This window comes from Homarus americanus, unplaced genomic scaffold, assembly GCF_018991925.1.
Source record: "Homarus americanus isolate GMGI-L3 unplaced genomic scaffold, GMGI_Hamer_2.0 scaffold24499, whole genome shotgun sequence".
In the NCBI taxonomy this organism is placed as follows: Eukaryota; Metazoa; Arthropoda; class Malacostraca; order Decapoda; family Nephropidae; genus Homarus; species Homarus americanus.
The window spans coordinates 1-72,089 of NW_024757823.1; the positions used below are offsets into that span (position 1 = coordinate 1).

Below are 72,089 nucleotides of genomic sequence, written 5' to 3' on the forward strand. Positions count from 1 at the left end.
GGCGACAAATTTAGAAATAATATGAGTTTATAGAATCGAGATCAAAGGATTATAAACTATATCTCCCAAAATTCAACATTTAACTTTGGCATGACTATAACAGAATATCACAAGGGTCAGTCAACAGATTAACGGCAACATTAAATGACACCCCAACCAACAGAGATTGAATTTCTTAATGAACAATAAATATATTTACTGCTGAGTTTTAACATAAATGATAAAGATATGTAAAGAACTGGAACGACCAACAGTCTCACTAAATCATATATTAATTCTAAAGTCCTGAAAACACAAAATGAAACTGAATAGAACTTTTTTTAATTTCAAATCATATTGTGATGGCATTCTAAGTCCAGGTAGTTTGGGGTAAAAGATAAATTTAGCCAAATTATACCTGATAAAAGTGATAAATAAAGGTGTTCTGGTTTATACTAAAGAGAAGACAAACTGGTCAATCTCTCCAGAGCTGCAGCAAACATCTCAGCTTAACATTGACCTCCACCTCACACTGGCTTGCCACACACCACAACAGAGTAACACCTGTGATGAAACAACATTATCAGGAAAGCTCAAAACATTATATTACTCAGACCACTGGAGATAGATAGATATAGACAGTTCAGCAACTTATCATATAAGCTTACACCAAGTTCAACCTGCATATAGCCACAGGCAGTTCAGTGTGTATATAGACAAGGTAGGCATACAGTTCAGCAGGCATATAGCCAATACAGGTATACAGTTCAGCAGGTATATAGCCAATACAGGTATACAGTATATAGACAAGGTAGGTATACAGTTCAGCATGTACTGTATATAGACAATGCAAGTATACAGTTCTGTATATGGAAAATACTGTACAGGTACACAATAAGTGATGCTGTATTATACAACACATGAATCTTAACTAAAGAACAGAACTATTTGTGTCAGACCTCAGGTTAACCTTGGATTTAAGGACAAACAGTAGAGCACGTGTGTGAGGCCACAGTCTGGGTCATGTGATGCCAGGACAAATAAAGAAGCTACAGGTACCTTCTTTATCACTTAGTCACTGGTTAAGGATCATCCCTCCCTACCATCCCTACAGCCAACTTCTGCAGGTGATGACTACCATCCCTACAGCTAACTTCTGCAGGTGATGACTACCATCCCTACAGCTAACTTCTGCAGGTGATGGCTGCTATCCCTAAAGCTAACTTCTGCAGGTGATGACTACCATCCCTAAAGCTAACTTCTGCAGGTGATGGCTGCCATTTGAGATTGATGAATGTAATCCATCCTCATTTATTCATGACCTGCATCTGATAATGGCTGAACCACATCATCAAGGGCAAAAGTCAGTAATAAAAAAAATGGCTTTGTTATAAACCATCAAGTGCCATTGAGGACGTCTGTGTTGATACAGAGCTGTGACCTTCTGAATACTGCCAAGTTAAACCTTTTAAGGAAGGTCTTCAGACCCTGCAGTAATCTGTAACAGGGTCAGACCTGCACAGTACCGGACTCACACCACCGACTTAACACCAAAATATTTATCATTGTCACCTCAGAGATCCACTACATCCTCACACAATAATAATTCTTGGCTTTTCCACAATAAAGGCCAGAAGGAAGATGGAGTGGCAAGAGAAGGCCGCCTTATAGTTGTGTGTGATCAAGACTCATTCATCAGTAGCATAAATGTTGAGGCTCACTATGGCTGAGTCAGCATTAAATTATGATTCACATTTGTATAAGTTAAAGTAGCAACATCATAACTACCGGCAATGAGCCATTTGGGCAGTTGGTCTGCTAATACTGTACAGTATGGGAGGAAACTGTAGTTATTGTACCTGCAGAAAACCTGCCATGTTTGGTAGTGAGGGTAACATCTGTCCCAGGGTGGGGAATGAACCCAGGACACAGTGATGCACCACTAAAGATATACAACTGATATGTCTGAAAGACAATCACCAGTGTTTTGGTATAAAAACAATAAACAATATTTTCTTGGTTCTATATCACTAAAGTGGTCAAGTTGCTGAATATATTGGACATTTTCCTGTAAATATTTATACTGTATTCCAGGTATTAATCACAGGTATTAATCACATGCATTGTCAACTGCCTATCATGGTTAGTACAGTAGTTCTGTCTACAGTACATATAAGACAGATATACTGTAGACAGATGGACAGAAAGATGTAGAGAGATAGACTGAGAGATACACCATATTTCCCACCATATAAGACATATTTTTAACCAAACAAATGAGTCCATAATTCACCCTACATCATATATAACTGTATACATATACACCAGGCCAAGCTGTGTTATTGCTATTTTTCAACTCTTATTTTAAGGTAGATACTATTTTATTCATTTGTTTTTTACTGTTATATGCACCTGCAGTCATTCATACAGAGTGTGTAAAAAAAAATGATTACCATAAGGTCAAAAAATAAAGAAAATAAAAACTTCTGACGTCCATGGGAGTTAGTGGTGGATCATGGGAGAGGAAGGGGGTAGGTGGGAATGGTTACAGGGATCTAAGCCTCTCCCTACCAGGCCAAGCCGAGAGCTGCATCATTGTTATTTTTCAACTCGTAGTTTTCCGTAGATATATGTAGTTTTATTCACCTTTTGTTAGCTGTTACATCCACACACAATCATTCACACAGAGTTAGCAAAAAAATTAAAAGAAATGATCATGAAAAGGTCAATAAACATTTATTACGTCGGCAGGAGTCAGCCCACGATGGGGGGAGCACACCCCTGTCTCCTACATCTTTAGTGAAACAATTGTCAAAGGCAAGGCAGTATTTTTTCCTTCCTTTTATTTATTACTGTTATTTTTATTCATTCCTCACATTTACGGAGAAATACATTAGACCGCAGAGGGATAAAGACGTCACACTTATCCACACATTCTTGAAATTCAATGACGTGGTTGTGTGAAATGGTTTGCAGAGTAAAATCTGTGAACTTTTCTGGGACTATACAGTAAACCTTTCATGCTATATCAGTGGTTGCCTTTAATATGGTGAGAAATACAGTACAGTAGTATAGATAGATAGAATGAAAGTTAACAGAAAGATAGAACAGAATCATCATCACCATCCAAATCATACAGCCATTTTCCACACCATCTCTTGCAGTCTGTCTTGTCAGGTTCTAAGATCATTTCTTACAATCTCTCCCCATGTCATTCTTGGCCACCTACCACTGGCTCTCCTCCTCACCACATTTAGACTCATGCACCACTTAACCCAGCTGGTCTCATCCATTCTCTCCACATGCCCGATCTCAGTCTACTTTATCAGAATCTTGGGTCGACATTTTCACACACCCAGCCAGCCCTTCTTCTTAGTTTTGAACGGGGATTTCTATTCACGCCACAGCAATAACATCCACCCCAATTATTCTAGCTTCAACTCACATCAAGACTGCATATGACATCCTCTTTAACTGCCTATGTTTTCAATTTGGATAGCACACCATTACCCTCACACTAGTTGTATATTTTTCTCTTTCATGTGCATGGAAAAGTCCTGCTGTATTGGGTCAGCATACCAGTTCCCCCTAATCTTCTCCAGCCATTTCAAGGGTTTCTTGGCCAATGAACAGAACCTTCCAGCACTGATCTTGTCACCCAGGCAGCAGAACTCATCTGACTGCAACACAGCCAGCACCCTCCACTGAATACGCACTGTGCAGCAGAACTCATCCCATCATCCATGACTCACAACACAGCAGCCTTCAGCACCCGCCCTCCAGCACTGATCACATCATCCAGGCAGCAGAACCCATCCACACAGTCCAGGATAACGTGTTAGTTTTCTTCAGTCTTGCTAGTGTGGACACATATTTACCTGCACATACACAACACTTACAGTTGGCAACAACATCCAACAGCCTGCCATCCACTCCACTGCACCTCTTGTGTACCCCACCTTTCCTACCTACTGTCAACATTACCTTTCTTACTGACAGCATAGATATAGATACGACAGATACTTGTATAGATAAAGACAGTCTGGACAGATGATATTATAGATACCAAAAGATAGACTGACTGACATAAGGTATTGAAAGACTGATAGAAAGATATAGGAGAAACAGATAGATAAATATAGACAGTTAGACAGACATAATCTATTATACCTCTGTAAATAGTAGGTTTCATTGAGATCCAGTTGTTAATTTCTCAAGGGTTTAGTCGTTACTCATCTGTACAAACAAAACAAAAACATTTAATATTCACACAGTTTATATAAAAAACAACTATAAATTAATAGTCATTCAGTGGGCCAGAAGTTGTTTGTTTTATGCAAGCTTGGTTTATGTCAACTTCTTGGGACTGTAAACCTTCCATGCTGTTATTTTTGCCTTAATATTCTGTAGCCAAATTAGTGGTACATTAATACAGTAGCTTAGACAGACAGACAGACAGGTAGAGATATGATTGGGTGATAGACAGAAGTAGAGAGATGGTAAAAATAGATACCGACAGAGAGGGATAATGCCAAAGCTGTACTGTGTTGTAAGAATGGTGTGTTGTACAGTAGAGATTGGCAGACTGACACATGGTAAATATACATTTTCAAATCAACAAGGCTCTCGAAGGAGCAGCATATGTTTTTCCCATGGTTTAGACACCTAAGACACTTTTCTTCTTTGACGCTTCGCAAAATGACCTAAAATTAACCTCTCACCTAACCTCCTAATCCGCTGAGGTCCACACCCTGAACCTCTGCATTTAAGCCACCTCTGCCGATTCCCTAGCAACGTCTCCTGTCTCCCCAGACCATATCTTCCGCCTCACCTGAAGCAGTTTAAATTTTTAGAAAAGTGTAATGAAAACGTATTGAGTCCACATTAGTGATCACATGTAAGGCCTGTCAACAAAAATTTTTTGCTTGTAATTCCCTTTTAAAAATGGCTGGGTGTTTTCTAAAAAAGTAGAAAGTCAGGTGCTGAGAAGAAAAAGAGGACACCCATTTTAGATTTTCTATGTATTATCTTCACAGTTTCGACTTACACGACCTGGATTGGGGCCCCCAACCCAAATAGAGGAGTGGCTAGCCTATATTGATAAAGAGATTGACAGATATACTCTAGATAAAAAACAGTAGGACCCTGGTGGGCTGATGGTATATAACGAAACACAGACAGACACAAACATACAAAGAGCAAGTAGATAGAAAGATATAAATGAAAGACAGACAGACTCTTTAGTTTACCTTGCCATATGTGGGAGGTGGTGGTGGTGGTGCTAGTGTTTATTGGAATTAAGTTCTGCCAATGGCATGTTTGTCTCAGCCTGCAGTGATCATTTCAGCTGTGATGGTGCTGTTCAATTTCCCAAGGGTTGTTAACTCACCTGTAACAAAAACAAACAAAAACATTTAATATACACAACAGTTTATGATGTATGTCCATAAATTAATAGTCATTCAGTACAGAGTTTGTTTTATGCCTTTGGGACTGTAAACCTTCCATGCTTATCATTTGCCTTAATATTCCTGTAGCTAAATTAGTGCGTACATTAATACAGTAGCTTAGACAGACAGGTAGAATCCCAGTCATCCGCACTCCACGGTGATTTCATTGAGAGGTGCTGATTAACAGGTTTTCCTGGTTCAAACTCTTTGGGATCCTCACTAAATCCTACAGCGTTTAACACTTATTAAACTTATATATAAATGATGAGCTTCTAAATAAAGATAATATAATACAACACAAAGGAACAACTTTATGTGATTAAAATTCAGTTCACAAATAATTTAGGGTAATTAGTACACTAATGGCCCTTTGGCATTTAGATATTTAGAATATTTCAAAAGTCAATTATTAATTGTGGCTGCAAGTTTTAAATCACCTTTATATACTTCGAAATAATAAATAGACAAGATTGGTAAGCCATATGGATAGACTTACATACATAGATACGACAGACTGACAAATACTTATTGATAAATAGATTTGAAATATAGATAAAACTGACTGAGACAGGCTGTATAGACAGATACTGCCCATAGATAGTGAAGATAGATAAATTGATAGATATACTGGAGAGGCAGAGAAAGCAGTTAGATCAGTGGTTCTAACCTCTTCTGTTCTAGACCAGCGTATAATTTGCTGCTCAAAACAAATCTTCGATGAAACAAGCTAACTGTCACTACAGAGAAGCTGGATGGTTTTACATATATGTATATACAGTACCAGTAGTTTAAATAGCCAATAATAATAAAAGATTCCATAGGTAAGGTGAACTCTGTTGGGGTTCGCTGTATTATAATCTCACATAAATAAACTCAACTTCACAACAACCTCGGGTAAATTTAAAAACTATGGAAAGCTGTGCGTAAGCGGAGCACTTACTTATATTACGCAAAAAAGAACATCATTGAAAAGTTATCACATTCAGTGGGGTTGGATATTGTTTTTTGTCACCAATCAGTGGATTCGCCACAGTCAGGGCACAGTGGGAGGCCATTTTCCACGTAGAAGCCAACAGCACTGTTTCATTGATGCTCAACGGCGTGAAAATACCCGGCCTATAGAGACAGGTAGACGAGAATGGCAGAAGCACCGGTGATAACCAGCTTTGTTTATACAAAGTAGCGCCCATTGCCACCCAAAACTCAGATGGTTTAAACCAGGGGTCAACAACCTTTATACACTAATTAGCCACATTCTAAACAACAAATCAGCCATCACACAGTGTAGTTATGTAATATGTATTAAAATAAAACTTAAAATTGGGCATTAAGAAATATAGAACTAAACTATATACTGTACCAGTACTGTATTCAGACAAGTACAGTAATGGTACTATACTGTGGTAATAAATACTAATGCAACATAAAATTATGTTTCACATTGAACAATAAGAGGAAATAGTTACTACAAAGTGCATTAGAGAGGTCAGGGTAAGTGGGAGTCAAAAACAAGCAGGTCCTGGGGAGTAAAATTGGTTACTCAGGACAGGGGTAAAACAGGACCAGGGAAGGGTAGGTTTAAATGTATACTATACAAACAGTAGGAGCGTTAAAAATAAAACAGACTTGCTGAAGGCGGTTGTATGTACCGAGAATATAGCCGTCATAGCAATCACCGAAGCTTTGGATGAATCTGGCAGAGCAACAACTTTTTATCAGAGTACCACATAGAAGGGTACAACCTTTTTCAAAGGACAGGAAGGTAGGAAGGGGGGAGGTTGCACTCTTTGTCAGGGATACATTAAAATGTTGTATTAATAATTCAATAAAGGGTGAAATAGGCCGAGTCTGTATGGGTAGAAGTTATGGAAGGAAGAAAAAACTAATTATGGGTGATTTACAGGCCCCAAGTCTTGGGAAAGAAGCAGCTCAGCCAATATGGCAGGAAATGAGTAGGGCAGCAAAATACAACAACCTGTGCATTATGGGGATTTCAACTTCAGAAAATACTGGAACAACATTGTAGGTGACTATGAATCTGAAGACTTCCTAGATGCAGTACAGGTCAATTTTTAAAACAACTAATTACAGAACCTACTAGAGGTGACAATAACAGTGCATTAATGTTAGAAATAAGGCAAACAGAGTATTAGGTTTTATATCTAGAGGGTACAGAGTGCATCTACAGTATATCTTGCTTAGTCAGATCACACCTCGATTATGCTGTTCAGTTCTCGCCCTTTTATAGAATGGATACACTGGAGTCGGTGCAACGAAGAATGACGAAATGATTCCGGACTTAGAAACCTTCCATATCAGATAGATTAAAGAAACTAAACTTGCATTCCTAGAAAGACGAAGAGTAGGGGAGATATGATAGAAGTATTTGGGTGAAAGGAATCAATAAAGGAGATATATAAGTTCATACAATATCCGAGCAGGATATCACTATAGCAACGGATTTAAGTTGATAAGTTGGTTAGGAGGGAGATAGGAAGAACTGGTTCACAAATAGGGTGGTGGACGAGTGGAACAAGCTACAACTTTGTAGTAAGTGGTGAACGCTGGAAAGTTTTAAAACGAGGAGATAGGTTCATGGATGATAGAGAGTGGTAGTAACTCACGACAGCTGCCATGCACAGGCCAACAGGCCTATTGCAGACTCCTTATTTTCTTAGGTTCTTATTTAATTTGACCCAATAGAATATCCTCTCTGCAATTTTGTAAATCTAGTTCAAATTTAATAAAAGCTGCTACCACAATTGTCTTTCTACTGATTGTTTGTGAGCTTTAAGTAGTACAGTACAGAGGTAGACAGTAGAGTAGAGTAGAGTTGAGAGGGTACAGTATATATTTAGTATAGCTGAGTAGGGCACACAGTATCAGTATGGTACTTGTACTACTGTACAGTACAGTACTAGAGTACAATATAGTACAGTACAGCACTGTAGAGTACAGTATAAATGGTATTGATGTACAGTACAGTACTGTAGAGTACAGTGTAGACAGTACAAATTGGAGTACAGTAGAGACAGTACTTGCTCTTACAAGTCTACTGTATAACCTGATTCTTATTTTCTCCAAAGTCTAACAATGACTCTTGTGGTTTTGTTAATATGTTTCAGGATATTAACCTGGAGGTCCAAGCTTGGGGGCAGATCCAGGAATATAAAAGGGGGGTCCAAGAAGTTGTGGGGGAATACATGCCAGTAAGAGCCCACCCAGCTGGGGGACGCTGACCAATATCATGGGCATTTTTGGTGGTCAATAATAATTATTACTATACAACACCCGAGTACAATACTGCATTAAAGAAAAAGTAATGGAACTTTCTGATGAAAGGAGGAGGTCGGACCCCAGGACCCTCCTGGATCTGCCCCTGAGCTGTGCATCACCAAGAGCACACAGTACTACCACGTTGGAAAACACCGTCCGAATAGCAAAGTTAGTGCTTAGATGGGTGACTGCCTGGCCACCACATGCTGCTGGCATAAAGACTCTACTGGAAATAAGTATCTCATGGCTTTGTCAGCTGTCCGGTCAAATGTTCTGAATATTACTATAATATATGGCTGACAGTAACTGTCCACATCTGCTTAAAGACAAAAGTATTTGAAGCAGATTTTCAACAGTAATTGTTACAAGTATTTTATGTACTGTAACAACATTGTCAGGTATAATTTACCAGTTTAACAAAGACTATCACATTAGGTGTCTCCTGCATCAAGTGTTCCAACATCCTTATCTTACCTTAGCCGCCGCCGTCACATATTTTGATGCTATACTGCACGCCAAATACTGTAAGCCCCTGGTTTAAACTCTGGCACTCTGCTAGGAGGTTCAAGCCCTGTTTAGTTTTATTGACCTCACATGGTTTAAATTACCCCCATCAACAGGCTGAACCACTGACTGTTAAATAGATAGAAAGATATAAAAAGGAAGACAGACAGACAGACAAATGACTAACAGCAGCACAGTTACAAATAACTGTCTTAAGAGTTTTACTTAAGCACAGAGATTTCCAGTATAGGCCATGAGTTGCTCCTACCTTGCCATAGGTGGTGAGGCTGGTGGGAGATCTTGTTCCATGCTCCAGTTATCATTTTCATCTGTTAAGTTTTGTTGTATCATCTCCTCCTGTAACAAACAAAATATTATATTTACTATATAAACAACTTGGGGAGGTTAGGTTAAGTTTACTTTAGAAATAACCATTTTCAACAAACTACGACAGTGTCCACTACATAACACTGTGAAACTGCTGCATTTATATAATAGTTTTCTTTGCAAAATCGGCCTCAGATGTGGTACTGTCAAACACTTTGCTAAAGTAAGTAAATAGCATCGTAATTTTCGTCATTATCTACTACTGTACCTCAAAGACTTTCCTAAAAAAGTCAGCAGATTTGTTAGACAAGATTTTCCCTTTGTAAACCCATGTTGAGAGTCGTAGATTAATTTGCTTTTCTCTAAATGCGATCGGATGCTATTTGCTATAATTGATTCAAGAAATTTCCCCACTACTGAAGTCAAACTGATCAGCTGTAATTTGACGCTGATGCTCTGTCTCCTTTTTGAATAAGGGTACTACATTTACCGCTTCACAAGTCTGGCACACCCTGTCTATTGATTTTGTAAATAAATTTACGAGGGTCCGCTAATCTGTTCCTTACACTCTTTCAAGACTCGGTGGAACTCATCCGCCCTGGGGATTTAGTCTTTTTAATTTATTTATCTTCTTAAGAACATCCTCTTTTCTGATAGTGATATTCTTTTAATTCTCTTCTTCATTTACTCCTAAATATCAGTTCCACCTCTGAACTTCCTGAATTTCTTCTGTGAAACTGATAGAAAGTAGCTGTTTAATGCTTTGCTTATTTCCTCACTGTCATCGATCACTTCCCTCCCTGACTTTAAAGGCTCAACTTTGTCCTTGACCTTTGTCCTATATACCTGAAAATCCTTGGGATTCGTCTTGATTCTCTTTGCTATCCTGATTTCATATTTCTTTTGTCTTCCTTATTTTTCTAACATTCCTAGATAGTTCAATATACCTATTTCTGAGCTGCTCCTCCTCCCTTTAATTTCTTATAAGTCCTTTATTTACTCCTATGTCATGTTTAAGTTTTCTGGTCATCCACCTTGGCTCATTCTTATTTGACCAATTTTTCTGTATGGTATATTTTGTTCTTGTGCTTTATGGTATACGAGTGAATATATTATAGTCATGATCAATTGTTGTGTCACCTATGACCTCACTCCTCCTACTGGTGACTGACCTGACTGTTCCCAGGCAACCTCACCTAGGTACCTTCTTAACCCCTGATAATCCGCCAATCGAAAGTTTGGGACTCTGACCATATTGTCATTGTGCCCAATTTAGGTGAACCTGATTTCTCTGTGATCACTGTTCCTTAGTTCTTCCCCTACTGTGATATCTCTGATAATATTTTTCTTTTATTGTTAATACTAGGTCTAATATATTGTGACCTATAGTAGGTTCTGAAATAGTTGTTTCCTTGTACTGCGCCTAGGAAGTCTTCAGATTCATAGTCAGCTGTCCCAGTCAATATTTCTGAAGTTGAAATCCCATAATGCATCTGTTGTTGTATTTGGCTGCCCTACTCATTTCCGCCATATGGGCTGAGCTGGTTCTTCCCCAAGACTTGGGGGCCTGTAAATCACTCCCATAATTAGTTTTTCTCTTCCTTCTGTGATTTCTACCCATACAGACTCGGTTTCTATTTCACCCTTTATTGAATTATTAATATGACGCAGCCCAGAGTTTTTAACTACTGAAACAATGAGGTTAGTTTAAGCTAGGCCTACTGGGGATCCCGGCTAGGAGTTAGGTTAGAGGACCTGTTTTCCCCACTAAAACCCCGATTTCCCACGGTCTCGGGGGAGGCAAAACTAGCAATTTCAGCCGAGTTTGAAGGTCAAATTCGTTTATAAATACACTGCATAAACATTTTGGTCAACCCTAAAGTAACATTTACCAATGATGCACTATATTATACGGTATATAAAGATAAACTAATGTGATCTGTTACTTACTGTACTGTGTCCGGTTAACACAGCCATACATAATGTTAACTCACCAGGAGGGAGGGAGGACAGTTAACACAGCCATACATAATGTTAACTCACCAGGAGGGAGGGAGGACAGTTAACACAGCCATACATAATGTTAACTCACCAGGAGGGAGGGAGTGAATGTTAACACAGCCATACATATACGTTAACTTCACCAGGAGGAGGGAGACAGTTAACACAGCCATACATAATGTTAACTCACCAGGAGGGAGGGAGAGGACAGTTAACACAGCCATACATAACTCACCAGGAGAGACAACACATTGTTGCCATACATAATGTTAACTCAGGAGGGGAGGGAGGACAGTTAACACAGCCATACATAATGTTAACTCACCAGGAGGGAGGGAGGAAGCCACAAATTAACGTTTACTAACAATAATAAACCAGACGGCCACGTTAGTTGTTGTTGATCTGCTACACCTTGTCCGATTCTTTCTCTTATCTTTCAGTATGTTTTTCTTATAATATCTGCAATAAAAGTATTTTTTTAGTAAATATTATAGAATATAAATAAACTATATCTTAATTATATTTAATATTGATAACATTTCCAAAAATTTAAAATATATAACTATTAAACTAAACTTAAGTCAAAGGCTAGAGAACCAAAACATTTGACAACATTTACAAATTCACTAAAATAAATTTAAACAAAAACATTTCGTGTTTAGCTATTCTAAGTTTATTTAGTAATATTTTATTAATATATAACACTATATATAACTTATATAACACCATAATAAACCCGATATTTTAACTAAACATATTTTACGATAACTATTAGTTTCAAACTATATAATTATTCAGTGGTAATTATAAAAGATAATTAATTATTATATATAAAGTTAATAATGATAAAATACTAATTATTTTATAAACAATTAAATTATTCTTGAATGATGCATCTGTTACACCATTACGTCCTGGGTTCATGTCCTGTTGGCCTGAGACAGGTACATGAGAAGGGTGTTTGAGTACCACTCACTATCATGTCCTGTTGGCCTGAGTGAGGTACATGAGAAGGGTGTTTGAGTACCACTCACTATCATGTCCTGTTGGCCTGAGACAGGTACATGAGAAGGGTGTTTGAGTACCACTCACTATCACGTCTTGTTGGCCTGAGACAGGCAGTACGTGAAGGTGTTTGGTTACCTCACTATCATGTCCTGTTGGCCTGAGAGAGGTACATGAGAAGGGTGTTTGAGTACACTCACTATCATGTCCTGTTGGCCTGAGACAGGTACACATGAGAAGGGTGGTTTGAGTTTCACCTATATGTCCTGTTGGCCTGAGCAGGCACATGAGAAGGGGTGTTGAGTACCACTCACTATCATGTCCTGTTGGCCTGAGACAGGTACATGAGAAGGGTGTTTGAGTACCACTCACTATCATGTCCTGTTGGCCTGAGACACACATGATGGAGTGCTTAAGTGTGTGGGGGTTGAGCTAAGGTACCAGGAGTAGGACAGAGTAGATGGCGGGGCAGACTTCCTCTTATGGCAACAGACATGCATCTTCCCCGATGATGGCAACTGAGCACCCTGCTTGGTAGCTTTATATGCATAAAATTACAATTTAAAAATATTGCTCATAAGGAGACATTTTACAGTTATCACAAATCTAAGGTATGTAAGAAAAAGAAAAGGATGCATCAAACATGAGAGTTTCAAGAGCCATATCACAATTTCTCCAACTGATTTGCAAGTAGTACAGGGACAATATATATGAGCTGTACATTATTTTTCCTGGGATTTACCTTGGATATTGAGTTACACAGCTCACCATGGGTGATGTGTTGGGTCTGCTGTTGTACCTCAAAAAATTTTGACTGCATAGCATTAGGCGCTGCTTCAGCTGCAAGTGGGCCAACCATTTTGCCATTTTTAGAAGTAAATGTTGCAGTTTAATAAAATCACAGCACCTACAATTACATTTTATTCCCATCGTCAGTACAAAGATAATATTCTCTCACCTGTAAAACCTTTGTCACACACAGCACTTGCAATGGGCATGGTGGCACCTACACAACTGCACACACATGAAGAGCCTAGATTTGTGCAATATGTTATCTATCTTCAATGCTAAGACTATTAAAGTGGAGAAAATTGTCTCATAAATTTTCTGGAATAATTTTTTCACTGATATTAGAGTTATGATAAATTTGGAGGCACTTTAATTCTATGGCTGTGTAGGAGACGATGCTGGTCCATCACGCAGCTTATAAAGGAATGGATTTTTCTCTATCTAATTACTGGAAGAAATCTTCTACATCAGAAAAATGATTATATATTTGAAGATTTCTTCGTTGTTCATTGAAGGAACATGATCCCTTGTCCTTTCAAAGTTGGTGACTTGGGTGAAGAGGTAAAAAGACAAAAATGTTTTTAAAATAATATGACTGTGAATAACCATGTCCACAGAACATTTATATTGTGCTTCAAGAAAGATTGAAGAATTTAGCATTATTCACTTAGGTAAATTCAGTAATTATTGTGACACATTTAACTGTTAAGTCTGTTCTGAGTCAAGAATAAAACATCACCAAAGCTATGGCTAGACAAAGGTGTTCAAAAATCAAACAAAAGTGAATTGAAAAATTATGAGCTACCACAATAGCCTTCAAGAACTTAGAAATATTTAAAACTAAAAACATATTTGAAATTACTATATTGATGAGGAACCCAATAATCAGCACTGAATACACTGGTGAATGTTCAATTGGGGTTAAAGAATAGCAAAGATATCCAAATATTTATTTATATATATACTCTTTTTATACTGAGACAAATAAATACATCTTCATTGTTTAAAACAACAGTAGAAAAAATAATAACTAACTTTATTACAAGAGCTATGAGATCAGATAAATCTCTTTATATCTTTGGTATAACGAAGCATACCATTAAAAAATGCAGATTATAAGAAAAGTTGTTTGCACATCGCCATATGGGAGAGTGTTCCAGTATCAGTGTTGTTCCACATCCTTATGTCACATGGCCAAGTGGTTTAAATCCTACTTAACTGCATCAGTAAATGAATAATTTCAACAGAAAACTAACCAACCATCATATCAATTTTGTAATAAAGATGTACGGACAATAAAATATTGCAAACGATGATACCTTTGTGAAGAACGGCTCCACTTACAGGAGCAAGACATTTTCACAACTAATCAGAAAGATATACAGTATATATATATATTTTTTTTACAATTTAAGATATAATCCTGAAACTGAATAAGGTAGAATCATTGAAAGTGAGTTGATCTTTATATTTTCCTATGATTAACATTCTCCACAAATTTGAAAGAATCTAATATGAAAATAAAGTTAATACACAGAACTAAAGATAAGTATGAATAGACATTGCTTTTGTACAGCAGTACCAGAATACAACCCATTGTGATGTCTTGAAAAAAGTAAATGTCAATTTGATCTACACTGAATGATGTGTTTATATTACAACTGCTCATTCTCGTAACATGTAGGAATGATGACAAGTAAACAATGAATGACATTGTTTTTAAACAGAAGCATTTATGCAAATACAGTATTACTTCTGACAAAACATTCTGCAACACTGATGTAAATTTGCTAAATCTTTTAGTTCAGTGAAGAATTGAAGTATTGAATAGGAGAATGGTTTTGGAATATTCATGACTAGATAGAGTGCCTCTTGTAAAAGTTCAAACTAAAATTTGATATTTTGACTGTAGCTAAAAATCCAGCTTCATATACAGTACACATATGTGCATTTCACAAACCTAAAAGCAATAAATAAAGAGTTGTGGATAACTATTACCATTCTCAAAGATGAAGTTCACTGTGTATTCCCCAAAAAAGACTAAAAATAATTAAAAGTGAGATACCATTCTTGAGCATTTCAATCAAATGAACCTTATCTGTTATGAGGTTCATGCTAAAGATCAGTGAAAAAAATAAATCACTTTGAGCAGAGGAATCCTATGATAAGAAATAAAATATGCAAAATCTGTGTATACACAGCTCACTTGTTTACCTATCTAGAATTTAATGAAATAAGACCCTAGACCTGTTCACTAGTGGTTTGCTCCTGGTTTGAGTGAGCTAGCACATAACAGTATAGTGCCCTATCATGTTAAACAGTGAAAGCATAACAAACTAAAATTTATATCTTTACAATGTCAAACAATGAAAGCATGACTATATAAACTTTTTACATTTGATTACAGAGCAAATCTATGGAAAAATTATTTCATACAATGCTGGACTAATTTCATTACATATATAGCAGTATTTTCATGGTATTCTATGGAATACAGACACATCCCACAGGACATTATACATTTCTTAGTCTTTATTGGGGTCAACTTTATATACACCTTGCCATTGATACATTTGGAGTGTAGAGACTTGCATTGGCTTTAACATAAAAGTAACTACCCATTTTCTTGAAACTATAATGAAGCATAACTTTTATATTTTCTTGAAATCAAATGTTATTTACCATTTAATTTGAAATAATAAGAAATGTAAAATACCATCCTTGATAACTATTACAAGTCTCCAAGTTTGAAAGATTCTTTGAAGAATTTGCACCTTTTTATGCAAAGCAACAGCTATGGTGACAGTTGTAATAATAAGTCTACGCTAATTTCACTTTAGAGTACAATACTTCCTGAGAGCATGTATAGAAGAAACGCCCTATGCAAACACAAAGTAAATATTTACAAACAGCCTAGACCCAATAGAAACAGTATGTAAATACTTATAAACATTAAAGGTAAGTACAATTGAAAACTAATTTAAGCTCTTATTCACCATCTTTTGATGTTATAATACATTCTTGGGATTCTTGTGTTAGAGAACATATTTCATAACTTGTGGAAAAGTCAAGGGAATTTATGAAATAATCTACCCACTAACCTTTCTGCCACTTTTGTGTTCCTAAGCAAAATCCCGCTAAACTGTACACTGAGTTTTGTCCAGGAGATGCACTCAAACCAACAGACACATGCAGATAAAAAAGCTTAATAACTACTAGCTTAGTACCATCACTGCAAATTTCAAACTCACATGCTAATATATTTTATCTGTTTCAGTCACCAAGAATACCAATCCTTGAGGGACTGACTCACTGATAGAATAAAAAATTTTGATTAGCACAAACTGATAATTTTTTCTCATTATTTCAAAAAGACTTTTCTTTTTAGATAATTTTTATCCAAAGAAAATTGTTAAGTTCACAGGTTGTGTGCATCAACTGTTAGCTTCCTGTCATTGTTCTTATTCACCTGAGTACATCTAACGAATAAAACCCTAAGTTAAGGTGAAGAGGCACTTCCATAGTAAACTTGACAAAAAATTCTCTAGAGAACTCTATGCAATATAATTTTCCACAATGTAGGAACAGAAAACTGCTAATTGCCTAAAAATTTTCAAGGCAGTACAAAGAACCTAATAACTTTCTAACAATTTTTATGATTTATACAGTGACTGGACATGATTGACAGCACCAGCAATTTTCACATTCATGCTTTTACCTTACAGACTTGAGTTATAGAGACAAACTTAAATGTTGATAAATAAATACTCTTACTACTATTTTATAAAACACTGAAATTGTACCATTATACATCTTAGAGTGAGCAGCAATAAGACAACCATTACTCAGCAAATTCACATATACGTGTTAGTCCGCCGTAAACACACAACGGAGTCTTCACATTTACACATTCAGACATTATATAAACACTATGGACTCTGTTGATGAATCAGTAAATTTTCCAGCTCATCGGCCGACCTTAGCAGGAAGGCGTAGACTCGCAGCTGCCTGTGATGAGTTGTCGTACTGCTGCGACCTCAACTGCATTGGAGCTGGCCGTGTTGGCTTGGCTGTTCCCTTAACGCTCAGGTCTGTTGGTCCTGTGGGTAATTAGCTACAATTACAAATATGAATGAAGGGTGATTATAGAGTACCTGGTACTGTAGTCTGATTACATTACAGTACAGTACTTTACTTTTGTTTAAAATGATTTGGTTACTGGTAAATAGTTTTTTATACAGTACAGTAAGTACAGTACAGTATGCTATAACGAACGGATTCTACTACGAATATTCCTATAACGAACGGTTTTACCGATAAAATTGAGAATGCTATAACGAATCAAACTCCTACAATGAACATTATTATTATTATTATTTTGTTTTTTTTACTAATTTATTGTTTTTTTATTACAAGTATTAATGATATTCTTTATTTCAGGAGTTTAAAAGCATATTTATGCACTTTTATTAAAATTTTTACAATTTTATATTATATTTTTCAGTGTTAAGTGGTTGTATTTGGGGGCCTGGAACGGATTAATTATATCTAATTTAGAATGCTAAGTAAATAAGGTTCTAGAACCAATTAGATTCGTTATAGCATACCCCACTGTATTCTTATAGATAACTTATTTAACTATCTTATACAGTATAGTACACCGGTATCTATTATTCGAGAATTCACTTCTGTGAAGTACTTTCACCATCATGCAGACACTACATTTAAAAAAAAACCTTTTTGTTTCTTAGTAAACTTTGAATCCATCTAGAAACATAAAACGCTGAGGTGACTGACAAGTACAGTAACTGAACTATACTGTGCAGTACTGTATAGTATAAGCAATTCCAAAGGGTTATGATTCTCAGAAACAATAATGTTTTAAGGCCATTAATAAGAGATGAAAGTACTGTACAATACTGTAATATAAAATAGGAATATTTTTTTATTGTAATACATGTGAGAGATGAACCAGCTTGTTAAATACCTGTACAGTACTGGGACACTGAGTGAGGGAGAGAAAACAAAACAACAATACAAACAAATTCACTAATTATTATTAATATGGTTGGTAAATATTATTAATACTATGGAAGGACATTATACAGGTACAATCATGGTCAAAGTAGTGATACTGAACCATATGTTACCAGAAGCCAGAAATGAATAAACTGAACTACCCAAGAATTGGATTCCGGGCCTGTCTTGATCGGATGCACCATAACACTGACCCCTGCTCTTTATACAACAGTACTGTACTGTACTGACACGATTAGTCTCTCACAACACAACAAATACTGCATATACTATTAGACAATCAATAAAACCATGTTTATGATGACAGTCACATAACTTACCATTTGCTAACATGGGGGCAGAGGTAGTGGCCAGGAGAGGAGTAAGACCTGGTTGAGTGTGTACCGTCGACCCAGTCAGTGAGGTCACTTTTGGAACTTTGTTGGAATGATGCCTGGAACATGGAGGACCCATTCATAACTTTGGAGTCTGTCATGGGTCGCTCCAGGGCCTTGCCAAGGGCAGATACGTGTGGTGCATTGGACTCTGTCTTGACCACTGTGTCCACCAAGGATAAGGGTTTTTCTGGTCCCACCTGTAATACAAGAATACAAACATGTAAACCTGTGCAGATACTCTACTGTATATGTAAAATAAAAACAGCTATTGGTCATCACGAATTAATTCACAATACTTTTGATTTGCAAAGTAATAGGCTTACTTAGTTCTTTTTCAGTTTTCATAATGTTCATTCCCATATATCTTAGGTTCATTAAGTACTGAGTAATGTAAGAAGCTGTAAAATCAATTATTGTAAATGGAAATTGTATGTAAGGCCTCTCACTCATTGTTAATACATTACTGAGTGGTTAATGAGTAAGAGGACTACCCTAGTCTTTGTGACAAACTGTATTACACTAGATTAAGAAAGAAATTAAATTAAAATAATAAAATCAATCACATTTTTTAAACTTTATCAAATAACTATTAATGGTTACAAATAAATGGAAGGACGAAGGTGAAGGGAGGGCGGGGTAGCCAAGACGGAGCTGAAGGAGGGAGGGGAGTGACGAGCTGAAGGAGGGAGGGGAAGCCAAGACGGAGCTGATGAGGGGGGAGGCAAAGACGAGCTGAAGGAGGGGCGGGTAGCCAAGACGGAGCTGGAGGAGGGGAGGGGTAGCCAAGACGGAGCTGAAGGAGGGGAGGTAGCCAAGACGGAGCTGAAGGAGGAGGGTGCCAAGACGGAGCTGAAGGCGGGGAGGGGTAGCCAAGACGGAGTTGAAGGAGGGGCGGGGTAGCCAAGACGGAGCTGAAGGAGGGGTGGGGTAGCCAAGACGGAGCTGAGGGAGGGGCGGGGTAGCCAAGGGTGTTGGTTGGCTTCACTTGACTACTACACAGACTGATGGCTCACTTCAGTACTTGGCGTTTTATAATACACTGGATTTGTAATTTCCGTGAACAAAAAGAACCAAAAGGCATAGTAAGTCACCCTCCCCCCCCCAGTCCCTGTCTTCTCAGAGTTTTCTTCCACATCAACTAGCACTGTAAAAGAGCCTGATAGTGCTTATGACAACTAATGTGAACAGCTGTGAGACCTAAGTGGCAGGAACATATAGAGGGTGAATACCTCTCCACCACTTCTTTGTCAAAAGACTATTCTGTATACAGTATGGGGTTGAGGGAAGTGGTACAATATACTGTACTGTACTAAAGTAAGTAAAAAACTGTTTACAGGTTGGATCCGCTTTAAGGTCCGGAGTATTGGCAGCTTCGATGGTTCAGAATGGTGTTTGAATCTGGCCTATACTATACAATTTTCTCTTTGCCTTTTCTGCTAATCTACTTATTTCTGTGTCACTGCTATAGCACTAAGACTTTGTCATAAAGAGGTCTAGTAAGCCTGGGCTAGATATATGCTGATGTAAGTTGTATTGGCAGCAGTAATAGTACATTTTAAGCATTATTTTGCCATATTTTAACCTCTGCTTCGATGTTTCTTGCTTAGCTCGGAACCGGTCTGGTCCCAAGCTTCCCGGATTAGCGAGGTCCAACCTGTATAGGAAAAACTATTTTGCCAAAGCACTTGGTCACTATTCTGTATAAGTTGGAAAGGGGAGGAGGGGCCCAAACTAGAAAATGGGACATTACCGTATTTGGTTTCCATCCACTTATACACTTACTGTATCTGTTTACTTTTTGTAATGGTCATGTTGCATGTACTGTACAAAGATCCTTTCATAACTTATATAATATTTAGACTTACAGTAGTTAGTGAATATCTACTTGTGTATACTCGAGTCAATTAAGTTGAAATTCTCCCCGACTATGGCTAAACAGAGCCACAGAGTAGAAAGAATTTAGCCAACTCAGTCTCAAACTAGGTCTAACGTGATTGGACGAGCCAGGTCATGTGACATTGCAATGCCGTCTTGCACCCTTGCTTTGTCACCAAGTATCGATAGAGAAACATACAGTACTGTACTTGTTTCAGGAGACACTTTGCTTATAACTCCTTCATTACAGGGACATAACTTTTAACAGTTATTACTTACACCAAACGATTTTATACAGCTCAGAAGCGATTCCATACACAAGGGGTTAATGTCATGTTTTTGTAGTACCTGTTTGTGTTAGGCCGTGATATGGGGAAAGAGGTAGCAGTACATAAGGAAATGAATGATAAACAATAAAAATATGTAAGATTGGTGGCCTCAGACTTTGAGAGAGGTAAGATCAATGGCTGCATGAACCTTACAAGCAGTGGGTGACCTACAGGTGAGATGTAAAGTGAGAGGAAACTTACCGGTGTGGGAGGCTGTGGGTTAAGGGGATTGGGCTGGGCTATGGGTTCCAAGCCCAGCCTCATTCTCTTGGCATTCTGGGCTTCATTTTCACAGGCATTGGCCAAACTGCTCTGCCTGGATGCTGGTGAGGTGAGGCGGTGTGGGACGAGATGGCTGTCAGGAGAGAGAGACACATTCATGGCAACAACAACATAAAAATCGATACAATATACAGTACAATATACAAAAAACATATTTGTCATGAATACACAATCTCTCTTTATCCTCCAACACTTCCCTTATCCTCCAACACTTCCCTTATCCTCCAACACTTCCCTTATCCTCCAACACTCCATATCCTCCAACACTTCCCTTTCCTCCAACACTTCCTTATCCTCCAACACTTCATCCGCCAACACTTCCTTATCCTCCAACACTTCCCATATCCTCCAACACTTCCCTTATCCTCCAACACTTTCCCTTATCCTCCAACACTTCCTCATCCTCCAACACTCTTATCCTCCAACACTTCCTCATCCTCCAACACTTCCTATCCTTGATGAATAAGGTTTCAGTGCTAAAGGGTAAATTTTTAGTTTAGTCAGGTAGGAATGTCTTAGGGTCAGGCAGGATGGGGTCTAGGGTCAGTAGGAGTGGGGTCTAGGGTCAGGTAGGAGTGGGGGTCTAGGGTCAGGTAGGAATGGGGTCTAGGTCAGGTAGGAATGGGGTCCAGTCAGTAGGAATGGGGTCTAGGGTCAGGTAGGAGTGGGGTCTAGGGTCAGGTAGGAGTGGGGTCTAGGGTCAGGTAGGAGTGGGGTCTAGGGTCAGGTAGGAATGGGGTCTAGTTAACCTACAAACACTCCTACGTAACTGTCCGTCTCCCTGTGTTCTCCCTCCCTCACAGTCCCCCATTCCTTCTCTCACCATCTCTCAGCGTCCCTCTCACCACTCACCACCCTCTTAGTGTCCGCCTCCCTCTCTCTCCTCTCACCACCTCTCAGCATCCCCCGCCCCTCCTCCTCAGCACCTCTTAGTGTCCTCCTCCCTCCCTCTCAGTCCCCCTTCTCTCCCTCACCACCTCTCAGCGTCCCTCCCACCTCTCCTCAGCGTCCTCCCTCCTCTCAGTCCTCTCCTCTCATCACTCAGCGTCCCTCCCACCTCTCAGCGTCCTCCCTCCTCTCAGTCCCCCTCTCTCCCTCTCTCATCACCTCAGCGTCCCCCTCCCACCTCTTAGCGTCCTCCTCCCTCCTCTCAGTCCCCCCTCTCTCCCTCTCATCACCTCTCAGCGTCCTCCTTCTCCTCACTTACCGTCTCCCATCCATTAGAGTCTCGAGTTCTCTTGTTTCGCCTGCAACTTTTGAGATAGGTGCGGATCCTCTTATGGTCCTGTCGGCGAACCTCGGGAACTGTCGTGCGCAGGCGTCGATGATAGCCTGGATCTTCTCCTTGGGCTGTTTACTGATGGGCACGATGCGGTCGAGGTTCTCATCCACGAACAACCGCACGAACATCTGTGACGGGAGAAAGATGGTGTTTAATATGGGCATCTCTGTATGTACATTAATGGTTCTCCTGTGGAATTTCTTTCTGCACAAAGACCCATGAACCCATGTCTGTGTATGTGGGTGGTTATTTCATGACGAGACTCACACCAGGGGTCACGTGGACACACACACACAGAGGCAATAACTTCTGTTTTTTTCCTCGCAAGGTTGTAGTGAACACAATCGTTTTTAACACCATGTCACTAGTAGCAATCTAGCCCTTTACCTCTGCCCACCAGCCCTCAACACGGGTCAGCCCCCCCCCCTCCCCCTTAGCCCAACCAAACTCGTTTACTCACATTAAAGGCTTTAAGTCGCTCTGGGTCGTACTGGGCGTCGATTTTGTCATCGTCGTTGTCGTCGTCGGCATCGTCGTCCCTATCGTCCTTGTTGCCGTTACTGGAGGTGTCCTCGGCGTTGCTGGCAGTGTCCAGGGGAGTGGCGGTGGCACGTCACCCTGGAAGGCGACGCACACGGGCTCTGACACACACAAAACAACACAGGTTAATTTGCTGTGTGGTGCTGCGTCGTGTCGGCTGTGACGCAGACTTTTCTTGCAACACACTTATAATTACATAAAGCTATATAACGTATCTTAGTATATTATATCCATTAATATGGGTGAATATAAAATGAACACACACACACACACACACACACACACACACACACACACACACACACACACACACACACACACACACACAGTCAATCTTACTTTTGCACTATGTTGAAACGCCCTGTAGTTTGAGCTTCTCCCCACCTAGTTATTATATATCATATTTGTATCACTTATGTTACTTGTATATTATTTGTAAATCAAGAGACCCATTCCCCAATTATGTAACTGTATATTTCAGCCTTCCGGCTGCCATGCTCTTTAATAAAACGTTAATTATTATTATTATTATTATTATTATTATACACACAGACTAAGCATACTTACACAAATATACTAATAAACAGACATAGTAACAGACATTTAAAGGAGTCAAGGCTTACCCTTCTCTGCACGTCGTTCCGGGAGAGGCCTAGAGGCTGCTGCTGGTAGGGCGTCCACTCCGTCGGATTCCTCACCTCAAGTTTCCGCTCCATCTCAGCTGAAGCGAATGACAGAAAACGGGTTTATAGCGCCTTCTATACATAGGGATAACTTAGCTCTTTCAACTTATGTCTATGGGAATTACTCATAGCTAAATTCATGTAAAAACGAATAACAAGCGTACCATAAAATGTGTGTGTGTGTGTGTGTGTGTGTGTGTGTGTGTGTGTGTGTGTGTGTGTGTGTGTGTGTGTCATCCCCCCACCTTAGTGAACAGGTGTGACCTTGACCTTTGAGTAACTTCTTCGATAATTGAATTTGTTGTTTCTTGGCCAACAACATCTGCCAAGTTTTAGGAGTGACGCTTAATATTTATTCAGGATCTTCTCTCATAACCCTTCCCACACACACACACACACACACACACACACACACACACACACACACACACACACACACACCTTCAATGTAAACAAAGGGTAAGTGAATATATCCAGCAGAGGGTAAGGTAGAGTCACACAGACGAACTGTTATGTAGTAGTCTGAATGAGCCAGTACTAGTGGGTCCTGGCGAACAGTGGTGTATAAGGGCATTCCACGTAGATTAAGGGACGAGGGGGGATATTAACTTATAAAGGTATCGGGACGTCCTCCTAACCTAACCTAATCTATCGACCAGCCCAACTAACCTAATCTAATCTAACTGACCCAGCCCAACTTAACCTAATCTAATCTAACTCGACCCAGCCCAACTTAACCTAACTCGACCCAGCCCAACTTAACTATCTAATCTAACTCGACCCAGCCCAACTTAACCTAATCTAATATCATATAATTAGTGTCACCATCACGTCATTAACATCAGAGTTCCTTTGTAGCAGCAGGGCGAAATGTGTTTGTTTTTTGGCAGGTAGGCGGCAGGTGAGAGAGAGAGAGAGAGAGAGAGAGAGAGAGAGAGAGGAAAACTTAAGCTCATAACATAATGAATTGTACATAATACAAATAAAAAGGAAGGAGGTGATAAGGAAGGGAGAAAAGAAAGAGGGAAGAGACAGGAAAGAAAGAGAAGGAAAAAGGAGAAGAGAAAAAAATACCGTGAAGGATGGAAGGTAGAAAGAAGAAATGGAGAAGGAGGGGAAGGGAAAGAAGGAAATGGGTTGGTGGGTAAAGTAGGGAGATGGGAGAGGGGAGGTGTGGCAGAGCTTCCCCGGAGACCCACCAGAGGACAGCACAGGGGAAGCTCAGCCCCCGTCGTCATTTTTTTCTCTAGGATGAACTAGGACACCGTGAGACAATGTGTGTGTGGTGTGTGTGTGTGTGTGTGTGTGTGTGTGTGTGTGTGTGTGTGTGTGTCTGTGTGTGTGTGTGTGTGTGTGTGCAATATTAAGTTAAACACCAATCAGGTCGTCCAGGTAATCACTTCTCCTTCTGTCAGACACAAATACAAGTTTAGTTTTTCCTTTTAAGTTCTAAACCTGAGCGACATTCATTCTTATTGCCGATGAAGCACCATTCACTAGGTCTCTCTCTCTCTCTGTCTCTCTCTAACACACAGCTCGTTATACCCGACTTTGTTCATTTGGGTCAAACAACATACGCCGGTAGTCGACCCACACCATCCTGGGACTAAAACCCACACACGCACATACCCCCCTTTGAGTTAACCTATTGTTATTTCTCTATAAAAAAGACAGACAGACACAGACACGCACAAGACAGACAGACACAGACACGCACACACAGAGAGATAAGGTTTGTATAGCCACATTTAATAATCTTAGTTGATGACAAGAAGGGCGTCGACATTACGCTGTGACTCTACTGCAGGTAACGGAGAGTTCCCTTACAGTCAACAAGGGAAACTAGGTCACAGCTCTTAATTGGTCCCACATCTTATTGGCCCTGCATTTAATGGCCCCGCATCTAATTGGCCCTGCATCTAATTGGCCCCGCATTTAATTGGCCCTGCATCTAATTGGCCCCGCATCTAATTAGCCCCGCATCTAATTGGTCCCGCATCTAATTGGCCCTGCATCTAATTGGCCCCGCATTTAATTGGCCCTGCATCTAATTGGCCCCGCATTTAATTGGCCCCCATCTAATGGCCCCGCATCTAATTGGCCCTGCATCTAATTGGCTCCCCATCTAATGGCCCCGCATCTAATTGGCCCCTGCATCTAATTGGCCCCGCATCTAATAGGCCCTGCATCTAATTGGCCCCTGCATCTAATTGGCCCTGCATCTAATTGGCCCCACAATAAACTGGTGAGTATTAGTGGGTTAAAAGCTAGGGCCCCAGTTGTGTGACCCCAAGGTGTACTGTTCCTTAATCCAACTTTATGGGCCCCCGTCCTAATGGGTTCATGTCATAGGTGGGCCCCTGTCCTAGTGAACACACGGACGGAGGGAGCGTGGGGGGAGGGAGGGAGGGAGGAGGGACGGAGGGGAGGGAAGAGGGAGGGAGGGAGGGAGGAGGGAGGGAGGGAGGGAGGGAGGGAGGGAGGGAGGGAGGGAGGAGGGAGGGAGGGAGGGAGGAGGGGGAGGGAGGGAGGGGGAGGGAGGGACGGTAGGAGGGACGGAGGGAGGGAGGGGAGGGACGGAGGGAGGGAGGAGGGAGGGAGGGAGGGAGGGACGGAGGGAGGGAGGGAGGAGGGAGGGAGGGAGGGAGGAGGGAGGGAGGGACGAGGGACGAGGGACGGAGGGAGGGGAGGGGAGGAGGGAGGGAGGGAGGGACGGAGGGAGGGAGGGAGGGACGAGGGAGGAGGGAGGGGACGGAGGGAGGGAGGGAGGGACGGAGGGAGGGAGGGAGGGACGGAGGAGGAGGGAGGGACGGAGGGAGGGACGGAGGGAGGGGAGGAGGGAGGGGAGGGAGGACGGAGGGACGGAGGGGAGGGAGGGAGGGAGGGACGGAGGGAGGGAGGGACGGAGGGAGGGAGGGAGGGAGGAGGAGGGACGGAGGGAGGGAGGGAGGGAGGGACGGAGGGAGGGAGGGAGGGACGGAGGAGGGGAGGGGGAGGGAGGGAGGGGAGGGACGTATTAACACCCTCTAGACTGCACAAGACACCTGCAGTAAGTTAGGCGGGAGTCGAGGCCACGATATTAAATCATAACATTTTCCTCAGACACAAATGAAATACTGGGGAGATGTTCTGACAGCAGTGGTGGGGAGAGGGAGAGGAGAGACTTGGAGGTGAGGGAGAAATGATGGGAGGAAGTGTAAAGAAGAGGGGAGGTAGGAGGGGAGGTAAGATGAGGGAAATGAGATGGTGGGGAATGTTCATCAAGGGGGAAGAGAGGGAGATGAGGAACGAGTGTGTGTGTGTGGGTGGGGAGGGGGGGGGGGGGAGAGAGAGAGAGGAGAGGGAGAGAGAGAGAGAGAGAGAGAGAGAGAGAGAGAGATGGAAGGTGCCTGGGTTGAGGGGAAGAGGGAGGAGGAAGACAGATAGTGAGGGGATTAACCCGGGTGGGGAGTGAGGGAGGAAGTAAACAAGGAGACACACACACACAAGGGTGTTCCCGACCACACACACACACACACACACAACACACACACACACACACACAGACATGAGTGGACAGATCCTCTTCAAACTTGTACCACCTGATACAGGTGAAGCCTGGCCACTAAATGACTCGGGGGGAGAAGGTGAGGGGGAAGGGGGATGGCGAGGGGTGAGGGGGAGGGGTAGGAGGAGGGAGGGGGGGGAGGAGGTTAGGTTAGAATTGAGGTGAAATGTTTTGAGAGGAGAGAAAGAGGGGAGGGAAGGGGAGACGAGTTGATGGGAGGGGAGATAGTGTATATAGAGGGAGGGAGGGAGGGAAAAGATGGAGAGGGATATGAGAAGAGGAAATATGAGAGGGTAGGTGAGGGAAAGGAAGGAAGTGAGAGGAATGAGGGTAGGGGAAGTAGGGATGAGAGGGGTAAAATGAGGGAATGAGAGGGATGAGGGGAATCAGGTACACGGAAGACAGACCTGATAAATATGGGAAGAAAAGCAGATTACGGTTGGTGGAGGCTCAGCCCGATTATGTAATTACGGTTGAGGAGGGAGGGAGGAGGGAGAAAGTTAGGGGAAGAGACGAGGGGTGGAGGGAGGATAATACGAGGGAAGAGGGAGTTGAGGGAAGGTGTGAGGTATAGTGAGGGGAGGGACGAGGGAGGAAGAGACAGGGAGGAGGAGAGGGAAAGGATGATAAAGAAGAGAAGGGAGGAGGAGGAGGAGGAGGAGGGAGGATGAAGAAGAAGATAGACAAAGATGGAGAAGGAAGAGGAGAAGAGAAGAGAGAAAAGAGGAAGGAAGAAAGAAGAGGAGGGAGAAAGAAAGAGGAATGGAAAAGTATAAGAGGAAGAGAAGAGGAGAGGAGAGAGGAGGAGGCCATGAAAGGAGAAGGTTGACCTGGTCGTTTCTAAGTTCGTCACTTTTCTGAGAATGCCACAGCCAGCCTCCTGTCCCTGTCCAACCAGCGAGGGAAGGGGAGAAACCATCCAGGAAAGGGGGTTGGGATGGGAGGGAGTGCGGGTAAATCTAGTGAGGGAGAGTGGGGAGAGGTGGGCAGGTTGCAGTGCGTGACCTGTGTACAGGGGAAGGGAGGAAGGGGGCGGTAGTCCTCCTTCACCAGATCGCAGCCTTGGCCACACCACCTTTCCCCTCCTCCTCTTCCTCCTGTTACTGCTGCTGGTGGTGGGGCCTCGACACACCTACACACACCTCCCATCACAAACCCCACATGTTTGTTTGTCCCCTTACACACACCTGTAACACCTACACTCCGAAACTGGTGTGTTGTTCCATCCTATACACCTGATGTCGTGTTTATATCCCACACCTGCTGTTGACCCATACACCTGCATGTTCCTACTCCACACCTGCTGCTGACCCATACACCTGCATGTTCCTACTCCACACCTGCTGCACTGCTACACCTGCATGTTCCTACCCACCTGCTGACCCATACACCTGCATGTTCCTACTCCACACCTGCTGCTGACCCATACACCTGAATCTTAACCAAAACACACTCTCCAACACTACGCATATACTTCACTACCAACCCCACTCACCACACCACTCACTCTCACCTCCATTCCCACTCACCACCACCACACCACTCACTCTCACCTCCATTCCCACCCCCCACCACCACACCACACCACCCCCACCTCCATTCCCACCTCCACCACCACACCACCTGCTCTCTCACCCATTCCCACTTCCACCACCACACCACTCGCCTCACCTCCATTCCCACTCCCCACCACCACACCACTCACCCCCACCTCCATTCCCACCCCACCACCACACCACTCCCTCACCCTCCATCCCACCCCACCACCACACCATCGCTCTCACCTCCATTCCCACCACCACCACACCACTCGCTCTCACCTCCATTCCCTCCCACCACCACACCCACTCGCTCTCACCTCCATTCCCACCTCCACCACCACACCACTCACACCCCCATTCCCACTCACCACCACCACACCACTCACTCACACACCCCTCCATCCCACCCCCACCACCACACCACCCACTCCCACCTCCATCCCCCACCACACCACTCACCCCACCCCTCCATTCCCACTCCCACTCCACCACGCCACCTCACTCCCACCTCCATTCCCACTCTCCACCACCACACCACTCACTCACACCTCCATTCCCACTCCACCACCACCACACCACTCACTCACACCTCCATTCCCACTCTCCACACCACTCTCACTCCCACCTCCATTTCCACTCTCCACCACCACACCACTCACTCCCACCTCCATTCCCACCCACCACCACCACACCACTCACTCACACCTCCATTCCCACCTCCACCACCACCACTACCTCCCACCTCCATTTCCCTCCACCACCACACCACTCACTCTCACCTCCATTCCCACTCACCACCACCCACACCACCACCCATCCCCCACTCCACCACCACACCCACTCACCCACCCATTCCCTCCCCACCACCCACACCACTCACTCCCACCTCCATTTCCTCTCCACCACCACACCCTCACCTCTCACCTCCATTCCCCTCACCACCACCACACCCTCACCCTCCACCTCCATTCCCACTCCAACCACCACACCACTCTCCCCACACCTCCATTCCCTCCTCCACCACCACCCCCTCCCCACCTCCATTTCCTCCTCCACCACCACACCACCACCTCACCCCATTCCCACTCACCACCACCACACCACTCACTCACACCCTCCATTCCCCCCCCCACCACCCACACCACCTACTCCCACCTCCATTCCCTCCTCACCACCCACCACCACTCCCACCTCCATTCCCACTCCCCACCACCACACCACTCCTCACACCTCCATTCCCTCCCCCACCACACACCACTCCTCCCACCTCCATTCCCTCTCCCCCACCACACCACTCCTCACACCTCCATTCCCCTCCCCACCCACCACCACTCACTCCCACCCCCATCCCTCCCCACCCACACCACTCACTCCCACCTCCATTCCCTCCCCACCACCACACCACTCCTCACCTCCATTCCCTCCCCACCACCACCACCTCACTCCCACCTCCCATCCCTCCCCACCACCACCACTCACTCACACCTCCATTCCCTCCCCACCACCACTCCTCCCCACCTCCATTCCCCTCACCACCACCACACCACTCACACCTCCATTCCCCTCCCACCACCACACCCTCCTCCCACCTCCATTCCCCTCACCACCACCACACCCTCCTCCCACCTCCATTCCCACTCACCACCACCACACCACTCCTCCACCTCCATTCCCACTCCCACCACCACACCACTCCACTCCCACCTCCATTCCCTCACCACCACCACCACTCACTCCCACCTCCATTCCCTCACCACCACCCTCACTCTCACCTCCATTCCCACTCCCCCACCACCCTCCTCCCCACCTCCATTCCCTCACCACCACCACACCACTCACTCCCACCTCCATTCCCACTCACCACCACCCACCACTCACTCCACCTCCTCCCCTCCCCCACCACCACCTCCTCCCACCTCCATTCCCACTCACCACCACACCACTCACTCCCACCTCCATTCCCTCCCACCCACCCTCCTCTCACCTCATTCCCACTCACCACCACCACCACTCACTCCCCACCTCCATTCCCTCACCACCACCACTCACTCCCACCTCCATTCCTCACCACCACCACCACTCCCTCCCTCCATTCCCTCCCCTCACCACACCACTCCTCACCACTCACCAACACGTCTTCTCCCTTAAAAATCAACTTTGTGAATATGTTGATGTTTTTGTTTCAATAATTAGGAGTTAATGTGATGGCGGCAAATAAGCGTCAAGACTATACCATACGTTCTCTAGGTCGACGAGTTCTCCTACAGGTGTGAGAGAGCCAGGTAGCAGGTAGGGAGAGCCCAGCAGGCAGCAGCAGGGGGCACCATATAGACTAACCTGTATACCGGTAGCAGATCCCTACTGGGACCCCCTCTCTCTCTCTCTCTCTCTCTCTCTCTTTCCCTCATCGTCTCTCTCTCTTTCTCCTTCCTTCCGTCTTTTCTCTCTCTCTCTTTCCCTAACTCGTCCCTCCTCCCTCCTCCCTCCCTCCCTCCTCTCTCTCTCTCTCTCTCTCTCTCTCTCTCTTCCTCCTCATGCTCTCCCTCTCTCTTACGTTTTACGCAGTTTCTCTTCTCCTTCTCGCTCTCATTTATTCCTCCATCATTCTTCCCCCCCCCCTACCCTGGACCTCACACTTGATACCTAATACATGAGAGATAAATAAAATAAAGAGAACACGAGAAAGAAGAGAAAGATAAAGAGAGAAAGATAAAGAGAGAAAGTGGCTCATTACCTACCTATTGCTCAGAACCTCAAGAGCTATTTTGCCTTTAACGTGAGACATTGAAAAGGCCATTTAGGACGGCGTATTCATAAGCAATCGTCACAGGTAAATGGCCTGGGTACATCTCGAGTATTTAAAATGATGTTTCTATGTTCATCTCGACAGGTAAATGGTTATAAATGGCCTTAAGTTATTACTGAGACATTTAGGATGGGGCATTTACAGTCCGTCGTCATAGGTAAAATGGCTTGGGGACATTGTGAGGACTTTTAGATGGTTCACTGAAGTTGGTAGTGTCACGTAAATGGCGGGAAAAATGGCCATCAGATTCTGAGTGACTCGTGTTGTATTGAATTGAATTGAATTGAATTGGTGTGAGAATTCTTGGCCTGACCCCGACCTACCTCAACCTACCCTAACCTACCTCAAACCTACCTATTTGTGGTCTTGTTCTCCCTGATACTGGTGAGATTATGTTATAACCCCAAGTTGTATACCTTCAAGTGTACAGCCGTTTGGGAAATATCTTGTGAACTGAATAATAACTCGTGTTGTGTGTCTATGTTGTGGTAGGCTGCATGTCTTCCGCTGAGTGTAGCCATTTGTTAGGTTAGGTTAGGTTAGGTTAGGTCAGGTCAGTGTCCCTCCTGTTAAATAGACCCCAGTCCAAGTGGGCCCCAACACACCACCCACACCATCACATTCTGACCACACCACACTATGTACCACCCACAGCACCACACCCTGCCCACACCACACCATGTAACCCCACACCACACACACACCACCCACACCATCACATTCTGACCACACCACACTATGTACCACCCACAGTACCACACCCTGCCCACACCACACCATGAACCCCACCACACACACATCACCCACACCACATCTGACCACACCACACTATGACCACCCACAGCACCACACCCCACACCACACACACACACACACCACCCACACCATCACATTCTGACCACACCACACTATGTACCACCCCACAGCACCACACCCTGCCCACACCACACCATGTAACCCCACACCACACACACCACCCACACCATCACAGTCTGACCACACCACACCACCCACAGCACCACACCCTGCCCACACCACACCTTGTACCACACCACACACTACCTACACTCATACACCGAAACGAAGTACTTAATAACCCTGACCTTTGTTGACCTCTCTAACTGCTGTGGTCACTCTAGGATGCTTGTGAAATAACATTAATAATAGATGTATAATTTACCTGAGTTTCACCTACGGGGGGGGGGGGGGGGGGGGGGGGGGGGGGGAGAGAGAGAGGAGACTGTCCTGGTCATAGTTATTTCACTTGTTTGACGCAGAGACTGAAACAAAAGTCAATCTGTTTTTAAGTATCAGTCACTGGCCTTTAAGTATCAGTCACTGTCCTTAAATCAGTCACTTTTAAGTATCGGTCAGCCTGCAGTCGCTAAAAAAAAACTTGAGAAATATAATCCTTCCTTTGTTCAGTCTAGTTAACACCAACTGTAGGTGTACTGGGTGACTCGGAACAAACAACTAGACTCGTGTTTATTAACTGGTACACACACACACACACACACACAGTAAGAGAATGCAAAGGTGTTTCTCCCTCTCTTGTCTCTCTCTCTCTAATTCTCATCATGTGTGTGTGTTAAGAGGTACAGGATGACCACTCTAGGGTCGTGCTGATTCCGTGCTGACCACTGCTGACACCCTGCTGCCCTGCCTCACACCAACCCTCACACCCTGCCCTGCCTCACACCACCCCTCACACCCTGCCCTGCTCTCACACCACCCCTCACACCCCTGCCCTTCCTCACACCACCCTCACACCCTGCCCTGCCTCACTCCACCCCACACCCCTGCCTGCCTCACACCACCCCTCACACCCTGCCCTCCCCACCCTTAACCCTGCCCCACCCCACCAACCCCCACACCTGCCCTGCCCCACACCACCCCCCACCCCTGCCCCACCTCACTCCACCCCACACCCCTGCCCTGCCCCCACCCACCCCACACCCCGCCCCTGCCTCACACCACCCCTCACACCCCTGCCCCACCACACCCCTGCCCCACCTCACACCCCTGCTCACCTCACACCACCCCTCACAACCCCTGCCCTACCTCCCACCCACCCCTCACACCTGCCCTGCCTCACACCACCCTCACACCCTGCCCTACCTCACACCACCCCTCACACCCTGCCCCACCACACCACCCCTTACACCCCTGCCCTACCTCACACCACCCTCACACCCTGCCCTGCCTCACACCACCCCCTCACACCCTGCCCCACCTCCACACCACCCCTCACAACCCTGCCCCACCTCACACCACCCCTCACACCCTGCCCTACCTCACACCCCTGCCCTGCCTCACACCACCCTACACCTGCCCTGCCTCACACCACCTCAAGGAAGTAAGCCTCACTCAAACTTTAATTAATGATACAAAGATTTTAGAAATATAGGAGGAAGGAAAAAGGAAAACAAATATGGCTTCCAAACTGCACTGAGACTGTACAGCAAGGGAGGATTTACAAACATACGTAAATATCTGAGAATCGCGTCCTAACCTAACCTAACCTAAGCTAACCTAAGCTAACCTAACCTAACCTAACCTAAGCTAACCTAAGCTAACCTAAATATCTTCAGCCAAGGTAACTCAGAACAAAATGAATTCTGCCTATGAATGAAAATATAGATAAATAAACTAATAATGACGACTTTCCTTTTATTGTAATCCAGTGTTTATAATTATTTGTTCTCTTAACTAATGAGAGAAAACTAATTATCATGATTACACTGACTCAGGCACTCGCTGTTTTAAAGCTCTACCCCCCCCCACCCACCTCCCCAATTCTCATCTGGCTTCGATAAACTCCGTGAATAATAATAATAATAATAATAATAATAATAATACCGAAGTACAGTATATAATGAATTTGTAATAAATGTCAACGCTTGTCAAAAATACGAATAACAAATGGTCTTTTATACACACACACACACACACACACACACCACAGGACAACAGACTTTAAAATTGTATAAATATCAAGTGTTAAGAAAGGTCCCTCCTGGTCACGTTCTCTAAGGGTGGAAATTAAATTCCTACTGAGCATTAGCTGAAGAATTAGTTACATGTTCAGCATCTGGCATTATCCTTAAAAAGTTCAAGTAGAATTAGGTTGTTTAGTTCAAGAATAGAAGTTTATTTATATTTTAGTAATTATTTGTCTCATTATGAAGTACCAAAAGTGATGATGAATTCGTGATTGAAAGCTTTAGAGTTTAGAGCGTGTTACCCGACCCATACTGTCCGCTACACTGAGAGGGTGATGGACGAAGCCTGGCAACATAAGGTACAAGATATCGTACTGGTTACTGAATAATTCTTTCCTTATAACTCTCAAAACAATAATGTAAATGAACCTCAATTATGTTAAAAAATCAATATCATGATTGCAAACTGTAAACAAAACTAGGAGAATTGATTAATGGGGAGGGAGGCATCATGCGGCTGGCAGTCCTCAGTAACTCACAAAAGACGTTCACTGTACTGTGTTAGTTGACTACTGCAACCCATCACCTCAGGCTCTCAGTGTTCTTATGGATTACAACCTTGATCTCATGTACTAATTATTGTAACGCATCAACACCGTCTGAGAACATTATCACTCACCAAACTTAACCTAACCCAACCTGACCTAACCCAACCTAACTCAACCTGACCTAACCCATCCAACCTAACCTGACCTAAACCAACCTGACCTAACCTGACCCAACCCAACCTAACCTAACCTGACCTAACCCATCCTAACCTAACCTGACCTAACCCAACCTAACCTAACCTAACCCAACCTAACCTAACCTGACCTAACTCAACTAACCTAACTCCAACCTAACCTAACCACTAACTCCAACCCAACCTAACCTAACCTGACCTAACCTAACCTAACCAATTAAACTTCATACATCCTACTAAAGAAAAAACAGATCGTCGTAATTCATACTTAGCGTGTATATGTACTAAAAATAAAACTAACTTAAGTCCAGGTTACAGCGTCAGAGAAGAGTATTAAAGGCGTCTAATCTTCCACAAAGTACAAGGATCATAAGGATTCAGTTGATAAATGGAATAATGTACAGCCACACTATTCCCCCGTTATTGTCAGAATGAACTTAATCACTCGTGGAGGAGATACAATTACAACCAGGACATACGACTTCCTGCTAAAAGGTGCACTACTTAGCATAATGTGTGTGTGTGTGTTACTATTCTCTCACCAGTACCGGGGGTGGCCTCACTACTGGGGGGAGGGGGGCAGGGTATAAGGTGGGTCACAGTAATATCGATCCAGTGAGGTCAGGCCAGCCGGGAGCGAGGCCAACACAAACCTCTGAGTCCGTATTCTCAAAGGGGAGGGGGGTCGCTGACTTTTCACTCCCCTCATCCCTCCCTCACCCTCATTGTTCTCCTCCTCCTCACCTGCTCTCTACTCCCCTCATTGCCTTCTGTCCCCCTCATGCGACACGGGAACGTAGCCACTTCCGGTAGTCTCATCACCATTTTGACTATTTTAGTTATCGTCAACTAGTTTGTTGGTTAGTTTGATACCCCCACACCTTCAGTCAAGGAGGGAAGGGGGAAAGGAGAGGAGGGGAAGGAGGAAGGGAGGAGTGAAGGAGAGGGGAGGGAAAGGGAGGAGTGAAGGGAGAGGGAGGGAAAGGAGGGGAGCAGAGGGACCTCAGAGAATCACAGCTCAGACATTAGTTGGGCGTCACACTGAGAGGAAGGGAGGCTGACGCCAGCCAGGAGAGGAGGGGAGAGGGTCGGGAGGAATGACGCTGTGAGGGGAGAGTGAGGGGGTGAGAGTGGGAGGGAGGAATGACGCTGTGAGGTGGGATAGACTGGGGAAATGACAGGAGGTGGAAGAGAAGGGAGTGGGACAATGGGAGGGGTGGAGGTAGGAAGCAGCTGACTAAACATGGAGGAAAAGAGGAGTGGAAAGGGAAGCAGATGACGTGGTGGAAAAAAGAACAGATCACAGAGAGGAGTAAGAAGGGAGGGAGGGAAGGAGGGAGGGAGCGAGAGGAGAGGGAGGGAGGGAGGGAGGGAGGAGGGAAGTTGCATGAGAAAACATGAGTTGCTAGGGAGGGTGATGTGGGGAGAGAGAGGATGTGGGGAGAGATGATGTGTGGGGAGAGGGGTGATGTGTGGGGAGAGAGATGATGTGGAGAGGTGTGAGGTAGAGATAGGGTGGTTCGATTACCCATACTAGACTTTATCGACAACCAACAACACGAGAGAGAGAGAGAGAGAGAGAGAGAGAGAGAGAGAGAGAGAGAGAGAGAGAGAGAGAGAGAGAGAGAGACCTGTATATTGACTAGGGTTGACGCACTAGAGCACAGTGTGGGACAAGACAGGGAGGAAAGGGTGCGTGGGGGAGTGTGAAGAGGAGAGGAGAGGAGGTAGGTAGGTGGCGTATGCGAGAGAGAGAGAGAGAGAGGGGGGGGGGGGGGGGGGGGGGGGGGGCCGGAGAATTAAGTTGGGGAGGAGAATAAGAAGGAAGGAAGGAAGGAAGGAAGGAGGGAGGGAGGGAGGGAGGGGAGTATGTAGACAAGATGGAGGCGGAGGAACACGGTGGAACCCCACACATAACAGGAGGGAAAGGAGGGGAGGAGAGCAGAGAGGGAGGGAAAAAGAGGGAAGGAGGGAGGGGAGGGAGAGGTGTGAGAGGAGATGTGGAGGGAGGGAGGGAGGGAGGGGAGGGGGGAGGGAGGGAGTGGTACTTGGGTGTTGTACCAGTCTTCTCAGTACCAGGTCGGCTCCTCAAGGCACAGGTTGCCCACCACCTGCTGTCTCCTTGGTAGTATGGTAACGGTGTTGTTGCTGTTGTTGTTACCATGTTGTTGGTAGTAGTAGTAGTAGTAGTAGTAGTAGTAGTAGTAGTAGTAGTAGTGGTGGGTGGTGGTGGTGGTGGTGGTGGTGGTGGTGGTGGTGGTGATGGTGGTGGGTGGTGGTGGTGGTGGTGGTGGTGGTGGTGGTGGTGGTGGTGTGGTGTGGTGGTGGTGGTGGTGGTGGTGGTGGTGGTGGTGGTGGTGATGGTAGTAGTGGTGGTGGTGGCGGTGGTATGGTGGTGGTGGTGGTGAAGTAGTGGTGGTGGGTGAGATATGGGAGGACTAATTTGTTATTGTTGTGGTTATTGTATTTTCAGTGATGACGATACTGACGTCAACCGGGTAATTGGTGATGGAAGTTAAGGTCGACCATCAGGGTAATACTAATGTCATTCTGGATCTAATTTTCTGTTTTTCTTGGGGGGGAGAGGGGGTAGGAGGAGGAGGGAGGTGGAGGGGAAGGAGGGAGAGTCGGGGGATAGGGAGGGGGGAGGGGGGGAGGAGGGGAGGGGAGAGGAGGTGGAGGGGGGGGGGAGGAGGGAGAGGAGGGGGGAGAGGAGGTAGGAAGGAGGGGGGAGGGGGTTATAAAGGTATCCAGGTAACTATTCTTCACACCTCAAGTCACGAGAGACATTCAACAAACGCATCTGTGTAACTTATGGACTGCGGACTACAGATAGTGAGAGGCCCAGAGGCGGGGGGAGGGGATACAGTGACGACTCTAGCGTACTGGTACTAGCGAGTATGGGCCAGGGAGCAGCCTACCACCTGCAGGCTCAACCCTAGTTACAGATATAGTGAGCCTGTTCTTTAACCTACCTAACCTACTGTAGATACAAGAAAATACAAATGTGTATTGTATTGTATACATGGATACCAGCTCATCAGATGTTGTGTTAAGAGTAGGAGACAGACGGACCATTGCAACGTCGGGGGACAGTAAAGAGGACAGGCGTAGAGGCAGGTGTAGCAACAGGTGTGAGCAACAGGTGTAGAGGCAGGTGTAGAGGCAGGTGTGGCAACAGGTGTAGAGGCAGGTGTAGAGGCAGGTGTAGAGACAGGTGTGAGACAGGTGTAGATACAGGTGTAGAGGCATGTAGCAACAGGTGTAGGGAGGACAGGTGTAGAGGCAGTGTAGCAACAGGTGTAGAGGACAGGTGTAGAGGCAGGTGCAGCAGGTGTAGAGGCAGGTGTAGGCAAGAGGTGTGGCAACAGGTGTAGAGGCAGGTGTGAGGTGCAACAGGTGTAGGGCATGTAGCAACAGGTGTAGAGGCAGGTGTAGCAACAGGTGTAGAGGCAGGTGTGGAGGCAGGTGAAAGTGACAGGTGTAGGAGACAGGTGTAGAGGCAGGTAGATACAGGTGTAGAGACAGGTGTAGCAACAGGTGTAGAGGCAGGTGTAGCAACAGGCGAGAGGCAGGTGTAGAGGCAGTGTGGTGCAACAGGTGTAGAGGCGGTAGCAACAGGTGAGGCAGCGGTGGCAACAGGTGTAGAGGCAGGTGTAGAGGCAGGGTGGTGCAACAGGTGTGGAGGCGAGGTGTAGCAACAGGTGTAGAGGCAGCAGTGTAACAGAGGCAGGCAACAGGTGTAGAGGCAGGTGTAGAGGCAGGTGTGGAACAGGTGTAGGTGTAGTGACAGGTGTAGAGAGACAGGTGTAGAGGCAGGTGTAGGCAGGTGTGTAGATACAGGTGTGGAGACAGGTGTAGCAGACAGGTGTAGAGACAGGTGTAGGACAGGTGTAGAGACAGGTGTGGCAACAGGTGTAGACAGGTGTACTGTAGAGGCAGGTGTAGAGATAGGTGTAGAGACAGGTGTAGATGGGTGTAGAGACAGGTATAGAGACAGGTGTAGAGACAGAGGCAGGTGTAGAGATAGGTAGAGACAGGTGTAGAGGCAGGTGGGAGGCAGGTGTGGCAACAGGTGGAGGCAGGTGTAGAGACAGGTGTAGAGGCAGGCGTAGACAGGCGTAGATGCAGGTGTAGAGACAGGTGTAGAGGCAGGTGTAGAGACAGGTGTAGAGGCACAAAGTATAGATAAGCAAGTACTCACCATTCTTCAGTTCATCCTCACTGCCGTCAGACTCCGCAATAATCGGCAGATCCTGTGAACACAAGACAAGGGGTTTATACACCGTCTCTCTGTCTAAGGTGAGTCAGACATACAAAGATACAACTGCCGGGTTAGAGTTATTCATTCACTAACTAAATCTTCACTTGATGGGGCAAAATTTCCTCCCATGAGAAAAACAGTTATCAGTAAGGTCATGCGAGGTGTACTGATTTTGGGGTACACACACACACACACACACACACACACACACACACACACACACACACACACACACACACATATGCACACACCTGACAACACAAAAAGGAGATTCATTTTAATTCAGTGTAGGCGAGTGAAAATATCTGTCTATTCCCCTAGAGTTTAACACCGTCTCAACCTGTACATCACCTCTTATAGCTCCCACACTTAAACAAGTAATTAGATAGGTCAAATATTATATTGCTAAGAGCTAAGTGCTGTTATACATTATAAAACTATATACATTGAAGGTCAGGTCAGGTCAGGTCAGGTCAGGTCAGGTACCCTTATCGTCTACACCACGAAATTATTAACCAAATCGTAACGTTGGGACGATAAGGACGAAACAACAGTACCTATCAACGTAATTTTGTCTCCAACTACTATACAGATCGTTAATGGCCCGGGATAGTAACCTTATCTTGTGTGTGTGTGTGTGTGTGTGTGTGTGTGTGTGTGTGTGTGTGTGTGTGTGTAAATCTACTTATGGGATAAATTTCTAAAATCAACTCGACTTAGGTATTGCGAGAGAGGAAACTGGATCAGTGTTTAGACTTGATAATAATTTAGATGTACTCTTACTACTACTACTTTTGTTCCTGCTACTACTACTACTACTGCTACTACTGCTACTACTACTACTTTTGTTAACTTATAATTCGAATAGTAATGAGGTTCTACTATCACGACTAGGCCTACTACTCCTCCTGTATTTACGACTACCAATAAAATCAATAATAAAACAAACACACACACACACACACACACACACACACACACACACACACACACACACACACAGTACGCAATTTACTACTTAAAAAATAAATATATACATTAAAAACGGAAGGAAAAACACCGCGCCATTGACAAGGAGGATGAGTAAACTGGCGACACTTGGCAACTGTATTGTGTTTACTCGAGATAATAAAAGCAGGAGGAACATTTACCAGAGAGTCAGTCTTCTTGGACCTTTAATCCCGCGAGGGTCTGTACGAGTGTTAGGGAACGTCGCGCCCCTCTCTCTCTCTCTTTGACGGGAGAGATTATACATGCTTCATCTTATGTATAATTCTCTATGTGTAATATGTTTTGTATGTATATGAATGATCTTAACCTATTTGTATGTATATATGAGATTATCTTTATATTGTATAGTAATGATGTCGAGGAGTTACTTAAAATAAAGACGTGTGTGTGTTTATATAAATATACCTACACTGTCTATGTACACAGTTTATACACCTACACTGTTTATGTACACTGTTTATATACCTACACTGTCTTTAACACATGAAGGTCCCGTATCCATCAATAGTTTCACAGTAAATAGGTTAATTAGCAACACACAGGTAAGCTATACTTCACACCTTTACTAATTAGCGGTGTTTATCAGGCAGGTGTATGTAGTTAAAAAGGTTCCTTCATTAATACAATTTTGTGACGTCATAATGTTTTGTTAACTGTTATATATAGCTTGTGTGTGTGTGTGTGTGTGTGTGTGTGTGTGTGTGTGTGTGTGTGTGTGTGTGTGTGTGGGTGTGTGTGTGTGTGTATAATATAATACTTGCAGGGATTAAAGTCTATTTAATAATATAATCTTTTCTCTAATGAACCAGATTTATTTATTTTTTTATAATTAGTTTACTCGGATTTAGAGAAAAAATATTTAGTAAAAAATAAACTGCGGAAAAATATACCACACCTAAATTATGCAAATCGGATGCAAACGGGACTTGGTTGGATTTTAATTAGTTATACACACACACATGCATACACACAAACACGTACACACATACATATAAACAAACATGTACACACACAAAACCACAAACACGTTAGTATAAACTTGCATGTGTGTGTGTGTGTGTGTGTGTGTGTGTGTGTGTGTGTGCCTTCACCTGCAACAGACCAGGACCACCCAGCCACATAATCCATACTTCCCCGATGCAAACTCCACCTCTCTCCCTCCCTCCACTATACCTGGTGGGGGGGGGGAGGCGATACTCTAAGCCCTCCACCGCCCTCCTCTTTCTCCCACGCTCTCTCTCTCTCTCTCTCCCTCTCTCGTACTCCAACTTTCCTCCACCCTTTTCTTTCTATTCCTTTCCTCTCTCTCTCCCACACAAGCACCCCCCCCTCTCTCTCTCTCTCTCCCACATCGAAACTTTCTCTATCTCTCTTTCTATACTTGTTACACACACACACACACACACACACACACACACACACACACACCAGATGCATCACATGTCCAATATTCATAACAATTGAGTTTGTGGTACGACGCTGTGGGGACACACACACACACACACACACACACACACTAGTATACACACACAAATATGCGGACGACTAATAATAACAATAATAAAAATAATAATAATAACAATAACATTAACAATAATAACAATAACATGAACAATAATAATAAGGATAATAATAATAATAATAATAATAATAATAATAATAATAATAATAATAATAATAATAATTTTTCCGTTGTTTGAGGTCAACTGAGGTCAACTGAACTTACGTCCTTGGGAGTAACAGGTCCACCAGGTTCATTACATCAAATATTTCTTCAACTCTTAACGTAATAAACTATTGGTGTAAATTATAAAACCTGTTCATAAGAGTGTGGTAGTGACACCCATCTTGACTATCCACTCAGGTGAGCCACTCAGGTGATCTACCCAGGTGCTCCACTCAGGTGAGCCACTCAGGTGATCTACCCAGGTGCTCCACTCAGGTGATCTACCCAGGTGATCTACCCAGGTGCTCCACTCAGGTGAGCCACTCAGGTGATCTACCCAGGTGCTCCACTCAGGTGATCTACCCAGGTGCTCCACTCAGGTGAGCCACTCAGGTGATCTACCCAGGTGCTCCACTCAGGTAGCTAATCTATTAAGTCATAACATCACTCTGAATATATCCTCTGTGATCCTATAATAACCTTGTTTGACATGGGATTTCAGATACGGAACGACACACACACACACACACACACACACACACACACACACACACACACACACACACCCACCCACCCCACCCCACACACACACCCACACACACGGACAGGTACAAATCAATATACACCCTCTTGACCTCCAACCTGCCGGTATACGCATTACTGAACACAAGAGATGGTTCTATTTTTTTAATGGAGACGATGCGGTATTATTTATCCCAGGTGCATCACTACCATAATAACTAACACACGGACACGCTAACCTCACCCCCACCACCACCGCCACAAACACACCACGTCACGGAACCATTACAACCAGCCGCGCCATAATACTGATCATACAAACACCACCTTGCACCACTATATCTTTACACGCACGCCATCTTTTTCTCTCACTGATGGGATGACCAAGGTGAGAGAGAGAGAGAGAGAGAGAGAGAGAGAGAGAGAGAGAGAGAGAGAGAGAGAGAGAGAGAGAGAGAGAGAGAGAGAGAGAGAGAGAGAGAGACCCCTACCACAATGCGGTCACCACAACACATCATTCGCTCAGCTGATGCTACAACACGCCCCCCCCCCCTCCACACACGTGCCCAACACACACATACTCTACTTACAAGACACAGACGTGTGCATAGGGCCCGGTGTACATCCCTGCTTACACACACGTGGGGGTGATGCGTCATGGTGGTGGCAGAATCAGTGCTGGTTGGGTAAGGTTAGGTTACGTTACACACTTACACCACCACAACAACCACACCACCACAACAACCACACCACCACAATAACCACACCACCACAACCACCACAACACCACTACACATCCACACAGATATAACAAGTGATCACGTCAAACACTCATAAACACGTTTCCTGCAATACCTAAGGGGCGCTGGCCGTGTGGATACAACTCTCGCCTCCTGCCTTGAGGGTCATTGGTTTGAGTCCGGGGTGCCCACAGTCCACCCAGATGTGAATGGGTGACTAATTTTACAGTTGGGTGATGAAGTACAGTGTTGGCTACAGCGTCTACTTGTGTACCGTACTGTATCCACGCTGCCTGTCTTGGATTCTACCTTTCAATATCTAATAAAAAACTGAAGGTGTAGGTGGTGTACCCAGGGGTCAGAGGGTCCGTCCGGCCCCTCAAAGATTCGTACGTGTATCGTTTTATCTTTACAGGAGATAAGAGAAACTACGTCTAGTTATCCTAAGTCTCAGTGCTATTTCGATTTGTACCTCTCGTTGACGTGAGGCTGTGTGAGGTGTCTTCACGTCTGTACTTGAGAGGAAACACTGATCTATAGGTCGCGTCTCTGGTACAGGAGAACCTCGTGTAATGACGGACACTTACGCAACACAAGACGGTGAGGCCGGGCGGGGAACTCACCCCCGCCATACTGCTCTCTCCTTACAGTATCGACTAGCGGCTGGGCGTGTGTAGTTACGCCCACCCCTTGGGGCGGGGTGAGGGTGGGCTTGCTACTGGCGTGTGGGGGTGGGGGGTCGTTACACCATTCCCGCGCCCACCGGTACACCAAGGCTGAGCTACCTGGCCGCCCTCAACCTTGACCCGTGACTTGAGGAGAGCCGGGCGGCCCTAGCGACTCACAGCGGCCGTTAAGACTCACTGACCCACGGGGACCTGCAAGTGACCAGGTGACCCACGGCGCCTTATCAGTGGTTCAGGTAAATCAACACCATTTTTGTCATACCCGGTAGATCCAGTGTGTGTGTGATGCGGGAGAAGTTACGATCACTACTGTTGAAGTGGTTTACCTACAGTATAAGGCTGCTCCTCCAACACAACACTCTTAACACCTGACCATACTAGCTGAGGTTATGCTGCACCGTTCTCGTCTGGCTGGTCGGTTAGTCAACAGTGAGAACGCGGGTGAAGTCGGCAGCCCGCGATGACGTCATAATGTAAACAAAACCCCAACACACGCGTCATCTACCGGTAAGTCGCGAAACACACGTAAAAAAAAATAGAACGAATAACCTAAATTTAGTTTGTCGTTATTCTAATATAAGGAGCTGTGTGGGTGTGTTCATATGTTCAGAATTTGTTATGGGTTTAATGTGTCGTCGGAACACTCTCCCACGACCTTGTTGAGATCTTTGATGCACTGATTTGGAGTGACGGCAAGAAAGTGTTATTTTCACACCGAGATGGTCTGCTGTTGACTGGTCTAACTTCAGTAGATATTCCGCGCTTCAACCATGGTATAGAGCCGATTGTAGCCCCCCACCCCCCCTACCACACACACAGTTCCAAATAAACAACTGATGAACCAGCAGCACTAAATGATGAACGTCATAGATAATAAACATGGAAATATAGAAAAAAATTTAATATATGGTGACTTTATATCCCACTGACACGATATATCAGACATACTTGCCAACCACTGCTGTATTAACCAAGTCAGTAGCTGTTGTGTGTTGATGGCGTTTATACCGACAAGACTGAGAGCAAGAAGAGTCCACCAGTGAGGAGGGAGGTGCTGGGCCGGGGGCACAACGAGGAGCTCCGTGCACCCATCTCCGGCCTCCTGTCATATACAACCTCTTGACACACGACACAAACTAAACCTAACCTAACCTGATCCAATCTGACCTGACCTAACCTAACCTGATCCAATCTGACCTGACCTAACCTGATCCGACCTGACCTGACCTAACCTAACCTAAACTACCATAACCTAGTCTAAACCAACTTAACCAAACCAAACTTAACCGAACATAACATAATCTAACCTACCTAAGTTAACCTAACCTTACCTAACTGACTCACTCACTCACCCACTGACAGAAAAGCTTATGACCAAATTCTGATGTGTTTACTTAATTAATATATCAAATCACGTTTACATTATGCGCCTCAGGTCACTTCACAATAACCTAACCTAACCTAACCTCACCTCACCTTAAATAACCTAACCTAACCTAACCTCACCAGCCAGGTACGGTGAGGGAGTTTAATCAAGTGAAATAAACAAGGTTACATAATCTTCAGCATGACAATGAACTGAGAAGCGGGTGTCAACTGAAGCAGGGAGACAAGATATGCCATACCCTGTACTGATTAACTGAGTAACGGACTGACTGACTGACTGACTGACTGATTCTAGTACCAGGTTATAAGAGTTAGGATCAAGCACACCCACCATCCACCTGTGTGTGTGTGTGTGTGTGTGTGTGTGACCTATGACCTGTCCTGACCAAAATCATCTCGTTTTCCTCCTTGGTCAGTGCACAACCCATCTCGCAACGTTCACCAAGATCACATTAAAAAGGGATTATGAAAGGTCAAGGTTAAGCAACAAAGGTCAAATTTATATAACATGAACTTGACCAACCTGTTAATTTAACCTAACCTATAACTAAACTAATCTGAATTAAACTTCACTAAACCTAACCTAATCTGACTTGACCTATTAACCTAACATATCCCATATGACCTAATCTAACCTTAACTAAACCTAATACTAATCAAAGTTATCAAACCTAACCTAACCTAACCAAACCTAACCTAACCAAACCTAACAATATAATCTGATACATACTAACTTATGATGTGAGGCAATGCATGTTGTGAGGCAGTGTATGTTGTGAGGCAGTGTATGTTGTTGTGAGGCAGTGTATGTTGTGAGGCAGTGTATGTTGTTGTGAGGCAGTGTATGTTGTGAGGCAGTGTATGTTGTGAGGCAGTGTATGTTGTTGTGAGGCAGTGTATGTTGTGAGGCAGTGTATGTTGTGAGGCAGTGTATGTGTGTTGTGAGGCAGTGTATGGTGTAGAGGCAGTGTATACAGAGGCAGGTATGTTGTGAGGCAGTGTATGGTTGTGAGGCAGTGTATGTTGTTGCAGTGATGGAGGCAGGTATGTTGTTGTGAGGCAGTGTATGTGTGTATGGTTGTGAGTTGTGCAGAGACAGTGTATGTTGTTGTGTGAGGCAGTGTATGTTGTTGTGAGACAGTGTATGTTAGAGGCAGTGTATGTTGTTGTGGAGGCAGTGTATGTTGTGGAGGCAGTGTATGTTGTTGTGGGAGGCAGTGTATGTTGTTGTGGAGGCAGTGTGTGCGTTGTTGTTGAGGAGTGCAGTGTATGTTGTTGTGAGGCAGTGTATGTTGTTGGTGAGGCAGTGTATGTTGTTGTGAGGCAGTGTACATGTTGTGAGGCAGTGTATGCAGTGTATGTTGTTGTGAGCAGTGTAGAGGCAGTGTATGTAGTGTTGTTGTTGTTGAGGCAGTGTATGTTGTTGTGGGAGGCAGTGTATGTTGTTGTGAGAGGCAGTGTATGTTGTTGTGAGGCATGGTATGTTGTTGTGGAGGCAGTGTATGTTGTTGTGTGAGACAGTGTATGTTGTTGTGAGGCAGTGTATGAGGCAGAGGCAGTGTATGTTGTGAGGCAGTGTGTATGTGTGGGAGGCAGTGTATGTTGTGAGGCAGTGTATGTTGTGAGGCAGTGTATGTTGTTGTGAGGCAGTGTATGTTGTTGTGAGGCAGTGTATGTTGTTGTGAGGCAGTGTATGTTGTGAGGCAGTGTATGTTGTGAGGCGACAAGTGTGGCGCCGAGAAGGTAGTGAGAGGTGAGGTGAGGGGTGTGGTAGTGTCTGGCGGAGGAAGTGGTGAGGGAGGAGGAGGCGATGTGGTATTGTGTGTGGCAGAGGGGGAGGAGGAGGTGGTGGAGGTAGAGGAGGTGGAGGTAGAAGAAGAGGAGGAAGAGGAAGAAGAAGACGAAGGAGAGGAGGAAGTGAAAGATGATGAGATAGAGAGAGGGGGTGGGAGAGGAGACACAAGAGGAGAGGCAGCACGGGTGAGGTGTGAGCGTGGGCGTCATGAATGCTCGGTGAGGTTCCCCTTCTCCTCTTCCTCCTCCTTCACCATCACTACTCCTCTCACCTCCTCCTCCTCCTCCTCGAATGTCACTCAAAATGGCGTTAAAATTACACTGATACTTCACACTGAGTGTTTCTTCGGTTCAGATTAAATTCGTAAGTTCACTTGTGTTCTTCTCCTAAGACAAATTAAGGAAGCATATGGTTAGTCTTGAGTCTCAGTTCAATTTCGGCTCCATTTTGTCAGCCCTCTTTGCGTGGCAGGTCATGGGAGGCGGGCAGGTGAGGTCCCACATCTCTTGTAACGTGAGCAAGTTGACCAACACACAGACACACCATCGTGATTCTCAACCACAATTTCCCGCAGCAGCCAACGCCGTGTGTGTGTGGTACATCAACAAAAACTCTGAACCACTGCCCAGGTAATATATACTGTATAGGTATTAACAAAACACACACGGTACAGTACAGGTAAGTTATACAGTATTTGTCAACCTGTCAAAATTGGAGATGAATTTCCTTTTTTATAGACAAAATATGTATTAATACAATATATAAATAAGGTTAATTTGGTGAACATTTTAACAATATATTACGACAAAAATTATATATATATTCGTTTCTCACCTTAACGACGCTTGAGGGTTTTCGTTTGTGAGCCATTTCGTTGAACCAGAAGGAACTCGTTTAACATAAACTATATTGCCCTATAGAATTTATAAGACATTCTTATATCCCCGCTGAAAACATGCCATTTATTTCTATCTTCATCTCCACACCTGCAGCTCATTCATCTTCAACCACTACTCAGATAATCACTTTAGAATCTTCATTAACTGATCTTGGTAACAGGTAATTATAATAAAGGTTTAGCACAGAACACACTCTCACCGCCGCGGCCGACACAGCCACACTGAGCGGCACACAGGGAGAACCTCCAAGTCCGGTAGTGGGGAGCGCAGTTGCCGCTTACCTATTTTTTTTACCTTCGCCATAAAGCTTCATAGTTCTAATCCTCATGAAATTTACCAGGAATTTTAATATTTGGATCATTTGTATGGTGAAACAATATTAATTTTAGGTAGTTTTAGCAAGATGGAAAAAATGTCTTAGGTAGAGAAAATGAAGGTTTAAGTGTGGTGGACATCCCAGCACCACCTCAGGGGTTGGTGCCACAAAATTGGATTTCGTGTCCCCCAAATAAAATACCAGGGAGAAAAGGTTCTATGTGTTAGGGTAGGTTTCTCACTTATAAATATGGAACTTCTAGTTACTTAATGTGTAACGCTAAGTCTCATAACGCTAATATACAGTATATATGTATGTATATATGTATAATACACGTTAAACTTTTCTGCTTCATGTTGGTTAGGTTAGGTTAGGTTAGGTTAGGTTAGGTAGATCATGCTCGGTTCAGTGTGAAGTTTAAATAAATGTTTGCAGTTCTCAGCTAAAGAACCTAACCTGACCTAACCTAGCCTAGCCTAACCTAGCCTAGCCTAACCTAGCCTAACCTAACCTAGCCTAGCCTAGCCTAACCTAGCCTAACCTAACCTAGCCTAACCTAACCTAACCTAACCTAGCCTAGCCTAACCTAGCCTAGCCTAGCCTAACCTAGCCTAGCCTAACCTAGCCTAACCTAACCTAGCCTAGCCTAACCTAGCCTAACCTAACCTAACCTAACCTAACCTAACCTAACCTAACCTAGCCTAGCCTAACCTAACCTAACCTAACCTAACCTAACCTAACCTTACGTAGATAAAGTTAAGTATGGTAAGATAATGAAGGCGCCATCTTACGTACAATAAAGTTAATATCTCCGTGTAGGCATCACTTAACCGGGAACTAAAAGAACATAATTATCTTTCATTACGTTTATAATCTTTGTGGTATAATTCTCTCCTAAACGCAGTACATTATATATAGGTAAAACCTTTTATACTGAAAGAACCCATAAATACAATGAACCTTTAATCTAATCTTTGGTTTTGAAGATTATAACATTGTAATTTAATGGGTTAGTTTTGCACACACACACACACACACACACACACACACACACACACACACACACACACTGTCTGCTAATTTTTACACATTATTAATAAACCCAAACTTCATCAGCCCGTAACAGAATTTGGTGTTGCTAATTTTCACTTTATTGACTTGAAACAAAATAAATATATACACAATATTCGCCCATGACCACACAAGGGAGTCACCCAACACTGAACACTGACTGAACCAACTGGTATACTGAACACGCTTTGTAATCTGGATTCGGGGTGCCCAGATTCAATGGTGGCTTTTTAGTACACACACACACACACACACACACACACACACACACACTACATCCTTGACCACCGTAGGGTCAATACCTATTCAGGCGCTGCTCCTGCTGAGCAGCTGCCCCCCTTGGCCATATTCGGCCCATTCCCCAAGTCCCTCTCCCCGACCCATCCTCACCACCGGGATATCTACATAATCAAGTGACAATTTCGTTTCAGATCAGTGATGAACAGCGTTTAAGCCAGAGAATTCAGCACTAGGCAGTACCAGTGAGAGCCGTGACCCACCAGTGAGATAAGCACCCTTGGGAACCATCCTCTGACCAGACGGTGTTAATCAGTCTACCCTGGGGACAACAGAGGGCCGGCTATGTACCTGACTACGAGATAACACAACTTCACCTAGCAGAGAGTGAGGTACTGTGCCACCACCCCACACCACCCGGTGTCTCCATGACCACGTGAGGTCCTTCATATCAACACCCGAGGACGAGTTACTACACCACGTGAACACCACACCACGCGACGTATCAATGACCAGCCCAGGCCCGGGCCATCAACTGTAAACTATAATAATTTTTATGTTCAGTTCATGTTCCTTCTCCTTTCAGTAATGAAAGCTTTTGTTAAAAGACCCACCCAGCCCATTTTTGTCCAATGTATATTTTCAGCCTTCGGGCTGCAGAATTTTTTCAATAAACCGTTAATTATTATTATTATTATTATTATTATTATTATTATTATTATTATTATTATTATTATTATAGTGACTCACCTTCCAAACATGATTGAAGTTGTTATGATGAATGTTGTTGTTGTTGTTGAGGGCGGAGGAGCAGTGTTTGAGGTAGATGCTGGTGAAGGGCACCCTGTAGTCCAGCTCATGACTCACGGCGCTAACACGTTTATCATACCGGCATTCTTCTTCCTCCCCCTCTTCCTCCTTTCTCTTCTCCTCCTCCTGTTGCTCCCGTTGTTGTTGTTCTTGTTGCTTCTGTTTCTGTTCTTGCTTCTCCTGTTGGTGCTTCGTTAGTTTATGGTGCTTCAGCTGTTCTTGATGTTTTTGTTGTTGATCGAGGTGTGTCTGTTGGCGTTGGTGGTGGTGGTGTTGGAGCGGTGGCTGGTGGTGCTGCTGGTGGTGTGGGTGGTGGTGGTGGTGGTGGTGATGGAGAGGGTGATGGTGGTGGGGATGGTGGTGGTGGTTGTTGAGGTGGACCATGGGAGCTGAAGGGTAGTGAGACTCCTCTGTCGTCGGTGCCTCCTCCGGGTGGCGACTGACGGAGAGGAAGAAGAAAAAAAAACCACACACACACATTAGTCAAAACACCTTCAGAATAATATTACCTGCAATTCCTGATTATAAAAACCATTGCATCACTAAAACAGATCAAATGAATTTACACAGAGGGTCAAACATCAGCTGAGGACCATGGAGGAACTTAAAATAATGAAATAAATGAATCTGTCTTGCTAGGAATATTTTAGTGTGTGTGTGTAAAAGGGACATGTAAGACCCAGGCCTGATCAGGGCATTATACAGTTATTATCAAGGATTCAGGTCATTATCAAGGGGTTCAGAGGTGGCTCGAACAGTTTTGGATCCCGTCTACGTGTGCAGGAGTGACTAAGAGTTTAAAGAAGACGTTAATGGTGTCTAAGCGTCCAAGAATTACTGTCAAGTAACTTAAAACCCCTAAATTGTTCCCCTTAAACTTATCGTCCTAAAAAGGGGTGACAAATTTTCATCTCTTAGGTGTGTGTGTGTGTGTGTGTGTGTGTGTGTGTGTGTCACCTTATCAACACCACTAGTACACTTTTAATGAATAAATAATATTAAGTCATCACCAAAACTACTCAAAGACAAGTCAGTACTCTTCAGGGGTTACAAAGTTAAGGTCATTGTATATGTATATGTAGAGTTCAAAAATGACTACCTGTTAACTTATCACGTTAAAAATGGTGGTAAAGGCCGCTCATTATACGAACTGTGTTGGGGAATAACTGAATTAATATGATAAACTAAACGAACAATGTTAATAACAAAACTAAATTTAAGTAAATAAAAAAAAAATAATAATAAAAATAAAACCGCATAGATCAAGGGGAATTATTTTAGTCCAAAACAAGTCGTGAAAAATATGTATTTTCTGCCCGACTCTGATGTTATAGATAAAAACATTATTATTCTCTCGTGTTCTGCCGCCGTAACATACAAACATGTCTTGGTTGGTTGAACTCACCCTGATGCCTCACACGCTAAAACTCTCTCGTAATGAACTATTTTTAAAACCTCCAACTGATGTACATTTAGTAACTGTAGTACAATATGTTTTTGTCCCCCCCTCTCCCAGATAACCATAGCGTCCGTCCGTCCGTCAGTAGAGAAATGTGGTCGGCATAATAGTAACAATATTCTTGGTCGTATTATAAGTCAACGTCACTACGAGAGAGAGAGAGAGAGAGAGAGAGAGAGAGAGAGAGAGAGAGAGAGAGAGAGAGAGAATTTTTCATTTACTGGACTTATTTCTTTATTAATATCTACCGGTTAATAATACGGAAACGCTATTTTACCCTGAAGTTCATTTAAAAGGCTAAATTAACTCAACCTAACTTAATTTAACCTACTAGAGTGGTTTAACTTCTTGAATACGGTGACTTAACGTTGGCACAGCTTAGTCAGGGATCACTGACATGACACTGAAGCTCCTAGCATGACACTGTGACACTTTGCTTGACACTGTGATTCCAATATGTCATTATTTTCCCTTGATACGTGTGTGTGTGTGTGTGTGTGTGTGTGTGTGTGTGTGTGTGTGTGTGTGTGTGTGTTCACTGGAGCACACACTAGGTGGCACACTTCTTAGGCTTCTCAGGCCAAGGTGAATAAACATCATGAATACAAAATTTGCATCTAAAAATATTAAATCATTGAGATGTATAAAGAAAGTAGTAGTAGTAGTAGTAGTAGTAGTAGTAGTAGTAGTAGTAGTAGTAGTAGTAGTAGTAGTAGTAGTAGTGGTAAACATATACATTACCTGAGAGATGTTGGTGGTGGAGGAGGCGGTGGTGGTGGGGGCAGGGTGGGCACTGGCATAGAGGGTGGGGGCACAGGCAGGTTGGCCACACCCAGGGGCACACCCAGACCCACGTGCACGCCCACTGACCGCCGGGGACACTCCGTACACAATACCAGGAACTTGGTGACCGCCTCCCGGGGCACGAAGGCATACCTCTCTGATACCTGCAGGAGAGGTCAGGGAGTTCCAATGAGTCAGAAGTTTATTGTAATGAAAAGAGAGAGAGAGAGAGAGAGAGAGAGAGAGAGATATTGCCGATTTCCATTCTAATCTCAATCATTTCAGTTTACAAGAGAACAGAGACAATAATTAATTATCGTTCACAAAAACACAAATGAAAGTCGATTTAGCCATTCCCGAACTTCCTTCCTTTATTCTCATTCCCATTCAGATGTCAAAGATTCTTATGATGAATATTACACGTAACTCACTTAACACACAGGAACTTGCTGAAGGAATCACAGCTAACAACGTCCCCTAACTGGTGCTAAGGGAGTATATATATTGTAAGTTTGTCTCAGTGTTATATTTTCATGCTGTTCTCGGGTGTTTTTTTTTTTTTTTTTTGGTGCTTTAGCTTAAGTCAACCAGTAAAGAGCACACTCGTACAGCTTCACATACGAGGGGCAGTCATCGAGCGAATCTTTGAGACTCTAGACCTCAGTAAAATGCGTCCCAGAGATGTGTTAAGTTAGTCTTGGCTAATTCATGTTTCATATCTTCTGTAGTGTACTTATAATGATGAAAATAATCTCTGCTTAGTTTTGAAACTTAAGGACAGCCATTAATCACACTATACGTTAGAGTGAACGTGTTAGAACAGTTACACCAATTCTTATCTTTCTCCCATATGTCTTAACTTCATGATCTGTCTACTTAAAATGATGCAAACAGACTTTTTTTAGTTACCAACACTCAGAAATATAATAATCACAATACAAAATTACGATATACAATACACAATCACAATACACAATCACCTTTCAGTAGCTATATCTCACCTATCAGACATATCTAACTCGAATGCTCAGTGATGGAAACGGGTTTAACTGAATCAGCCATCTCAGAATCATGAGTCAACATAGAGAAAGAACTAAAACCAATGTCAATCTTTGTTATGTATTCGTTCTATGTAAACTCTAAATATTGGCTGTATTGGGGTAATTAATTCAGCATTGTCTATTTCAACTTAACCTTATGTAAATAAATCTAAGAATAGGGAGACGGTAGATAAAACTAACTGCAGCTCGTCTGATGGATTCCTGCTATATGTCTCTGAGTTATTGAGGTCATCGATAAACACAGTCGTAGTTCATTATCGTGGGATATATTATAGTACTAACGGAGAATGGCTAAATCTATATAATTTAAAATAGTTCCATGTTTTATCTCCTAGTTGAATGAAAGGTCTAACTCTAACACGTAAATCTAAAATGGCAACCAATTTACCTCGTCTGATTATCTCCAACGGCTTGATAGATAGATATTGATCCAGTTTACACTCAGTCAGTATGTATGTAGACAATGCAAGGTATACAAACAACGGTAAATAGTAAGGCAAGTTTGTGTATTTAATAGGATGGGTGAAGTCTCTTAGTGCTATCCACCTCATATAACAAACTGAAACTTATACTTACAGCCCGATAAGTCCTTTTCTGTCCCATGTGTTTTTGTTCTTTGCCATCCTTACACACATGGAGGTTATAGATGATATCGAAGAAGTCCTCAACAACGGCGACCTTTTTGAAGCAGATTCTATCGTGTCCCTCCGGATCCTGAAAGAGAAAACGGAATATATTGTAGCGTGAAAGAAAACGTAAACATTTAAAGGGATAACCACTCAAACTTTATATTCAACATGGTAAACGAATCGAATTCTTTTTTTAATGACTTATTCGGTTACTTTTTACTTAACTAATTACTTAATGACATCCTAAAACGTCACACCATTTATAACATAATCCACCATCTATACTATTACATTACATTTGAGTGATTTTACCTAAACTATGATAACGTAATCTCGTACTGAAGGGACAAATTCAACAGAAAATATGAATGCATAACTCAAAATTATATTCCATAAAAATAAATGAGGCATATTTCAAGTGGTATTCATCAGTAGAACGAAAATTAAAACTCCCATGATGAATACAGTAATAATATCACTGTGCAATAATCCTTTACAGAGTAGATTTTAATCATGATACGAGTTGCTGGATGGCGTAGTGTACGTATGTCGGTTTGTATGTGTTACTAACTCTCACTTTCATTCCCTTAATCTCTTCCTCTTATCCTTTCACGTGGTTTCTATTCATTTTATTTCCTCATTTCCCCTTCCTCTCTTATTTTGTCTGACTTCTCGTTCCTTTCTTGGTTTCGACACTCATTCATATTAATACACAGCAAAAGTCTCTCTCTCTCTCTCTCTCTCTCTCTCTCTCTCTCTCTCTCATCAATTTGTTTATCTGTTTGACTTTCTCTCTTTTAATTCTTTCTCTTTCTATGTACGTATTTATTTCTGACTCACTTTACGTCTTTCTTCTCTCTATGTATATGAAGTAATTTCATTTAATTATCTCTCTCTCTCTCTCTCTTTATCTCTTTTTCTCTCTCCCTCTGGCCCTCCCCTCCCACCCCCGTCTCTCTCTCTCTCTTCAGTCAGCCTCCAGAGACACTAATCTAATTACCCACAAGGAGAGACGTTGCCAGGTATCGGCTCTGATTTACAAGTGAAGGAAGAGTGAACATCATTGTGCGTAATTACTGGTTGTTGTACCTCACTGTACTACTTGTCGTATACACTGATGTAAGCTACAACTGGGCAACATGAGAGTACTTTTCTACAACCTTGTGCTTACTGAAATTTTTTCTCAACTAATGTACAGTTTGTAGTGTACTATAGTGGGCGAATTCCACAAGTGTTCTTTACTACAACCTGGCAATATACTTTTATGGTCTCAAGTTCATAAACACGAACTATAAACGAGTGCCACTGCAGGCAGGAGAAGGCGTGCGTTCGCCTGGCGTACCTTCCACAAGTAAGCCAAATGCGGGTTGGAGGGGAACGAACGGTCCGTTTGATTGCTCGTGTTGGTGATATCATTAGGGTACGACAGGCGGGCGGGCGGGGAGACGGGACAGTGAGGCGGCGCGGGGAGGCGTGGTTACCAGGCGGGGCTAGGAGGCGTGGCAGCGAGACGAAGTTAGGAAGAGTGGCTGCAAGGTGGGGACAGGAGGCGTGGCTAGGAGGCGTGGCTAGGAGGCGGGGCCAGGAGGCAAGGCCAGGAGGCGGGGCCAGGAGGCGTATTTGCGAGGCGGGGAGAGGAAACAGCATTAGGACGCTGGACAGGGACTCGGGATGGGAAATGCGGCGAGAAAAAGTGTTGAGCCGTGTTGCTAGGAGAGTGGACTAAGAACACTTTTAGGACATGGGGCTGGGTGATGGGGCTAGAAGATAGTGCTAGGAGGCAGGCAAGGAGGCGGGGCTAGGATGGAGCTCGGAGGGGAGGGGCTAGGAGGCAGACTGGGAGGCGGGGAGGAGCGAGTCACACCCTCTGTTGACATCACCAAGTCACGTACACACAACACGCCACCATCAGCGTCAACACCATCATACCGATACACCAGCCCACCGCAAAGGTCAACTCCAGCAGACACCATTATTTAGTATTAACATTGTTGGTACTTTCTAGAAAATGGATAGATATTGTGAGAAAATTCCTATAAGTTCAGCGTAAAATATTAAATAAAAAAAACACATTAAATCTATCCTTCTGTGTTAATATCCATTGGAAGGACATTTAACATACACAAACCTTTCAGTTAACACATATTTAACGAAAAATAATATGCAAAATTACGTAAAAAAAAGACCTTTTATCAACATGTGCTAATATCCCAGAAAAGGTCATTCAACATGATAGATTTAACGACAATAAATAAATCAGGTTAAAAATCACTCTCACGGTGTTAATAACGGGATGAGTGTTGGGGGGAGGGGGAGGGGCGGAAGGGAGGGGAAGGAGGGGTGGATTGGTGTCCCTCCACTCCCTCTCCCTCCCCGTCTCCCCTGCCCCTCATACCTCCCCAGGGCGTGCGCGGGACCCAAGCCAAGGTCGCTGGTGGTGGTCGGGACGAGGCGGAAAACGGCAAGCGGAGAGGCGGAAAAAAGTGGGACGGAGAATGAAGAGCTCCGTCCGCCTGCTCGCCCGCCACTCCCAAACTTTTCCCACCCCCCGTTGAAATTTCCCAGGCGTGTTGAGTGTGTGTTGCAGGTGTTTAGTGTGTGTTGCAGGTGTTGGGTGTGTGTTTCAGGTGTTGAGTGTGTGTTTCAGGTGTTGAGTGCGTGTGTTTCAGGTGTTGATAGTGTGTTGCAGGTGTTGAGTGTGTGATTTCAGGTGTTGAGTGTGTCTTGCAAGTATTGAGTGTGTGTTGAAGGTGTTCAATACGTGTTGCAAGTGTTGAGTGTGTGTGTGTGTGTTACAGGTGAATGTGTGTTACAGGTGTTGAGTATGTGTTGCATATGGTTATGAATGTTACAAGGGAACCAACCAGGTATTACAAGGAGCTGACCAGGCGTTGAAGAAAATCCGCTTCAACCTGGTCACTCTGCACACTAACACACACTTACCTTCTTAGTATCTAGATTAGCAAAGTTTCCATCCTGGTTTCTGGATGAGTTCCCGACCATTTTACTTGCAAATGAAGGCCCGAATTTCCCAGCATTATTTCCCCCCTTTCCACAGGTCTAGGAAGGTGGCAGGGGGCTACTGAGGGCTGGTCTTCCTCTGATCTCCTCCCTTCCTTCCTCCTTCAAGACCCCATATACAGTAGTCAAGGAGGGTGAGCTGTAGAGCCTATTGAGAGGGGCTGGCCTTCACATATCACCCTCGCTCGCCCTCCAGGCCCACGCAAAGCCCCCCACGAGGAAGTGAGGATTGAGTAGGGGCTGTTTTTCCCCCTGCACCCACCTTCCTAGCCCCTCCCCCCCATCCCCTGAAGCCACATACGATCTAGGAAGGAAGAGAGAGAGAGAGAGAGAGAGAGAGAGAGAGAGAGAGAGAGAGAGAGAGAGAGAGAGAGAGAGAGAGAGAGAGAGAGAGAGAGAGAGAGGGGGGTCTTCCGTAATCCCTTTCTCTCACATCCACATACAGTCCAGGAAGGTAGTGTGGACTTAGGGGGAGGCGGAGGGGATTAGGGGTGCCTGGTGGTGAAGGCTGTCCTCCCCAGACGCTTATTCCTCCCTCCTCCTCCTCCTAGCTGCACCATCTGCCAACCCGGCCTGAATTTTCCACAGTGAACGAGGTTCTTGAGGCATCAGCGGCCATCACGTGTGGTGGGAGGGAGGGAGGGAGGGGCGGCACGCAGGTGTTGAGGGAAGGAGGGGGAGAAGAAGGAGAGGAGGGGGGAGGAAGGGAAGGAGAAAAGTGTAGAGGGAGAGAAGGAGGGAGGAAGAGAAGAAGGAAAGTGTGCTGAGAGGGGAAGAGGTAGGTAAGGTGTCATAAGGGAGGGAGGTGTAGAGTGAGGGAGGATCGAATTGAGAGAAGAGGCATGCAGGTGGGAGGGGGGAGGGGAGACGTGTAGTGTATTGGAAGAACAGAGAGAGAGAGAGAGAGAGAGAGAGAGAGAGAGAGAGAGAGAGAGTAGTATGTCTACGGTCACTTGTATACTGCATGATTTATTATATTGCCCGTGTATAGTATTGTATATTGAGTGTTCTGGTTATGTAGTGTATATTGTTTAATGTGTGTGTGTGTGTGTGTGTGTGTGTGTGTGTGTGTGTGTGTGTGTGTTGAGAGTGTAGCGGTGTTCTTATTCAGCGACACAGAGGGGTTGGGGTGGAGGGGTCTAGGTGTGTTATGTGATTTTACTAGTTACTCAGGTTGGGTGTAGTGTGGGTGGTGGGTGGGTGGTGATGGGTGGGTGGTGGGTGTAGGTGGGGCGGTGGGTGGGTGGTGGTGGGTGTGAAGTGGTGGGTGGGTGGTGGGTGTAGGCGTGGGTGGGTGGTGGTGGGTGGTGGTGGGTGTAGGGTGAAGTGGTGGGTGGAGTGGTGATGGGTGGGTGGTGGTGGTGGTGTATAGGTGTAGGGTGTAGGGGTGGGGTGGTGGTGGTGGGTGGTGGTGGGTGGGTGGTGGTGGGTGTAGGGTGTGAAGTGGTGGGTGGGTGGGTGGTGGTGGTGGGTGGTGGTGGGTGTAGGGTGTGAAGTGGTGGGTGGGGTGGTAGGGACTAGGGGGGTATGAGGGGTGTGGGGAAAGAAGACAGATGTGGTGGGTGGGAGTCAGGGGCAAAAATATCGAATGTGGGGCGGGGCGGGGTAAGATGACGGGTGTGTGGCAGGGTGGGGCATGACAAGGCGAAGTGAGGCGGGAACAAGGCGGGGGCGGAGAGGGGGCGGTGTGGGGGCGGGGCGCGACAGGCAGGCAGGCAGGCGGGTGGGATGAAGGGCGGGCGGGCGGGCGGGCGGGCGGGCAGGTCGGCGACAGCCCCGCGGATCAAGGGCTGCCCGCTAAAAGCCACCATCACCAGCCGCTATCAGCAGTGCTCGCCTGATTATGAGGTGCGGGCGGCCGATCGACCGTCGCAGAGTGTAGCGCTCGCCCGCCACCTGGGTCCCGCACACCACCTGAACGAAACATTCCCGTGTGGATCGATACCCGCCTGGCAGAGCCACAAGTGGATGCACCGCCCTGCCCTCCACGCCATCACCCGCTACTTCATAATGCATCGTCCGCGACCCGCCACCCAGCCACGGCCCTGAGCGATACTCTGAGCGGCCGAACGTGTCCACACCTGCAATACCACCAGCTCCAGCACCATTGTAAACAGTAGGGCGAGGGTGAGGCCCCCAATTAATGGCTCCCGGCCTGCTCCTGCCTGCATGCCTGCCCACCCGGCCTGCTCTTGCCTACCCACCCGACCTGCTCTTGCCTGCCCACCCGACCTGCTCCTACTAGTCTATCTGTTCTCCAGCCTGCTCCTTTCTATCAGCCTACCTACATGTCCATTCGGCCTACTTTTGTCAATGTATCTTGGTTGGTTCCTCGGCCTGCCTAATTGGCCTGCAAGAACGTACTACACCCTAGCCTGCAGCATGACACAAAGAAGGCAAGTGTAAACATTCTCACTCACTCGTTGTATATTACTACACCCACCAACACCCCACCCACACCCACCTCCAACACCACCCCTCCCCCACACACCTACACCCACCCCCACTCACCTACACCCTCCCCAATCACCTACACCCACCCAATACCCCACCCACACCCACCCTCCAACACCACCCTCCCCCACTCACCTACACCCACCCACATCAGTGTATATCAGGTTACGTGACAGTACACACTATCCTCTACACCGTATGTACACTGTCTGGTTGATTATGTCTACCACTGTATCTACACCCCCACCTACCGCCCCCTAACCTGTGTGTATATGGTATGGCTGAGTGTATGTATGTCTTGAGGTTATCATGTACACATATTATTGTTCTCATGTATACAAACGACTCATTATTACGTACATGTGTCAGTATTACCTCGTATACACACATACCATGCATACACGACTTCAGAAATATACTGTATACATCAGCATTCTTTCGTACACATCATTTCGCGGGACACACACACACACACACACATACACACACACACACACACACACACACACACACACACACACACACACACACACACACACACACACACACACACACACACACACACACACACACACACACTACCCCACTCTCAATCCTCCTAAATTGGTGTTTGTGTGTTTTCCTCAGGACAGACGCGTACTGTAAGCTCACTACAAACACACGGACAGCACAGCACAGCACAGCACAGCACAGCACAGCACAGCACAGCACAGCACTCAACACACAGGTACTTATAACGTTAAGTAGCTAAAATGTTTATAAATACTGTAAAATAAAAGATTATAAAGATTAGGGTTTGTTGCCATAAATAATTGAAATAAATTAGTCTATTGGTATAAAACATTGAAATAAATACTTGATGGCATAAAAATATTAAAATAATTAGTCTGTTGGTATAAATTATATGAATAATCACCTTTTGTATATAAAAACGTTAGCATAATCAGTTTGTTATCATGAAAACCATTTAAATAATCACTTTACTCGTACAAAAACGTTATAGAATTATTCCATTGGTATAAAAACGTTTAAATAACCGTTGATTTATTTAAGTGGCATAAATGATGATGATAAAAAAGTTGAAATCAGAAGTTTATTCGCAGAAAACGTTAAATTCTTGGCTTACTCACAGAAAAAAAAACATTTACATAATTTATTTTTATATAAACTTTAGAAAAATACGTTTTTTTTTGTATTAAAACATTTACATAATCCGATTGTTGATAAAAAAACACTAACAAACAACAAAACAACAATCAGTGTTTTTCTGACATATATACACTGTTATAGTAGAGGTCGCGGGCATATACACTGTTATAGTAGAGGTCGCGGGCATATACACTGTTATAGTAGAGGTCGCGGGCATATACACTGTTATAGTAGAGGTCGTGGACATATACACTGTTATAGTAGAGGTCGTGGGCATATACACTGTTATAGTAGAGGTCGTGGACATATTACACTACACCCCCAAGAGAGATAATGGACTTTACCTTTTGGGCCAGAGAGATAACGCAACTGACAACGGAGCAGATACAACGGACAACAGAGGATGAAGTAAAGAGCAACAGAGGGACGAAGAAGAGATCAACAGAGACGTAACAGATAACAGAACACAATGACACAAGCAAGAGAGAGAGAGAGAGAGAGAGAGAGAGAGAGAGAGAGATCATTGATGTGAGGGCTTGACTGCCTCACACAAGGTACATGTCTCGTCCGTCACAGCCACCACTACCCGGGTTAGGGGTTAGGTGGTGGCTGTGTGTGTGTGTGTGTGTGTGTGTGTGTGTGTGTGTGTGTGTGTGTGTGTGTGTCCCCGCACCACAAATGGGCCAACAGAGTGCAGCTTTACGGCTTTAGTCTCCTCACGTTATCGCTCTCATGGTTTTACACACACACACACACACACACACACACACGGGTTGATATACATAGTGCTGACTGATGCTGCTGAAAAAAGAGTTACTAAAAAGTTATGTTAAGCCAGTATAATTAGGGGCTAATATCCTCATTAGTATTAGTTTTACGGAACCATGTGTGGGTTGTCCATACACCTCAGGAATAACACTCCAGGGTATTGTGAACTGTGTGTGTGTGTGTGTGTGTGTGTGTGTGTGTGTGTGTGTGTGTGTGTGTGTGTGTGTGTGTGTGTGTGTGTGTGTGTGTGTGTGTGCCCTCCTCACCTGTTCAATCATTAATAACAGCCACACACGGGCCTAACTAATCCTTACTGTCACGGGAGAATATTTAATAATATATCAAACTCAACTCGGTGATATATCCTAATACTGTCACAAAATACAGAGAACACAGACACTAAAAAAAACCACAGTCCAAGTCCTTTAGTAAACAAATTGCAGTTCAGGTTCCCAATTATTCGCAATTCTGGTTTTTAATTATTCATGTTAACTTCCTATGTATAAGATAAAACAAAAACATATATAATTACAGTAAAGTCTCAAGGACATTCAGACGTCATTTTGGAAGTTAGTTTGGTGGGGTAGCTTATACGCGAGCCAGTCACAGAGAGAAATATATAACGTTAGTGTGGCGGCTCAGAGAACGTATCTAATAATAGTGGAACTTGTGAAATTTGATCATTTCTTGAACACAAATTAAACGACATAGCTTAAAATATTGAGTTGTTTGGGGAGTGTGTCTCTGTGCCTAGGTAAGGTATGGGTAATTGATTTATCTGTGTACCTGTGAGGATTCTGGCCGTGTTACCTTTGAGGATTCTGGCCGTGTTACCTTTGAGGATTTTGGCCGTGTTACCTGTGAGGATTCTGGCCGTGTTACCTGTGAGGATTCTGGCCGTGTTACCTTTGAGAATTATTGTCCCGTGTAGATCACTATTGGTGTTGAATAATGTTGACTTTAGTTTAACTTTCATCTAGAGATACACTTAACACCAGCTTCAAGAAGTCAACACACTTAACGCTGCCAAAATCAAGTCAATATTGCGTCCAGTATGAGATGTTGCTTGACCGAAATACCCGCCTTTAAGATTTACATGTCAGTCTAGTGCTATTGTAAGACACGATCCGATTGGTCATCACAGAATCTCATTAACCAATCACGACTCGTCTCTTTGTGGACTTGGGGTAGGGGGTCTCAGGAAGCGGCAACTTGAGTCAGAGTTTTGGAAGTAATGATGTGTGTGTGTGTGTGTGTGTGTGTGTGTGTGTGTGATTAAAGTGAATAAGGTTAAATAGAAGGTTTCTGTTTCCTCCTCAACCTCTCAGTAAGTAAGGGGAGAGAGAGAGAGAGAGAGAGAGAGAGAGAGAGAGAGAGAGAGAGAGAGAGAGAGAGAGAGACCCACTGCGTGACGTAACTGGGTGAGGAAAAGTCATCCAGGTATGGGAGGGGAGGGGCGGGTGGGGAAGGGAAGATGAGGCGGGTGGAGGGTAACGGGGCAGGGGAGGAAAGATGAGACAGGTGGAGGGGGTGACGGGGCAGGTGGAGGGTACGGACAGGTGGGGAGGAAAGATGAGACAGGTGAGGGGGTGACGGGGCAGGTGGAGGGTAATGGGACAGGTGGGGGTGACGGGGCCAGTGGGGGAGGGAAGACGGGGGAGGGAAGACGGGGCAGGTAAGGGGGTGATGGGGCAGGTGGTGGAGGGACTGAATAATGTGTGTGGTGTGGCTGACTGTCTCTGGAGGAACACACACGGTCTGTATCGTTGGATCACGTGAAGATCAGGCACCCCAAGTTTATTTTACCTGATGATTAAACACCGCAAGGCAATACCTACAGGGGTTAGGTTAGGTCAGGTTAGGTTAGGTCAGGTCAGGTTAGGTCAGGTCAGGTCAGGTTAGGACTAAACATGATATCTAAACACATAATATCGAAAAAATAAAAAAAATTCTCCCCCACAGAAAAAAAATCTATAGTTGGTGAAAATGATGACAAAGAATTATTTTTTTGTTATAGGACAAAACTAGAAAGAAACCGCCATGATATTTGTCCGGACGAAAGTAGGAAACCAAAGACCGTATCTGACCAATGGAAAAAAAATCAGGCTTGAAAATTATGTGAGTGGTTAAAATTGACACAGCCGGACGATATTACACCGGTAAACTATAATACCTGGGAGAGAGAGAGAGAGAGAGAGAGAGAGAGAGAGAGAGAGAGAGAGAGAGAGAGAGAGAGAGCACTCAAAACTTAAGGACAGCGTCACCAGCCAGATCGAAGGGCGTATGATTAACTGCCCGGTCAGGGCATGTGTGTGTGTGTGTGTGTGTGTGTGTGTGTGTGTGCGCGTGTGTGTGTGTGTGTGTGTCCAGTCCACAAGCCATACTTTGTTCGTGGTGCCGATCAGTCCTCGTGGTATAATGGACGGTGGAGCCACAAGGTCTGAGAACACCATGAACTAATACATCATAATAGGTATATATTTGTTCCCTGGTGAGCTATAGCTGTCCACAAGGTGTCCAATATAGCTGCCTATGTCACAGTGGGTAACAGTTGCCCTGAAATTAGATCCCCAGTGGGTTTTTAAAGCCAATCTAAGACCTAGCGGGTTTTGTTTGCACCTTAGTGAGACCATGTGAGACAAGTTTTAAAGTGGGTGTTTGCGTCTCAACACTGCAGGGTTCAGAGTGGGTGTTGGCGCCATAATGAGGTTCGATTGTGGTGTTGGCGTTACTGGTGGACGGACGGGTGAATTCCAGTAAGCGAGGTTCACACTTCTTCATTATTTACCGTATTGGGGTCTTGATGTAATCCCGCCCGGCCAGCCAGTCAGATACACAGCCAGCCAGTCACCCAGACATGTAGTTAGCCTGTCAGTAAGCCAGTTAGTCCGAACACATTGCTTGTCAGGTAAAAAGTCATAAATAGACAGACAGACAAACAGGGTTGAGGCAGGGTGAGTCAGGGTATGGCAGGGTGAGTCAGTGAATGGCAGGGTGAGTCAGGGTATGGCAGGGTGAGTCAGGGTATGGCAGGGTGAGTCAGTGTATGGCAGGGTGAGTCAGGGTATGGCAGGGTGAGTCAGTGAATGGTAGGTGAGTCAGGGTATGGTGTGGTGAGTCAGTGTATGGCAGGGTGAGTCAGTGTATGGCAGGGTGAGTCAGTGAATGGCAGGGGGTGAGTCAGGGTATGGCAGGGTGAGTCAGTGAATGGCAGGGTGAGTCAGTGAATGGCAGGGTGAATCAAAGACAGTTAGTGAGGAGGGAGGGAAGGAGGGATGGGGGGGGAGAGAAGAGATGCAAGGAGAGAGGGAGGAAAGGGAAGGAGTGTAGATGGAAAGACACGAAAGGGCAAATCACGTGAAAAGAATAAGAAAAAAAAATGGAGATAATGTGAGGTCTCTCTCTCTCTCTCTCTCTCTCTCTCTCTCTCAACTCAAAACAACACTGTCCCCCTCCAGCCTCCCCTGCCAGCCTCCTCTCCCCCCACCACCATACAACTATAACTCACGGACATCACACGTGAAACAACAACCAACAACAAACATGACATAAATCTGTTGCATAAAACGTAATATATAGGTGAGAAATATGTAGGTGAGTTAACCTTGTGTTTTGAAGGTAATCTGAAGGTGATCTTAAGGGGTCACCAGCACGTCTCTCTTGGTCCGTCCCTTCAGCCTTCTCCACAACCCTCCTTCAGGCTCTTAAATATCTCTCCAGGACTCTACCTGACGCTGCTCCAGGGTCGTCCACCTCAAGGACACTCCAGCCCATGAATGTATCTTTTGAGTCTAGTGCTTCTATGAGATCCCTCTTCCCCTTGCCCCCCTTCCATGCCCCCAGCTCTTCCCTTCAGACTCCAGCCCTCCCTTTAAGTCTCCAAGCCCTCTCCTTCAGTCCCAGCCCTCCCCTTCAGTCCCAGCCCTCCCCTTCAGTCCCCAGCCCTCCCTTTAAATCTCCAAGTCCTCCCCTTCAATACTGAACTCTCCTCTTCAGTCCCAAGCCCTCCTCTTTAGTATAAAGTCCTCCCCTTCCTCTATGACCCCAGGTCACCTCTCCCTTCTTATCTCCCCCATCCTCTCTCTCCACCCCCCATCCCTCCCCCCCATCCTCTCTCTCCCCCCCATCCTCTCTCCTCCTCAGCCTCCTGATGCTCAGGGCCTTCTCAGGAGTGGTCTGTCCTCCCCGACCTTCCGTCTTTACTCCCCCGGCCAGCGTTCTCTACCCTCTTCCCTTCCTCTGCCTGTCTTCCTTGCCCCCCCCCACCCGCCCAGCCTGCCCTCGTGCCATCATAATCAGGCAGAGCGGCCACACGGGGCGAGGTTCCAAACATTGATCCCCAGAGCCCCTACCAGTCCCCCTCCCACAGCCCCTCCATGCTCCAGATTAGCCCCCTGACTCAGCCCTCACCGACATAGTCTATGTGTTGAAGGCCCCTGCTGTTGATGGTGTAGGTAGGTGGTGGTGGTGGAGAAAGCTGTGGTAGTTAGTGGTTGGTGGTTAGTAGTAGCTGTGTTGATCGCAGTGGTAGTGACGACGATAGCAGAAGTGATAGATGATGATAACGGTCGTGATGGTGGTGGTAGTTCCTGGTGATGATGATAGTGGTGGTAGTAGTAGTGGTTATAATAGCGTAATTGTGGTAGTGGTTAATTGTGATGGTGGATAAGTAGCCCTCCTACATCATGTATTGTAATCTAGAGGCCGCTAGAGGGTAGGTGGTGGAGGTTTTCATTAGTGTGGTCTGTGACGCTCCACACCCCGCGTCTGGAGGTAGATTAACTTCCCTAGATTAGTTTCTGGTGAGGCTTTTCAATCCGGCCATCACCCTGCTAGCTCCTGCGGTGTCTTCTAGGCTCGTCGTAATTGATTTGACGGCGCTGAAGTTTTCATCTTCTTCCTAACAACCTAAACGGCCTCCTGTGATCCTCCTGACCTCCCTCCCTCACTACCTCCCCTTCACTGTCAGCCTTCCTCATCTTCCCTTCCTCCCCTTCACTGTCAGCATCCTTTACCTTTCTCTCCCCTTCCTGCCCTCTCATCTCTTCTTCTCCCTGTTCTCCTACCTCTACCCTTCTTTCCCTCCCCTCTCTCTACTTCTCGTCGTTGTCTCCCTCTCTTCATATCCTCCCACTCTCCCTCCCTTTCTCCCTCTTCCTGCCTGTCTCCATTCTCCTACATCTCCTTCCCTCCTCCCTACTCCTCCCCTTCCCCCATCTCTCTCATCTTTCACCCTGTCTCCCTACCTCCTAACACCCTTCCTGTACCTCCTTTCCCCTTCTCCCCCAACCCCTTCCTCCACCCCCATCTCCTCCTTGCCTCTCCCCCTCTCCTCCTCGTCCTTCTGGTTCTCTCTACGGGTTCACAGCTGCGGCGTCATCTTGTCGTCCAACTGGGGAGGAATTCAGCAAATGATTTAAGTCTCCCTCCCCCTGACATGTCGTTTTCTCTGTACACCTGTAAAGTTTTGGGTGTTACGTGTGACTGATGGAAGCGCTGCAGGTGACACACACACACACACACACACACACACACACACACACACACACACACACACACACACGTCAGAGTGTACGTAAGTGGCATCAATCACAGCAGGTATCGTACGTCAACACACCTGGGTCAAGAGTCTCAGGCGTCAGAGTTGTACGTAAGTGGCATCAATCAGAGCAGGTATCGTACGTCAACACACCTGGGTCAAGAGTCTCAGGCGTCAGAGTTGTACGTAAGTGGCATCAATCACAGCAGGTATCGTACGTCAACACACCTGGGTCAAGAGCTTCAGGCGTCAGAGTTGTACGTAAGTGGCATCAATCAGAGCAGGTATCGTACGTCAACACACCTGGGTCAAGAGTCTCAGGCGTCAGGTTGTACGTAGTGGCATCAATCAGACAGGTATCGTACGTCAACACACCTGGGTCAAGAGTCAGGCGTCAGAGTTGTACGTAAGTGGCATCAATCAGACAGGTATCGTACGTCAACACACCGGGTCAAGAGTCTCAGGCGTCAGGTTGACGTAAGTGGCATCAATCAGAGTATCGTACGTCCACCTGGCAAGAGTCCGGCGTCAGAGTTGTACGTGTGGCATCAATCGGCAGGTATCGTACGTCAACACCGGGTCAAGAGTCTCAGGCGTCAGGTTGTACGTAGTGGCATCAATCACAGCGGTATCGTCGTCAACACACACCTGGGTCAAGAGTTCAGGCGGGAGTTGACGGTGGCATCAATCAGAGCAGGTATCGTACGTCAACACACCTGGGTCAAGAGTCTCACTGATACGTTCGCCATTTGTCTCTGTCGTAACTAATGGAGATGGAGGAACGAATCTTAAGTCTCGGTCGAGTCTCAGTGCAATTTCAATTATCTTTGTCATCGTACCCAAGGGGTTAAATTATCGTACACAAGGGGGTTAAATTATTGTACTCAAGGGGTTTAAATTATCGTACTCAAGGGGTTAATCGTCGTACTCAAGGGGTTACTCGTACTCATATCAAACTTACGTGGAGAACACAACGAGTATTTAAGTAAGTCTTTTGGATACGACACAAAGATGGCGGAGAAAATGGCGTCCGAAACAGCACTGGACGGTGATTATTATTACTACTACCACCACTACCACAACAACTATTACTATCCACCACTACAACAACAACTATTACTACTACCACCAGTACCACAAAAACTACTACCACTATTAATATTACCATCCAAAACAACCATTACCACCACAATCACTACTACTACTACCAATAACCACACCACCACCACCACCCACATACAAATAACTATTCCTCCTTCTCAGCCTCCCGCCCTTCTGCCCCACCCCGCCGTCCCAGATCTTCGCCCCCGCTGCCCACATCTCCGCCCCGCCGCCCCACCTGGCCCAGCCGCCCCAGGGAGACGCTACAATTCAGGGCAGGTCGTTCCTAGACAGCAATAATTCCAGTGAGATTCCAGCTTCTTGCCGCTTACAGTTCCAGGCTCCCGGACACGTAATGAGAAATAACAGGAGGGGGGAGGGAGGAGGGGAGGGGGAGGAGGAGGATGGTTGGAGGAAGGAGGAGGAGGGAGGGAATGGAGGAGGATGGGAGGAGGGAATGAGGGAGGGATGGTTGGAGAAAGGAGGGAAGGAGGAGGAAGGGGATGATTGGAGGAAGGGGAAGGAGGGAGGGGGGGGGATCGTTGGGAGGAAGGGAAGGAGGGAGGGATGAGAGAGGAGGGAGGGAGACTGTAGATCAACATAAATTGTATTGTTTATTATTATTATTATTGTTGTTGTCATCACCATCACCATCACCACCACCATCATTCATCATCACCACCACCAGTCTACCCATAGCATACATACACCCACACCATTCCTATATCCCCATTCCATCCAGGTTCCAATACCTATTCCCATTCGAGAGAGGTGCCATCCGCCTGCCTCCTGCCATTCCCGACTGGATGCCTGTTGCTACATCTGTTATGACGGAGTGTAACAACAAGCAATTCTGTGCCGCGGGCTTCCATTTCCGTGCCAGTCCAAACCTCATCAATATTACTACCTTACCACACCGACAATTTTACATGACCCCCTCATCACCCTCTCACCCTCCTCCCTCTCTTCTTCTCTCCTATGTCTCCCTCATTCCCTTCTCCCCACTCTGCATCTTTAGTCATTTCATTTACCGACACACATGAGTAGCCCCAGTAAATTCTCTCTCTCTCTCTCACTCTCTCTCTCTCTCTCTCCTTTTATTCAATTCTATATTTACTAATGCCGTAATAGTCCTCCGGCGGCAACTGAAATAGTGTTAATACGTCTACCATACATGGCCACCTCTCCCACTACCGTACATGGCCCCTCTTCCACTACCATACATGGCCACCTCTCCCACTACCGTACATGGCCCTCTACCATAAATGGCCCTTCCCACTACCATACATGGCCCCTCTTCCACTACCATACATGGCCCCTCTCCCACTACCGTACATGGCTCCTCTTCCACTACCATACCTGGCCACCTCTTCCACTACCGTACATGGCCCCTCTTCCACTACCATACATGGCCCCTCTTCCACTACCATACATGGCCCTCTCCCACTACTGTACATGGCCCCTCTTCCACTACCATACATGGCCCCTCTTCCACTACCATACATGGCTCCCCTCCCACTACTACCGTACATGGCTCCCTCTTCCACTACCATACAGGGCCACCTCTTCCACTACTGACATGGCCCCTCTTCCACTACCATACATGGCCTCTCCCACTACCATACATGGCCCCTCTCCCACTACCATACATGGCCCTCTTCCACTACCATACATGGCCCTCTTCCACTACCATACATGGCCCTCTCCCACTACCGTACATGGCCCCTCTTCCACTACCATACATGGCCCCTCTTCCACTACCATACATGGCCCTCCACTACCGTACATGGCCCCTCTTCCACTACCGTACATGGCCCTCTTCCACTACATCCGTACATGGCCCCTCTTCCACTACCATACATGGCCCTCTTCCACTACCATACATGGCCCCTCTCTCCCACTACCGTACATGGCCCCTCTTCCACTACCGTACATGGCCCCTCTTCCACTACCGTACATGGCCCCTCTTCCACTACCATACATGGCCCCTCTCCCACTACCATACATGGCCCTCTTCCACTACCATACATGGCCCCCTTCCACTACCATACATGGCCCCTCTTCCCACTAACGCCATGGCTCTTCCACTACCATATATGGCCCTCTCCCACTACCATACATGGCCCTCCTCCCACTACCGTACATGGCTCCTCTCCCACTACCATACATGGCCTCTTCCACTACCGTACATGGCCCCTCTCCACTACACCATACATGGCCCCTCTCCACTACCGTACATGGCCTCTCCATACACATGGCCACCTCTTCCACTACCGTACATGGCCCCTCTTCCACTACCATACATGGCCCCTCCCACTACCGTACATGGCCCCTCTCCCACCAACACATGGCCCCTCCCACTACCGTACATGGCTCCTCTTCCACTACCATACATGGCACCCTCTTCCACTACCGTACATGGCCCCTCTCCCACTACCGTACATGGCTCCTCTTCCACTACCATACATGGCCACCTCTTCCACTACCGTACATGGCCCCTCTCTCCCACTACCGTACATGGCCCCTCCCTCCCACTACCGTACATGGCTCCCTCTTCCACTACCATACATGGCCCCTCTCCCACTACACTCATACATGGCCCTCTCCCACTACTGCACATGGCCCCTCTTCCACTACCATACATGGCCCCTCTTCCACTACCGTACACATGGCCTCTTCCACTACCATACATGGCCCCTCTCCCACTACCATGACATGGCCCCTCTTCCACTACCATACATGGCCCTCTTCCACTACCATACATGGCCCTCTCCCACTACCATACATGGCCCCTCTTCCACTACCGTACATGGCCCCTCTTCCACTACTGCATGGCCCCTCTTCCACTACCATACATGGCCCCTCTCCCACTACCATACATGGCCCCTCTTCCACTACCATACATGGCCCTCTTCCACTATACCATACATGGCCCCCTCTCCCACTACCGTACATGGCTCCTCTTCCACTACCATATATGGCCCCTCCCACTACCATACATGGCCCCTCCTCCCACTACCGTACATGGCTCCCTTCCTCCCACTACCATACATGGCTCCCTCTTCCACTACCGTACATGGCCCCTCTCCCACTACCATACATGGCCCTCTCCCACTACCGTACATGGCTCCTCTTCCACTACCATACATGGCCACCTCTTCCACTACCGTACATGGCCCTCTTCCACTACCATACATGGCCCCTCTCCCACTACCATACATGGCCCCTCTTCCACTACCATACATGGCCCCTCTCCACTACCATACATGGCCCTCTCCCACTACCATGCACATGGCCCCTCTTCCACTACCATACATGGCCCCTCTTCCACTACCATACATGGCCCCTCTTCCACTACCATACATGGCCCCTCTCCCACTACCGTACATGGCCCCTTCTCCACTACCG

The 72,089-nt window shown here is 45.2% G+C and overlaps 1 protein-coding gene across 1 annotated transcript; it reads right to left on the bottom strand.

The window, feature by feature from the left end:
• Nucleotides 1–16,218: 16,218 nt before the first annotated feature.
• LOC121857830 (myb-like protein K) lies at nt 16,219–54,820 on the bottom strand. Its single transcript, XM_042354095.1, is given in 14 exon segments — nt 16,219–17,325; nt 17,328–17,401; nt 18,689–18,942; nt 21,151–21,256; nt 21,258–21,304; nt 22,439–22,515; nt 22,518–22,641; nt 22,974–23,127; nt 23,129–23,154; nt 23,677–23,774; nt 39,519–39,570; nt 50,658–51,156; nt 52,918–53,123; nt 54,597–54,820. Coding segments are annotated over 14 exon segments (1,809 nt in total). The 5' UTR covers nt 54,624–54,820; the 3' UTR covers nt 16,219–17,260.
• Between the last annotated feature and the right edge of the window lie 17,269 nt (nt 54,821–72,089).